Source organism: Setaria italica, chromosome IX (assembly GCF_000263155.2).
Source record: "Setaria italica strain Yugu1 chromosome IX, Setaria_italica_v2.0, whole genome shotgun sequence".
Taxonomy (NCBI): domain Eukaryota; kingdom Viridiplantae; phylum Streptophyta; class Magnoliopsida; order Poales; family Poaceae; genus Setaria; species Setaria italica.
Window position 1 is genome coordinate 32,408,419 of NC_028458.1, and position 72,089 is coordinate 32,480,507.

The following is a 72,089-nucleotide window of genomic DNA, read 5'->3' on the forward strand; positions in this document are numbered from 1 at the left end:
AGCAGCAAGTTCTAGTAGATTAATTTTCTAAATAAGTATCCTATTCTAAGCAAGCAAGTTGAGAAAATATTTTATTCCAAGCATCATCCTCATTAAGATAATCATTCTCTGTTTCACTTGTTAGTGCAGCATAGTAGTCAAGCAGTCTCAAACTATGAGAGACAAACAATTCGAATCGAGTTTTTAAACCTTGTACGGTGAACCTAACCCAGGTTCACTTGTCAGCCATCCCCATCAATCCCTAGGCATGTGGACAGGGCCTACTTCCCTTGGCATACAAGGCCCCATGGTCCCGGACGCTGCCGTACCATGACTGCACCTGTAGCCACATGATGCACCAGGGGAAACTCCGTTCTACAGACAGTAGGGATAAAGCCACGCTCCGGTTCAATCAGGTACTAGGCTTCCCCATCCCATACTAGATATGAGATTAGTACTTTCAAACACTTGACTGCAATCACCGACACCTTTCGGCCTTAGCAAGTTCATTACTAGACAGATGGGACAAAACCACCAAGTCAGAACCAATCCTGATTCTGTCCGTCATCCTTATGGTTATAGTATGAGTAAGCAATCAACTCCTATAAACTCGCGAGTGATAGGAAATCACTCTACTTTTACCGAGTCCTATTTAGCATTGCAGCTACTCGGTCTACCATACTAGTGTTCAACCAAAGGTACCTAAGATCATGCAACTAGGTTTTCAATGAACTCCTATGAACATAAATGCACAAGCATAGGTATCATAGACATTGCATGAATTTAGAAAACTAGGTTATGCTCTGGGGCTTGCCTTCCTATTCTAAGTTAGTGGGAAGCTCGTTGGATGCTTCGCTGATCTCCTGCTTGGCCTCGATGTGATGTAGCTCGACAGGTACTTCTTCGGTCGTCGGGAGCAGTTCATACATCCCGTCTGTGAGATTTGCTTCTACACGAGATGCATATGCAATAGTTCAAGTTTCCATGCTTTCACATGCAGGATCCAATTCATGAATTCTTGCTGAAGTGTAAATTGCATTTCGACCACATTCACCTAAATAAGGTTCTAAACTTTCATTATCTTCATGAAGTAAGGTGTGTTGTGATATAAAACCTGGGGTTGACTTTGATGGTGATTGTGTACACATATAAGGTTTACAACTTAGACTTCACAAAAGAAGGGAGGGTCACTCTAGGGTTGCTCAAGGTTCATTTGGAAAGTTATCCTGTTTCTGAATGTTTTTCGGTACCTTAGTGTGTATTTACCAATTTGCCCTTCTCATTAACTAATTGATTCTATTCCTTTTTCTTGGTTTAACTTCCATAAATTTTTGTGGTAGCTTCTGATAAGATATGGTTCTGAAAATTTTACAGAGGCTTCCTAATCACATGAGTGTGATACTGTAAAATTTGGGCATGCATTGGATTTCTACAAAATTAATTAAAATTAAAACAGTTTCCTATGGCAGATTATAGGGATCTATTTTTAACTCAAGTTCCAGTGGCAGTTTGCCTTTGATAGTTTTACAGGAGGTTACAGTAGTGTGACAGAGGCTTCTGTGATGTTTCCAAGATTTATGGTGAAGGACATCTATTTTTCATATTTTCCTTTCATTTTGTCTTGTACAAAATTTTAAGCATGTTTTATTTAGTATCGTGCAGTCATCCTTATTTTTCCTTATGAGTGTGTTGCATTAGTGACCCAACAAAAGTGGTTTTATACTTTCCTCCGTCTTATTCCATTTATTAAGCAAAAAGTAAGATTCCTCCTAGGATTTCAAAGATTAATCTAAAATAGTGTGTTAAACATCTAAACTTGTGTCACCACTATTTTATTCAGCACAAGCTCAACATAACAAAGCTAACAGAGGTGGATTCATCTTTTTAGCATTTTTTTGTGATTTTTGAGGCATTTATGTGCTTAAACCCAAAATAAAATCTAGAGGAAAAGCTACAATAGTGACATGCTCAAAATTATTTTTTAGTGAAACTTCACAACACATGGAGTCCAACAAAGTTGGTTTTGCATTTTTAGCATTTTTCTAAACTTTCTTATGCATTTTCAAAGTTTCAGGTGATTTAAACCATTTAAAATAGAAAAAGGATAAAACATTTTACGTGGGGGCCCTCGGAAGTTTTAAAACTCCACAATAGGTCCTGGAATCTTACGCAGAGGACCCTAGAAAGAAACTATGATTCACAATGTGGTCCTTGCGCACACTGGCGGCGATTCCGGCGAAATCGCTGGCGAGCGGCGGTGCTAGACGGGAAAAAGGATGGCTCGGGCATGGGGAGGAGCTCACCTAGGGCCTGCAGGATGAAGAAATTGAGGACAGAGGGTGGCTGGAGGTGGCTGTCCGTGGCGGGGACGAAACCGGCGACGGCGGGCTCCTGCGCCGACAAGATGGTTGCCAGAGGGAGCTCGGCGGCAGCTCGGTGAGCTGCGCGTGGGGGTGTGTGGTGCTCAGATGAGCTTAGCGGGTGGCGGGGAGGCTCAGGAGGTGCTTCTCCGCGGCGAGGTGCGCGACGGAGCTAGGGGCAGAGAGGGGTGGTGGTGTGGCGTGCCGGCAAGGGGGTGTTAATGGCTTTTATAGGCTGGGGGAGGTGCGGGAGTGCGAGGCGGAGCTTCGAGCAAAGGGATAAGGCCGGGTGGGCACTGGGGAGCTACCACGAGGCGTAGAATTGGCCGGCGGCTGTGGCGGCGAGCATTGGGCAGTAGCGGCGTGCAGATCTCACGAAGGATCTTCGGCGATAGGCGGAGCGAGATTTGGGGGGAGTTGCGGATTCCTTTGGTCGGGCCCGAGGGTTGGCCGGTTGCTAGGCTCGTGTGGTCGCCTCAAGGGCGGTATTGGGTGTGGCGGCGCGGCCAAGCCACAGTGGAAGATAGCGCTGGTGTGCGGTTGTGCGAACCTGTCTCTGACTCCACCAACTTGGCATCTAACGCCAGCTCGGCATCTGTTGGATCTACTCCGACGGAGCAAAACCTCCACCCAATGATCATCACACCGCTTGCCCAGCAAGTCAGCAATCTCTCTCTCTCCGAGAAGATTCTGCACATCCTTGCTGCGACCCGCCCACCCACGCCCTCTGACCTGATCGCGGGGCTAGATCGCATCAGAAAAGATTCAATACTGGGGTTCGAACCCAGACCTTTGGGATAAGATGCGCGCATCCTAACCAGCTGAACTGCAGCATGGTTTGTTGCATGCTCATCAGAATAATTATACTTGTTTCATTCGAAATGCCAAGAGCTATAGGGTGCCAAGCTTGGCGCCAAGATGTACGGCGCCAAGCTTGGCGCCATCGAGCTGGCGCCAAGCCCCCTGCCATGTCAGCACCCACGTCACCGACGGCGCAACGACCTTGGTGCCAAACCCTCTAGTGTCGAGATGTGTATGGCACCAAGCTAAGGATCAGATTTTGAAATGTTTCCGCCAAGGGCCTATTTATGAGAATCTTTAAAAAAAGGGCTAAAAAATAAAAAAGTTGGTCCAAATGCCTACAGAAGCGACGACGAGAGCAACTTCTCCACTCTAGATCGCGAAGCCTTCGTGGTCTCCGCCGAAGAACCACACAGGGTTAGCGAAACCTCTTCTCAGAAAGTAGGTCACAACGCAGGAACCAGGACCATGCAGCAGGTGCCAACAAGGCTAACAACCTGCTGCTAACGCGGAGGCAGCAGATGATCAGCGTCAACCACCGCACAACGGCGGCAACGCTGACTAGGACGGTGCCCGGGATAGGCGCAGGCGCCCTGCGTGTGCTCGCAATCTACAGGCCGACCTCGAGTAGGCCGGCCACAACGTCTTCGCCATACCCCAGGACAACTTGGGGGCTGCTTTCACCGACTTGGAAAACCTTCCTGATTTGGAGCAACTACAGCGGATCCGGGTACGTATCCATGTCACCAACGCCCATATAGAAGAACGGGCCCACAGCCGGTCCGCATATTCTCGGTCCACACCTACCTGGCACTCCCGGAGCCGATCCAGGCACAGAAGATCCTGCCACCACCGAGGCAACCCCCGTGTGAGAGGTCGGCTGGAGCTCGTCCTGGAAGAAGAGGTGGAGCAACCTACCAACCCACCCACCAACGACGACCATCAACGCAACATCCGACACCGTGGTAGGAGAGGCGATGGTGAGGACCGTGCCAGAAAAGGTCGACAACGTGACCTCCATGAAGAGTTGCGTGGCTACCATGACCTCTGCCCAGACCTCAACAACCGCCACCAAGAGCGGAAAGAGGCCGAGCTCCGCTGCCGCGCCGAGTACGACCGTGACTACGGTGCTCCGGGACTCAACCGCGACGCAGAACGCGAGGACCATCAGCGCCAAGAAGATGAGATGCGTCGCCGCACCGACTACGACTGCATGTACGACACCCCTGAAGATGCCTACACACCACCAAGGCGCGACAACGGTAGATGCCCCAAGGCTCCACCGTATACAACATTGAGGACGACGACGACACGGCGATCGACGGTTTCTCCGCCTTCACTCCCCACCTTAGGGCTGTTGAGTGGCTAGCCTCCTTCAAGTCGGCCATCAATGAAAAGTACGATGGTCACTCCGACCCTACCATCTGGCTCAAGACGTACAACACCGTGGTGAAAGACACCCATGGCACCTACGACAAGATGGCTACCTACTTTCCGGTGGTGATGGGTCTTATGGCTGGGGAACCTCCCACCAAACAGCATCGACAGCTAGGGTCAGCTCGCTAGGGCTTTCACTAAGAACTACCAGGCTACCTACAGCTGACCTGGTAACACAGAGAACCTTGGTCAAGTCCGCCAGCGGAAGGGCAAATCTCTACGAGAGTACACCAACTGCTTCTTCGAGAACTGCACCAGGCTGGCCGGCGTCGAGGATCGCGACATCATCATGTACTTTCACTCCAGTCTCATGAACAGTAATATGTTCTGCAAACTGTACGAGGCTGTCCCCAAGACAGTCAGGCAAATGATGTAGGTTCTCAACACCTAGGCCAACATCGAGGAGGCGGCACAAGTACAGTTCCAGGGTGGCAAGCAGCGCCAGAACGACGACCACGACCAGCCGACCCATGACAACCACCAAGCACGACTAGAGTCTTCCCGACTTCGAAAAATGGCTCCTGAGGTCCTCACTACTGAAGGTGACCCCGCCAAGCTGGCCACCTTCCTCTGGGAAGAGTTTGATGACACCCTCAACGCTCCACACCCCTTCCATAAGGATGCACGTCATAATCTTCGGGACTGCACAGTCCTCAAGAAAGAGCTTGGCACCCAGGTGGAGTACAAGCGACCCCGCCACTACGACTACCGTAGGGACGACAACAGGCGTGACTACCGCTGCCGTGATAATCGCGGCGACCGGCGCTGTGATGATCGCTACCATGACGACCGCGACCGCCGCCGTGACGACCGTGACAACCGACACCGCGATGACCGCGACAACTGCCGACACGATGACCGCGACAACCAGCACAGAGAGAGCGCTGCGACCAGCCAAACCCAAGCACCGACGAGAACAGAGAGTTACAGTGACCAGAATGGCAGGTCAACATCATCGTGGGCAGCCACAATGCATTCTACAACAACCGCAAGCAGAAGCTGCACCAGCGAGAGATGCACTTTATCTCTATACTGTCAATCTAAGTATCTGCGCTGGTCAGAGTAGCCCATAACCTTCTCTAGGGAAGATCATTAGGTACACATTCCAGATCCCGAGTCCTACCTGTTGGTGGTCTGCCCGATCATAGATCGAGCCCTACTCCCTAAGGTGTTGATTGACGGCGGCAGTAGTCTCAACATCATCTTCACGAAAACCTTGAAGCACATGGACTTCAACTTCGAGCAGCTCCAGCCATGTGAAGAACCCTTCTACGACATCATACCCGGTAAAAGATCCTATCCTATTGGTCGAGTTGTTCTGCCTGTCACCTTCGAGGTGGCCAACTTCAACACTTCCTACCATTATCCTTGGTAGACCCATGCTATTGAGGTTTATGGCGATCCCGTCACCTACCTCATCCTCAAGATGCCGGCTCCAAACAGTGTCCTTTTCGTCTACGGCGATGTCGAGACTTTGTACAAGTGCGACACGGAGGCGGTGCAGCTCGCTGAAGCCCTGGAGTACTCAGCCAAGGCTACCGCCATGTTCACCGAGGCCCAGAAGGTGGACAAGGACTACCTCACGATCCCAGACATGGAGCCAACGCCCACGGCGCTGCAGCCCGACCCCAAGGTCAAGAAGATCTTCCTCGGCTTGGAAAACCTGACCAAGACAACCCTCATATGGTCTGACCTCTCCGCCAAATAGGAACTCACGCTCACTAGTTTCCTCCGGGAAAAAACTCGAACATATTCACGTGGAAGCCATCCGACATGCCCAGTGTCCTGCGGGAGCTGGCTAAGCACTCCTTGGACTTGAGCAAGATAGCAAGACTAGTCAAGCAAAAGCTTCGCCGCTTCACCCAAGATCGCAAGGAGGCTATTAGGGTAGAACTTAATAAGCTCTTAGCTGCTAGATTCATCTGTGAATGTAAGCATCCCAACTGGTTAGCAAATCCAGTCCTTGTAAAAAAGAAAACCACTGAATGGAGAATGTGTATCGATTACACCAACCTCAACAAGCACTACCCTAAGGACCCCTTCCCTCTTCCGCGCATCGACCAAGTCGTAGACTTTACGGTTGGGAGCATCCTGCTCTGCTTCCTTGACTGCTACTGGGCTATCACTAGATCGCCCTTGATCTTGCTGACCAAGACAAGATGGCATTCATAATACCCTTCGACATCTACTGCTACAACACCATGACCTTCAGGTTGAAAAACACTGGCACCACCTACCAGAAGGCAATCCAGGGTTGCCTCACAACACAACTACACAGGAACGTCGAGGCCTACGTCGATGATGTGGTTGTCAAGATAAAGGACGAGGAAAGCTTCATAGCCAACCTCGTAGAAACCTTCAACAGTCTCCGGGCCTACCGCTGGAAACTCAACCGGGGGAAATGTGTCTTCGGTGTCCCATCTTGAAAGCTCCTAGGCTTCATGGTCAGCCAGTAGGGCATCGAAGCCAAACCTGTCAAGATTGACGCAATTAGAAACATGGTGAAACCACCTAACAAAAAAAGATGTCATGAAGCTTACTGGCATGATGGCAGCCCTCAGCCGCTTCATAAGCCATCTTGGCAAAAAGGGTCTGCCCTTCTTCAAGCTGCTTAAAAAGGTTGACAAGTTTGAGTAGGACGATGAGGCCAGCAATGCACTCGAAGAGCTCAAAGCTTTCCTTAGGACCCCCCCCCCCCCCGCCCCCGTCATGACGGCCCCGGCCGACCAAGAAACGCTATACCTTTACATCTCTGCGACGACGCATGTTGTCAGCACCGTGCTAGTTGTGGAACGCGAAGAGCCCAGCCACGCACACATGGTGCAGCGACCGGTGTACTACGTTAGTGAAGTCCTTAGCGACTCCAAGATTCACTACACACAAGTTCAGAAATTGCTCCACGCAGTTCTAATCTCATGTAGAAAGCTGCGCCATTGCTTCCAGGTGCACAAGATCCGGTGGTATCCTCATACCCCATTGGCGGCATTCTCCACAATAGGGATGTCAACAGCCGAGTTGTCAAGTGGTCCATGGAGCTCGGCAAGTTCGACCTCGATTTATGCCCGCGTCAAGCGATCAAGTCGCAGATCCTGGCTGACTTCGTAGCCGAGTGGACAGAGATCTAGAAGCTGCCCTTCTTGGAGAGGCCAGAACACTGGACTCTGTACTTGACAGCGCCCTCATCCTCGAAGGAGCTAGCGTGGGGTTCCTCTTCATATCCCCCAAAGGCGAGCAGCTAAAGTACGTCCTCCAGATCCACTACAAGTGTTGGAGGTATTTCCTAGAGGCAATCATAGAGATGATGATATCTGATTGTATCCATGATTTGTATATTATGTTCATTGAATATGCATTAAAGGCTACTTGAATTGATCTGCAATAATGTGAATTGTATGTGGAACTCTTTACTTGTATGTTTATTCTAAAAGTTGTCCCTAGTCGGAGTTCATGTGTGGACCCACATGAATATTAGACTAGTACATGTATTAGTTGATGACTATGTTTCACAAGTCATGGACATGGAGATGTCAAACTAATAATGTAGGCATATGTAGAGACATATGCTAGGATTGACCCAACGCGAGAAGTAGTTCTCTCTTTACACAACATGTACGCTTTGTCCTTAGACCTGAGATTGTCGCATGTACTCAAGATGTGGATCGACTTACTTAGGGGCTATCAAATGCTACACCGTAATAGGGTAGTTAAAAAGGTAGCTTTCGGGTTTGTCAGGAAGCATGCTGTGAGGCATGGTCAATCAAGATGGGATTTTCCCCTCTCTGATTGAGAGTGATATCTCTGGGCCCCTCGAGTGATCGGATCCAAAAATGCATGGCCATGCTACGTACGGTTAAGAGTTAACCTATAAAGGGATTGCGAATCATAGGATCGAGAAAGAGCGGTCGGCTTGAAGCTAGACCAAATATCGTGAGGTAAAGGGAATAGCATGTACATAATGTTGTGATGATTCGTCTAATATGATCTTCGTGTGCGTATAGGAGTTGGCACGTCTTGCTAGAGGCCGCTACCGACTATTGGGCCGAGTAGGAGTACTCGGGCCATGTGTATACGTATCCGAACCCATAGGGTCACACACTTAAGGGGCTGGAAGTCCAATTAGGATATGATCCGAGTTGGATCAGGTTTAGAAGTACTAATGGGCCTCAGACCCAGAGGCCCATCAGGAACCTCTATAAATAGAGGGGTGGGGCGCCCTAGGGTTTCACCCCTTTGGTCGAAACACATTTGCCGCGCCTCCCACGCCCTCGCCCTGTTGCAACTCGCGGACCTAGCAGTCCGGCTTGTGACGCTTCCTCCCTGCACGTGTGGATACCTTGAAGGTGTTGCACCTGCAGCACTTGGACGAGCCGCTGACGAGCCACCGACGAGCCACGACGAGCCGCGGCATGAGGATGACCTTGCTGCTTGTGGACGAGCTGTTGAGGAGCTGCTCGACATCGACGTGATCGACTACATGTTTGACTACGCTGATTGACTTCGCTGCCCCGACGCGATTCTACATCTTCCGCACTAGTGCATTGAGTGGTAATCCCGTGATCTATATATTGCAGTTTTCCTGGTTTACGCGGTAGAAATTTTTTTGATTTGCGCTAGCGTAGCATACCTCGTATCCCAACAACAAGGCCACCAACAACGGCACCGAGTACGAAGCTCCCATCCATGGCCTCCGCATCACCGTCTCCCTCGGGATCAAGTGCATCCTTTCATACGACGACTCCAAGGTCGTCATCGAGCAAGTCAACAAGAACTAGGACTGCACCAAGGAGTCCATGGACGCTTACTGCACGGAAATCCGCAAACTCGAGGCCCACATAGATGGTCTTGAGTTCCACCATGTCCCAGGGACCACAACATCATCGCTGATGTCCTCTCTAAGCTTAACTCCAAGCGTGCACAAGTCCCATCCATCAAGGTGCTGGACCCAGACCAAGTCAATGCCAGTGCTGAGGCTCCGGCGGACCTAGCTCCTACTTATGTCATGATGATTGAGGCAGAAGAAGACTGACGCGCTTCATTCATAGCCTTGACCACCAACCAGATCACGTCAGAGGACAAGATAGAGCATGAAAAACTAGCTCGGTACAGTGCAAACTATGTCATCATCGGCAAGGAGCTCTACAGAAAGGCAGCATCTACAGGCATCTTGATGAAGTGTATCTTGCGCAACAAGGACATTGACCTCCTTCACGAGATCCACTCGGGTACATGCGGGAACCATGCCACCTCGGGCACTTTGGTCAGCAAGGCGTTCCGCTCTGGCTTCTATTGGCGAACAGCGGTAGCCGATGCAAAGGAACTCATCCAAAGGTGCAAAGGGTGCCAATTCTTCTCCAAGCAGCAACATCTACTGGCTCAGGCCCTGCGCACCATCCCACCATACTAGCCCTTCACGTGCTAGGGGCTGGATATGGTCGGACCCTTCAAGACCGATCTGGGCGGCTACACCCATATCTTCGTGGCAGTTGACAAATTCACCAAGTGGATTGAGGTCAAGGCTGTCACCAGTATCGAGTTGGCTAAAGCTACTCAGTTCATGGAGGAAATCACTCAATGCTTTGGAGTGCCAAACAGGATCATCACCAACCTTGGCAAGCAGTTCATAGGCTTCGAGTTTTGGGACTTCTGCTAGGATAACCTCATCAACATGTACTACTCCTCAGTAGTGCACCCGGACTGCAATGGTCAGGTCGAACGTGCGAATGGGATGATCCTCCAGTCCCTCAAGTCTCACATCTTCGATGATGCGTCCAAGTACGCCACCAAGTGGCTACATGAGCTACCCCAAGTCATCTGGGGCCTATGGACTCAAAAAAGCCAGGCTACCAACTACATTCAGAGGCCGTTCTGCCATCCGACGTGGCCCTCGATGCCCCACGCATCAAGTACTATGAAGAAGGTGAGGCAGAAACAAGTCGGCGAGTCAACATCAACAACCTCGAGGAGCACCGAGTGGCGGCTCTCATCCAGCATGCACGCCACGAGCAGCAGATATGGTGCTACTACAATTGGAATGTCACGGAACGCTCCTTCAACATTGGTGATTTGGTGCTTCGCCGGAACCAGTCCACCAAGGACATGCGCAAGCTAGCCACCCCCTAGGAAGGCCCCTTCATCATTAAAGAAGTCATCCAGGCAAGCACCTATCAACTCCAAGGGGCGGACGGCTTAGGCGTCCCCAATCTGTGGAACATCGAGCATCTACGGTGCTTCTACCCTTAGATCTAAAAGCTATGTACTCTATTTTCCCTTTTTTATTGAATGAATAAAACCTTCGAGGTTCTTTGCGTACCTACCACCTTACTATTCCTTTTTCCCGAGCTATTCCTAACGCTCAGGGCTGTCTGACCTGTACGACAGACCACTTGCTCTCAAGCTCGGCAGCTTCCCCCAGGCGCCGATCTCCAAGTCTCGCATTCTTCTCTGCCCTCTCTCAAGGCAATACAACTAACTCATGTGGTCGGCGTTCTAGCTCGTGAAACCTAGACAACCTTGCGTTCACCCCTCCTACAAGCTCGAGATCCTCTCTCAGCTGGACACTAGTCAGGCAAGGCTAGGCGCTTAGCAGCTACAGGCCTCAGCTACATGTTGTCCTGTCGTACACACCAAGGGAGGGATGGAGCTCTTTTTTCCTCACATACGTCAAGTCAGCTACATTGCATGTTTTATCCTACAGATTGATACACCACTAAGTTTAATGTTATAGGTCCAAGTCATTGACAATGTTCTTCGCTACATCATGATACTGGTCGGCTAGTTCTGGAAGCGCATCCTTATTGAAGTCGGCTGCGACTCCTGTTGCAGCACGCTCCAAGGGGGTCCGTGGGAAGTGTTTCGCCTATAGTGCGAAGACGTTCTGACGCACTCCACTGTGGTGTCCTTCAGTAGCACTTTTAGCCAACCAGGTGCGCCCTTGAGGCGATCAAGCAGCGGCGTTGGTGCGATTGGGTCGGTCTCTTGCTGGACCATGTCCATCACATAGCCGGCCGCCTTATATCCTCCAGCTCCACCTCCAACCCTACAATTACCAATTGGTCATGCTAAAGACTACACACAACATCCTCTAAGTAGCACTCAGTTTCCTTGCGCGCATTGGCTTCATAGGTCAGCTTCTGCGATATGGCGTACTCACGATGAACCGCCACATCATGTTCTTGCTGAAGGTGTGCATTCAAATCCTCACACTCTTTGAGATGCCGCTTAAGCCTTTGCTCCCTAACCTTAGCATCTCCTGATTCAGACAAAGTATACATCAACACTAAACTTTAAGGACGGACCGAGTCCACAGGTCGGCACAACATACCTCTCAAGTGCGAAGTAAGAACCTCTTCCTTCAGGGCGTGATCCAGGTCTTTTTGCATGGCGTCCTCTTTGGCCTTCTTGAGGTTGGCCTTGAGTTCTTCTGCCTCCAGGCGATAGCGCTCGGCTTGCTGGATCACGTCTGCCCTCTTATGCGCGCGCTTGGCAAGATTCTTCTTACATTCCAACAATCAGAGCTCTGCAAAGCAACTAGATTTAAGATATAAGTTCTCTGGGTTGGTCGGCACACTTACAAATAGCAACTCAGAAATCTTTGAGGACGACTGCCGCAGCCTGGCAAGATCCTTCTTGTCCTTCGCCGCGTCGCCAGCAAGGTCTGGTCCGGAGAAGTCTATGACATCAGCAACATCTCCACCTTGCACGCCAACGTCAGCGGACCCGGTGGACCTCTCCAGCAGTGGAGCACCCCTGGGCACCTCTTTCAAGGCTCGGCTCTGGCCCCCTCATCAGCAACCTGAAAGACCCAGTCGACAGCAGCAGCTTCTGCAGCCCCGGAGCCGACTATGCCTTCTTGTGGTGCTGGATTGGGTACAACTTCATTGCCACGAGCATCCTGGTCCGCCTCGGCCTCTGGAGGTAGCGACTTATTGACAGTGCGGCCACTTGCCCCCTCGATATGGGTTGAGCAACCAGTCAGGTAGCACCGGACTCATCATCTAGCACATCAGTCCTGCATTGTTAGTGCAAAAAGAAATCTAAGCAAGACAGGCAGTAGCAACAACCACGAGATAGGCAATATAAGAAAACCGCACTTACCTGGTGCTCTTCCTCTTTACACGGAACTTGGGGTGCAATGGCGGTGGCGGCGCAGACGCATCACCACCCAATCCCCCACGGATCTTTGCCTTCAACGCCTCCTTGACATGCTCCATGTCGGCCGCGATCGTCTAAAGGAGTTCGAACTTTTTCTTATTCGCGGGCAGGCTCGGCGTGTCGGACTCCTCATCCACCTCGCTGGCTGACCTAGCAGAGGAGGTTGCACTCGGGGCAGCCTTCTCCTTCTCCTTCCCCTTCTTGCCGACCATTTTTTTCCTCTTGAAGCTTGGCTTTTGCGACTTGGAGGCGGGTTGCTTATGCATGACCTGCCGTGTCCGATGTCCAACCAGTGCAGCGTCTGCAGCCTGGCCGACCTCTTCTGGCACGCTCTCGTCCGCCCAGATGGAGGAGTCAGACTCCCACTCAAGGCCGGCAGGCAGCTTGTTGGGCTCGTCGGCCGGGTGGACCTTGGGTCGCTGTTGCTCGGCCCCTCCAGGAAGTGGCACCGGGCAAAAGAATGCAAATTCGTTGTCCTGGTCAATCCACAAGCATATTCAGAAAACAACACAACAAGCATGAAAAGTACACTAACTCAATGCCGGTCAAGATCATACCGGGTTGGTCGGCGGCCGCTTCAGAGAATAAGCCTTGGGGCAGCTCCTATTTCTGATAATGCCACCAAAAAACTTGGACACCCGGTGGACGATTTCCTCCATGGGCACCTTACGTTGGACCTCTCGGGTTAGGTCGTGCGACCCTGTGTACTCATATTGTGGGTGCACTCTATTTTTGATCGGCTGCATCAGTCTCCGATAGAAATTAATGTTGACCGCTCCGGCTGTCAGACCACGGGCCTTCAAGTCAGCGATCTTCAGCAACAACTGATTCACCTGCACCTGCTCCTCCGAGGTCGGCTGGTTTGACCACTCCGGCATGGTCACTGGCCCATATCTAGCACGCAGCAGGAGCTCGGGCTACTAGTTGGCTACTTTGAACCACTCCTTGTGCCAACCTTTGTTTTATTCCTTCAACTAGAGGTCGAAGTACTCCTGGACTTTCTTCGGCCGCAGTGAAAAACCACAACCCCCAATCACTCGCTGTTGTTTCCCTTGGTTGACACAACTTTCAATGGATACAAGTACCTACAGAGATCGAAATGCAGGGGGATACCCAAGTATGCCTCGCATAGATGAATGAACACTGCAATATCCAAGATCGAGTTGGGGTTCAGATGTACCAGTTCAATCTTGTAGTAGTTAAGAAGACCCCGGAAGAAGTCTCCACATGGGATCCCGAATCCGCGTTCGAAGAACAATGCGAAGACCATCATCTCTGTCTTGTCCTCCATGGGAAAGTCTTGCCCGGCGATCGGCTTCTAATCCAGTAGCGCCTTAGGCTCCAGGAGGCCGCAGTCAACAAGCGCCTGGATGCACTCCTCAGTCATCACAGACTTCATGCAGATCAAGGATGGATCTGGAATGTTCGCTTGTGCCATTTCTTCAGTTTTGAAGCCTTGTGATTTGGATCTAATGCCCGCAAGGGTCTTGATGCGCATATGGCGACGCGGTGGCTCGGGCGGCGGCGACGAAGTGCGCGCGAACAGATTGAGAATCGCGACGGCGCGGCCTAGGGTTTATGGGCGTGGTGGTGCTACGCTTCGTGGACTGTGGCGGCGGCGACGTGAGTGTACCAGATGGAAATGAAAACGGATCTGCGCCCCTTGGGCTTTTGAAGGGTGTGATGGCATAACCCTAGCGGCGGAATCTGCGGGTTTTCCATTATCGCGGCGCACACGTCGTACGGAGTTCACGGGTTTTCCATTATTCGTTCAACAGCGTGCCTCCATGGCTCCGCCAGTCTTCATCCTCGGGGGCTGGGCGCCAGTTTCAAGCTGGCGTGCCTCCGTGGCTCCGCCAGTCCTCGTACTCGGGGCTAGGCACCTATTTCAGGTCAGCGTGCCTCCGCGGCACCACTAGTCCTCGTCCTCGGGGGCTGGGCGCCTAATTCCGATCGGCGTGCCTCCGTGGCTCTGCCAGTCCTCGTCCTCGGGAGCTGGGTGCTAATTCCCGTCGGCGTGCCTCCGTGGCTCTACTAGTCCTTGTCCTTGTGGGCTGGGCACCTATTTCAGGTTGGCATGCCTCCGTGGCTCTGCCAGTCCTCATCCTCGATGGGTAGGCACCTAATTCTAGTTGGCGTGCTTCCGCGACTGCGCCAGTCCTTGTGCTCTGGGGCTGGGCGACTATTTCAGGTCGGCATGCCTCCGCGGCTCTACCAGTCCTCGACCTCGGAGGCTCGGCACCTACTTTTAGTCGGCATGCCTCCGTGGCTATGCCTATCCTTGTATTCAGGCACTTGGACCTACTATTGGGATCAACTTTTTCTTTTGACCATTGGACCGATTATACTAATTGTTTCAATTCTTGGGGGCTACTCCTATGGAGTGCGTCTTGCGACGGCCTCCATGTCCTTCGCTTCGACCTGCTGGATGCCAGACATCCATCAACTCGGCACTTGACTTCGCTCTGCGTGATGGATCTGCGTTCACTCGGATTTTCTTTTTTGAGCACTGTGCAGCCTCTCCGTCACCATAACGCCATCGTAGCTTCAGCTGACCACATTCCAAGCTTCGCTGTGATGACCTCAAGTTCATGTTCGCCTACACATCGCTCGGGGGCTTGAAGGATATGGGGACCCATGGATCCCCACCGACCACGATACTGGCCGGACTTGACAAGTGGGCCTGCCCGACCAGGGCGTGCGGGCCAAGGACATGAAGATACTTGGAGTACACGCCAAGGAGTCCGGATGATTCAAATCAGCCTAGATATTGCGGGACACATATTGTAGTCCGACTTATATTGTTTTTTATGTAACTAACAAGTAGATTTGTAACCTTAGGTCGTCAACCTATATAAGGCGGCCAAGGGTGCCCCGAGGGCATCCCAACAAATCAACTCTCGAGCAATACAAATCACCAACATACAGAACGTAGGGTATTACTCTCCAAAGGTCCGAACCTATTAAAACCCTCATGTCCCTTGTGTTCTCGCAATCACCTTCGAGTTCTTGTTTTCGCAATCCTTTCCACCTACAAATCAACCACTTGAGTAATCCCCCGGTAGACCCGAGCTTATAAATCCGACAGTTACCATTCTACAACTAGCGAATATTGGTTCAAAAACATGTTCCGATCTCTAACCATTCCCAAATCCACAAATAGCAGCTAAAAGCTGAGAAATTAGTATTGCAAAGGGAAATTAAATACCAACCAACTAGTTGGAATAGATCTTGATCTGCCAAGTTGCTACCGTGTCAATCGTCTCCATTCCATGTTATCAATCTAGTAGAGAACAGAACTACACATTATCTGAGTCGGACCAAATTCAACTTATGCCCTCCATTTAATTTTGGGCTATCAAGCAATTTGGGAGTAGAAGTAAACCACAAGAACAGCACACATGATCTGCAGCTAGGAACATAATCAGTTTTACTTCTATTAGCGCTCCAGGTCCTCAGGATTTCCCTTGTGAGAACAAGCACGCACAAAACACTGTTTTCCGACATAATAGAACCCATAGAACATTCCTCCCCAAGAGGGACTCAGAGATAAACGATGAACGAGTAGCGATTGCAATTCTATCATTAGTTCTGCATCTGACAAATTAGTACTGCATCTGACAAATTAGTACCTTCATTTAGCTAATAGCTTAATAGCGACATATAGGAAATATATATATATATATATATATATATATATATATTTCTCAATGGTCGGCTATAGAATAGACTAATTCTATGACCAGGTCCAACGGGACCGAACCACACGCCACACAAGAGTGGCCCGCCCCTCCGAGCACTAGTAGAGAATTGGCTTTCGATGCGCCCCTTTTGTCCCGGTTTCACCAACCGGGACCTTTTATCCCGATTACAAAGGCAAGTGGAAAAAAAAGACCCTGAGAGGTCTTTTATTCCGGTTTGAAACACCAACCGGGATAAAAGATCCCCCTTTTATCCCGGTTGGTAACACCAATCGGAATAAAAGGGTCGAGAGCCTGGGATTTCTTTTTCTTTTTTGCAGCGCCTGCCGTGGTGACCCGTTTTATCCCGGTTGGTATAAAAGGGGGTCTTTTGTCCCGGTTGAGTGATCCGGAACAAAAGGACCCCTTTTTGTCTCGATTAGTTTATCCCGGATGGATTTTCAGGGGATCTGCACCTTACCAACCGGGACTAAAGGCCAATTCTCTACTAGTGAAGTCGGCTTGGCTTACACACGTCCCGGCTCGGTTAATACAGTCTCCACCTAATCGTGCGGCACCAGAAATCACGCCCGGTCCCGTTGACCTCCGGAATCCCCGAGCCGCGGTCGGCTTCTTTGTTCGCCGCTAGATGCCCGGTGGCGGCATCTCCTTGGGCATAGCATTTCAGCAGATCCATTCACAGGCTCAGCCATATTTTACGGTTCAGCTCCACTACTTCCACGGTCACTTTCACGTTCCCCACCACCAACTCTACCTATAGTCACAGTGGGGAAGAGAATATTCAGGTATATGGACCAAAAGAAAAAAAGGGGGGAAAGTGCTCATATAACTCGAGTACATAAATAACACCAGTTCCAACAAACAATGACGACAGATAAACTAAGCCATTGCTGCACCAAACTCTGTAAATTCTTCAGATATGACTTATGAGCAATCCAATATAACTCACGGTGGAAAGCTTAAAAAACTAAGTTATTAGGCTCATGTTTTTGTTAAAAGAGATTATTTTTGATGAGTCAAGTTGATTCTCTTGTAACAAAACTGAGCTTAAAAAGCCCTAATTCTGCAAGCAAAGTTTATGCATAATCAACTGGTCCTTAGTAGTTGAGTTCTTCACTAGCTGCATATGATGAAAACACTAGACCAACTAATCCACAAACTAAAGTATAAGCACCATCATATCATTTTTTATTGTCTTGGATGAAGATGGAACATTGAGAACTGAGCGATAGTTCAGTTGGCAGTCTCCTGTCGAGGAGGCCACCCACCCAGGCTTGAACTCAGTTTCTTACAAATTGCCTCATTGCTCTCGTACCAATAATGCTACTATTTAAACTCTAGGAGGGAAAACTATACAAACAAATATTATGGGGTCCATCAATTAGTCTTTATGAAAGAACCAAATATGGATATCATTAATGTAAACTACCAACTGTTGCTATTTTACTCGAGCGGCGGCCAACTGCTGCTCTCCAATGGAGGAGGTAAGACTAGGAGGGAAAAAAGTAAAGGGAAATAAAGAGAATGCAGGTGGGGTCACGAATGACATATGGGTCCATTGCTAATGGTGTTAAAATTGATATCTATCCCTCACTCTCAATCTCTCCAATCAAATAAAAAATCTGGAACGACCCATCCCATTCAATCGAACATGAGATAGGACGATCCTATTCAGAAAAACAAGGACAGGACCATCCATCCTAGTTTCCGAACCGAACACATACTTATATTAGTGGACTAAGCGCCAAATTGGACTACCTTCTATATACGTGGCTTACGAAATAATTGGAACTAGTGGACTTAAATGTTGAGGAGTCCCCGTTACCTGGGTGTCTATCATGTTCTCGAATCTACTCAAGCACTATGTTTGATTATGATCCCTGTCACATACAAATTCATTGAATACTATTGTAGGATCCACAACATTGTGAAAATGATGCTATGGCCTATGTGGACGCTCTATGTAGTAACAAAAATGATATAGTTTCTGCATTTGCAACATTCGTTATATTATTAAAAATAAGTGACAAAAACGAATGGGCTTGGCCATTTGTACACTGGCAGAAGCACAACATGGTGCCTGTTTATATATTCAACACATTAATAGACAATGTAACTAGGTGATCGCGAAGGGCACAGCCTTGAGAGGGACAGCTGGAACATTGGTATGGTTAAATCTCTCGCTCAGGTCAAACTCATCTGGCAACAAACCGTTGGGCAGGCGCCATTCGAACGCGTGCAGTAGTGACGCCAGTCCGAGTGGCACGACGCGCTCCGCCATTGGCTGCGCGGGGCACAGCCTCAGGCCGGATCCGAACGGGCTGAACTCGGGTTCTTTCCCTTTGAACACCATCTCAGGTCTGTCCATGAACCTCTCAGGTATGAACTCATTCGGCCTCTCCCAAGCTGCCGGGTCGCGCATTATGGCCCATGTGTTGAAGATCACGGTGTGGCCCTTGGGCACCGCGTGGCCTTGGATCTCCACACCATCTTCCATGGCCATGTGGGGTAACATCAAAGGCGCCACCGGGTGCAGCCGCATGGCCTCCTTCATAACGGCCATGAGGTATCGCAGGCAGGCAACGTCGGATTCCTCGATTGCTTCCTTGCTGCCGAGGGTGCCCTGGATCTCTGCACGCACCTTGGCCATGACTCTTGGGTTGCGGAGGAGCTCTGCCATTGTCCACTCCACTGTGACCACGAGGGCATCGGTCCCGGAAGCGAAGACCTCGAACAGAAGAGATGTGATGTCGCCTCGAGCCAGCTTTCCTGCGGACATGAGCTGGATGAGCACATCGAGGAAGTCACCGTGCTTGTCCCTGGATGATGAGTCCGAGTCCTCCGTCAGCCGGCGGTCAATCATGTCATCCAAGAACCGGTAGAATTTCTCCAATTTCTTAGCCGTCCAGCGACGCCATCCTTGCAAGTCAAACGGTCGGAGGAAAGGGAAAAGGTCAGACACGTTCGGCTTCGCGGCCGAGCTGACGAGGTCGTTCAGGAGCTCCCGTATCCCTTGCGTGGACCCGGCGGCGGCGTCCATGTCCATGTCAGCGACGACATCGACGGAGAAGACGATGCTAGACATGAGGTTGAGCATAGCGCCATACACGGCCCGGCCAACGTACACTTCCTGCCCAGTGCGGGCACGGAAGTAACTCACCAGGTCACGAACCTTGCGCTCGCGGACGCCCCGTGCCGCGGCGAGGGCGCGCGAGGAGAAGATGTGCGTGGCCAGGACGCCGCGCAGGGTCTTCCAGTGCGGGTCGGAGCTCGGCAGCCAATTGATGGCGCGCTCGGAGAAGCCGAGCGCGCGGGCGATGTCTGGGATGGCACGTCCGGCGAGGCGCCGGTCGTGCCTCATGAAGGCCTCGCTCGCCGCGTCGCGTGAGGAAACCACCACGGCGTCGGTTAATCCGAGCCTGAGGTACATCACCGGGCCGTGGGTGCGCGCGAGGCGTGCGAGCGTGTGGTGAAGGTTGCCACGACGCAGGTCGATTAGGTTGCCGATGAGCGGGAGCGGCGTTGGGCCGGGCAGTGGCCGCCGTCCGGTGCCCAGACGGCGTCTTAGGTTGGTAAGGCAGTAGAGGAGAGGAACGGCAAGGGCTGCCCATAGCAACCAGAGCTGCCGCTCCATTTCTTCTTTTTGGTGTAGGCTGTGAGTCCATCCGTGTCTAGTTATATGTAAGCGAAATAGCTAATCCGGGCCGTAACTCTAGAGTTCTTTAGGATAACCTTCTTACTTACGGCGCCCGTTAAATAATTGCAAGTCCTTGAGCGTTCTCTCAACGAACCAATGTCCTAGAGAAATTATTATCCATCAGAGATCAAATGGTAACAAGCACGTCATTTTCAGAAAATAAGCTTGGAGAGCTAAATTCCAAGATTAGTAGGGATATTATATTGATTGTACGACTGGAAGGCCGGCCAATATTTGTCTCGACATAACATGTAATCCAATCTTGTCGTTTACAGACTGACATTTGAAGCGATCCACCGAATTGAGAGACACTACGCCAAACAGTAAGTTTGCAGAGTGCCCAGGCACTCGGCGAAGCTCCAAAAATACTCGGCGAAGAGGGCTCGGCGAATATTCCGTCGGCAAACAGTATCTTTGCCGAGTGTCAAAAGTCGAGCACTTGGCAAAACCTTTGCCAAGTGTCAAAAAACACTCGGAAAAAAGGTGGTGACGGACTGTCACGGTAATGGAGTTTTTGCCGACTGTCAGATGGAAGAACACTCAGCAAAGATTTATATGTTGCCGACTGCAGTCTTCCCGACACTCGGCAAAGATTTACATGTTGCCGAGTGCCGTCTTCCCGACACTTGGTGAAGATTTATATGTTGCCGAGTGCTGTATTCTCGACACTCAGCGAACTTTTATACTTTGCCGAGGGTCGTGGGCGTGGCACTCGGCAAAGAAGCTGGCGGTAGGCCAGCATTTTATGGCGCCTTTGCCGAGTGTTGTAATGAAAGCACTCGGCAAAGTAGTCCCAGAATAACAGAAATTGGCCTCTTTGCAAAGTGTCCTTCCCCACCCTGTTTTACAGATTCGTTACTTATAAAGGACCCCTCTCAAATAACAATCACAGAATCATCACAGGCATATAAATTGCATCACAAGCATCGCAAGCACACAAATAAGATTCACAAGTATATATAGGTTCTAGTCTAAACAAGTAATTCTCAAGTATGCTTAACACACTAGCCATTCAAACAAGTCACTGAGGAGGATGTGTAGGTGGCCTCTACGACCAAGATGATGGCTCCGAGAAAGCATTGGATCCCGCCGATTGATTCTGCACAAAGTTAAAGAGATTGTATTAGTCACTTTTCTATTGTAAGTTTTTAGTGCCGCTAGTTTCAAGTTTAATTCCAGATTGATTGTAAGGTTGACAAGTGACTCACAGGAGTAGCTGCAGGAGGTGGAGGTGGAGGGAATAGGTTCAGTGGCATAGGTGGTGGAGTTTGACCTAAACTCTGAAAAACACTCTGCATGTACTGGAACATCAACTCCGTCCTCTGCCTTTCTATCTGCCGATCCGCCTCAATCCGTGCCTCTAGGTCCTCCCATCGTTTCCATTCTACTTCCACCTAGGCCTACAATATTTCATCCCAATGTCTTATTGCAAAGCAAAAGCTACGTAAAAATCAACGAAAGATGAAACAAATAGAAATAACCTGCAGAGCCTCCATCTGTAACTGTGCAGTGGTCGGCCATGCCCGTATCGTGGGGCTCGAGTCCATGCTCCTTGCTCGGATCTGGGAGAGAGTGGGAGTACTAGCAGTGTCGATCACGCTATCGCCAATCCAATACCGACCATGCTTCTTGCCTCCTCCCACCCTCATCACAATTTCTGCATCAATATCCTGGGAGCTCGGATCGAACTCTAGCCCGTGAACCTCCCTTGCCATTGCTGTGTACTCGGTGACGCGGTTGTGGATGCTTGGATGGCTGTACGCCTCGAGCTGGTCCTCCGGGTTGAAGTCGATGTCGGCCGTCGCCTTGCCCTTTTTGAACATAACCCATGCCTTCAACCGGGAGCACTCCTGGCCATATGTGACGACGTCTGCGGTGAAAAATGCAAAATGATTAGAAATTATGCAGAATTGAGCGTTAGAATAAAGAAATGAATTCGCGTACCCATTTTTCCTTGTATTCATCAAGACTCAGGCTGTCTTGATGGTGTGATGCATATGGCATCTGCAGACGCCGCTCCCAGCAAGCAATGTGGTGCTCTAACCACCCGGGCTGCAACCACACGTCCACCATTTATTCCCAGCACCGGGTATGCGCTCGGCACCACCACGGAGGTACCTACATCATCAATGTGTGACATATAACAAAAGAAATTAAGTGTAATTAATCTCACAAAAAGTAAGTATTAATATTCTGTATTTACCGCCATGAATTCTTCCTTGGTCAGGTTCATTATCTTTGCCTCTTCTGTTTTGACCTTCATCCTTTTGAATTCAGTATAGAAGTCGATGATGGCCTGAACCCACACCTCGTAGTGCATGTCCTTGACGAGCTTCTTGGCGGCTTGTTCAGTGACGGAGGCCAGGTCCCTCTTAGCATCTATAGAAGTCCTGCATATAGACGCGATGCATACAATTATTATTTCAAGAATGTCCAGTGAAGGTGATGTATTAAGCAATGTAGTGCTGGGAATACTTACCCACAGCTCGGCCTTCACCTGCTCCGCCTTGTTGGCGAATGTCCTGTGGTCACGATCAACGATGTCAGCAGCGACGATGTAGTGTAGCCTGCACAAAAGACCACCAGGCTAGGGAAGTGTAGCCTGCACAAAAGACCAAGGATGCCGTTGACCTTGCGGTTGTGGCTACCCCCACTGAGCTTAATCTAACTCCTGCACTAGTGATTAATATAAATTATTAGTTTTTATTGTAATTTTCAACATATCAAAATTATTGAGAATATGTAAAGTAACTTACTTTGCCCCAGTGGGTTGAATCAGTGGGCGTCTATGAAGAGGTATCAGTCGCCTCGGGAGGGACGAGGGACCTCACAACCAGATCTTGGACTGCAAATCCCCTGCCTCCTCCCCCTTCTCCCTCTCCTGCTCCTACTCTTGCTCCTGCTCCTCCTGTACCTCTGCCTCGTCACTAGAGGTGTGCGTGGAAGGTATCTCCTCCACCTCAGATGACTGGGGCGAAGGTACAGGCGACGGGGGCCTCACCCCTTTACCCTTTCCTCGACCCCTGCCTCAACCCTGGACCTGTGCCTCCTCCGTTTCCTCGACCAGTGCCTCACCCCTGCCTCCACCCCTGCCTCGACGCCTCCCTTGACCCCTTGATGTGTCTGACCCTGTACCTGACCCTGAAGCTGACCCTGAAGCTGTAGTTTTGAATTTTTCGTAAAGCGCTACGATCTTCCTCGTACTGCCCACCATTGTTCAATCACCTGCAATTAAAAAGAGTAAACCAATCGGCACAGATAAACAAAACATACTTAGGAAGATATGCAAAATAAACTAAACATACTTAAAAAATAACATGGTATGACAAATAATAAATAAATTAGTATGGCCCATACATGTATTAGAAATAATCGTCGTGATCGAGATTAGCTGGATCATAAGTCTCATCATCACTATCACACGTGTCGATAAAATCATGCCCGTGCTCTGAAGGAGGAATGTCGTCATCAATGTCCTGTCCTAACTGTAATCACTGAAGTAATTCTAACTCCTTCATATTATGAACCTCATCTCCAGCGTCCTCATCAACAACCCTTTCATTTTCTACTTCCATTTCGATAGCTTCGGTTAAGTCAATCTAAAAAGTCCCTTCGAGCCCATCTTCTTGAAAGAACTCTCCGTCATATGTGTTGGGGTCAATGTTGTAATCTTCATTGTTTGGTACAGGTAGTTTACCGTGTGGTGATACCTTGTACACAACATCCCAACCCTTAATACGGTCGTCGGTTTGGCACGGGTATGACAAATAATAAACTTGCGTGGCTTGTTGAGCCACAATATAGACATCGTCTCCTCGTAAGATGAATGATTGCCGAATTTCAACTAGCCCAAGATTAGGGGCCCGTCTCACGACTGATAGATCAAACCAATGGTATTTGAATATGACTGGATTAAGAACTTTGCAACCATGAAAAGTTAGTTCGTATATTTCTTCAATTCTTCCATAGTACTTGACCCCATCAAAGCCTGGCGTAAAAACTCCAGTATTTGTGGTTCTTCGATTGGGCCGACTCTGCACGTGGCTTGTTGTGTGAAAGCGATATCCATTGACGTCATAACCGGTAAACAATCTGACCCTATAGGCACAGCCATTGGCAACCTGTCTCAACTCGACATTCATAGACGCATCGGTTTGACCCTGCAAGTTCAAGCAGGGTGGTTCGTTATATTATTCGCATGTACGAGCAACTTGTAATATCAAACTAAGTATGAGCTAAATTGGACTGTACCTTATGTTTGTACCAAGAAATGAAATTGGGCATTCCATTTCCCGCACCCTCTCTGAGAAGAGTCTCCGCTTTGTGTGGGGTAGGTTCCCTTAACTTACGCCAGAAGTGACGATGGAATTCCCTGTACCAACAAGAAACATGCGAGTTGGACGCAGAATAGTGACTACTTGAGAACAAGTTTGTTGAGAACTTACAGCATGTACGGCTCCACCTCGGATAGGTTGGTCAACACATACAGCATGATAGTGTGCCACTCTTCATGTTTCAAGGTCTTCTATGTTGCACCACTTGCACTTCTGAGTTGTCCTCGGAAAATGCTAAGGCTCGATTTAGCTTCGCTGTCATTGTAATGAGGGGGTGGATTATGCATGCTAGGAAGGTTGTCAGCATAGTATTTTGTTGTGAAGTTTGACACCTCCTCCAGAATGTATGCCTCTACAATGGATGCTTCAATTTTGCATTTATTTTTACATTTAGTTCGAAGAACCTTTTGACATCTCTCAATTGAATAGCACCAACGGCCCTGCACAGCCCCCCCATTCGTGCTTCATACGGGAGGCGCAGAATCATATGCTACATCGGATTGAAGAAGCCGGGTGGAAAGATCTTCTCCAACTTACAGAGCAACACAAGCGCCATTCTTTCCATTTCTGCAACCATGGTACAAGATAACTCCTTGGCACAAAGCTGGCAGAAGAAATTGCTCAACTCCGCTAGCACCTTCCAGACATGCTCAGGGACATAGCCTCAAATGATCACCGGAAGTAGACGCTCAAGCCATATGTAGTAATCATGACTTTTGAGCCCGTTGATTCGCATAGTAGCTAAGTTCACTCCCCTCTTCAGATTCGTTGCATACCCATCAGGGAACATTAACGTTTGGAACCATTCTAGTACCTCCCTCCTTTGGGCCCTCATCAGGACGAAATCGGCCTTAGGCTTTCTCCACGACTTGCCGGCTCTAGGAGGCGCCATGTCTAGCTTTGGTCTGTTGCATAACCTTGCTTGATCCACTCTAGCCTTAACGTTATCCTTTATCTTGTAAGGAATGTCCATGATTGTACCAAAAATTGGCTCAGCGATATTTTTTTTAGTGTGCATTACATCAATGTTATGTGGAAGAAGAAGGTTATCGAAATAGGGGAGGTTCCACAAGCACGACTTCTGAGTCCAAGCATGTTGCTCGCCATATCCCACAAAACCACCTTCTTGATTATTGACCTCAAGAGCATCTAACTGAGCATGAACTACGGCTAAGCTCATCATCTGCGGTGTGGGGTCGTTAACTACGAAATCTTTCGTAAAGTTTTTAATGTCTCGTCTTAATGGATGGCCAGGAGGGAGGAAAATTCGATGTTTGTCGAACGAAAAATACTTGCCACCGTTTGTCAACTAAAGGAACTTCAAAGAAGCCTTGCATACTGGGCATGGGAACTTCCCGTGAACACACCAGCCGCGGAGGGCGGCGGCGGCAGCGGAAGTGAAACCGGGTGGTGGCGGGGCCGGAAAGGGCAGAACTAGCAGCTAAGTGTTTGCGTGCGCGAGCGTTCGAGTGAGAAGGCCGGGGGGCTTAAGTCAGGAGGTTTGCCGAGTGCCCGCGATCTGGCACTCGGCAAAGTCAGGCTTTGCCGAGTGCCCGCGATCTAGCACTCGACAAAGTAAATGTTTAATTTTTTTTTATTTTCAAATGGTACACACGCCTGTCAGCGGGCCCATGGCCATACTTTGTTGAGTGTCTAGTTAAAACACTAAGCAAACTATTATCTTTGACGAGTGTCTTCTGCAAACACTTGACAAAGTACACTTATATTTCATGTATACTCCTTCAATAACGTGTTTTACTAACTTTTTTCCAATATACTTTGGAAAAACCTTGTCAAGTTCACTCAAAAATGCATATTTGATTTTTCTACTAATATTATTCCATTATTTCATGCAGTTATAGCTCAAATTTAATTTATATCTATTAAAATCTATAATTGCAGTTAATAAATAAAAATTATCTAACAGATCCGAAAAATTCCCAAAATTTGACATGAACCAATCTATGTTGTATGTTGCCTATACAAAAAGCTTTGAAGTCAAACCCCAATTCAAGTGTCAGTTGGACTCCAAATCTTACCGGATCCTTTCTAACTTCTACGAATCTTCTCGGGAGATGTGTCGGTTTGTAAGCATCATATGTCAGAAATTGTGCAAAACGTTTTCAATTTTTTACCACAGCCTCCACATATAATATCATGACATCTTGACAAATCTTGTGATTTTGCAGACTTTGTTTGCTTTTTTTAGAATTTAAAAACCATTCGTCCACACGTTCGTGGTCGTGTTTTCTGAAAAAAACTGTTCAAAATTTTGTTCAAATTTTTTTCCATTTCCTGGATGAGACCTCAATCCGGATTCAATAACATGAATATGATTTTTTCACTGATTTTATTCCATTATCTCAATCACTTGTAGTTAAAATTTGACTTAAATCAACAAATTCCTATTAATGAAATTAATTCATTAAAAATAGCAAACAGACCAACAAATAGACCAACTTTTAACATGCAGTACCAAATGTCGTATGTGGGGAGTAGAACAAGTGTGGAGGGCAGAGGTGAAAAAAAAGTTTTGTCTTTGCTGAGTGCCTACAGAAACACTCGGCAAAATTGACCTTTTGCCGAGTGTCGAGAGGAAGCACTCGGCAACCTCTTAGTTTTCTGAGTGTCGGTAACGGACACTCGGCAAAGTACTAACGGCCAGCACACTGCCCTGATGGACGACGCATGTGCGAGCCATGTGCTGGAGAGTTACCGAGTGTCAAATCGTTGCCGAGTGTCGTCTGGATTTTTGCCGAGTGTGTTCTCCGCGACACTCGGCAAATATGTTGTTTGCCGAGTGTATTATGGATGCCGATTGTCTGCGCCTATACACTCCGCAAACGAGATGTTTGCCGAGTGCCCGACAAAAAGCACTCGGCAAAGATTTTACACTGGGTAACTCTCCTGTTTCCGGTAGTGAGATCAATAGATGAATTGAAACTTTTACTCCAATATCGGTGTGGAACAATTTTAAGTATTAAAAAGAGTGTACACCCAGTTTCATCTACATGAAATATCTCGCTTCTTTCTTTTTACTTATAGTATCATAGCATTATATTTTCTTATATTATATCTCGTTTAATAAGAATGAGACCTCAATGCATGTGTATATGCATGTGTGATGTATATTCCTGTGATTATTGGCTGGTTCAATGCAGTGGTTGCTCCAGAGCATGTATGCACGCAGGGGCCAGTGGCTGCTGCACAGAATGTATACATGTATTTATGCAGTGGCTAATCTTTGCAATAAAAGTTTTTCCGTACTTATTAGTGACACCATTTTTTTAGAAACCCGTCACTGTCTAACTGCCGTCACTAGTAATGGGTCACATTTGTGATACGGTTTCTTCAGAAACATGCCACTATTGATATGTATGAGTGGCGCGGGTTATGTAAAAGCCATCACTAGTAGGTCACAATAGTGACATATTTTTTCAAGAATCTCGTCATTGTTATAGACATTAATGACGTGAACATTCATAAAAATGGGTCACATTTGATATATATTAGTGACGCGGGTTGTAAAAATACATTCACCGGAGAAAATGCATCACTGCTATAAACATCAATGATGCGAACATTCATAAAACACGTCACTATTGATACGTATTAGCGACGTGGGTTGTGAATAAACCGTCACTGGTAAGATTTATTAGTGACGGTTTGATTTTCGTCACTAATGTGAATCACATTAATGATGACATTTGAGTGATGAGAGAAATGTCTGTTGCTAATATGTATTTAGCCGTCACTGATCTATTGTGAAGTAGCGACTTCACTAAGGCCAATCCCGATATAAAGTTCTATTTTATTGTATGTAATAATCTATATCTTATTTCTGTAGGATACGAACGAGCATTGCAACTTTCTGCACGGGATGGCTGAGGAGTGAGCCGATAGAGTTTAAGGCCTCGTTGTCACAATGTGGAGCTCTGCTTGAAGTGTGAAGAGGAGGCTATTCAAGAGGAGGACCGTTAACTGAGATAGAAGGAAGAGGAGCTGTGTCGGGTGAAAGCTTTAGCTAGGATAGTTTACTACACGATTTATGAAAGGCTTGGAACTGAAGTTGAGGATAGGAAAAGGATTTAGTTGATGGTGTACTGTTCATCCTCCTAGGTGTTCTGATGTACTTCATGTTTGACGTTGTCCTTGTCAGGCAGAAAAATTGAGTGAATAAGTTATTACCAGCAATTTGTGCTAGTTTGGTGTAGCATTGGCCAATGCAGATTTTATTTTGTATATTGCTGATGATGCCTTGGACAGTTCGAGGACTATATATGGACGTCCATGGGTAGTTAGAAATGATCTAGCTAGCATTTGTGCCTACGAGATGTTGGCACTAAATTTGCTTTACAATCATGTCTCTCTCTTATATACATGTGGAAAATCCTTTCTACACGGTGTGCATTCCATACGCGCGTGTGCATTCCATACAGCAAATGCAAAGACCTTCCACACGTCCCGCGCACCAACTGGTCCTGCATTAACAAAGTTCAGTTTGTGCATGCAAAAACTAAATGGAGCCAACCAACCATGTGACGCCACCTCATAGCTCAAACCACCCACAAGGAAGCATGCATGCAGGAAATCTTTTCTTGATTTAAATGGAAAAAAATGCGATATCTCATAAACCGCAGGTCCAATTTTAAATCCGTTTGAACTAGGTTGTTCGAAAAAATGTGCTTAACAAAACGAGATCCATGAAGGCTATATTTGATAAACTTTTTTTAAAGTATGTAATTGCAAGTGTGTTATAGTGTGAGTTGCAAGCACAACTACAACATAATTGCAACTTTGCTGTAGCCTAGTTAGCGCTGGTTGCAACTAGTTATAACCTTGTGTAACCTTGTTACTTCTGGTTGCAATTAGTTACTATTCAGTTGCAACACTAGTTGGAAACAGTTACAACCTAGTTGGAACTAGTTACAACCTAGTTGTTTTCATGTTGGTACTAGTTGCAACTAGGTACTGCCCAGTTGCAACCCAAGTTAGTACTGGTTGCAACTTGTTACTATATAATTACTATTGGTTGCAACCAGTTACTACCCAATTGCAACCAAGTTATTATTGATTGCAACTAGTTAGTACTCAATTGCAACACGATTACTACTCTGGTTCCAACCAGATATAATTGCAACTCAGAATTGCAACTTGACTTGACATGATTATAGTGACCAGATGAAAATAATACATCGAGTTATAACTAGTTGCAACTCGGTAGTGAACAAAGTCGCAATCGATGGTACACAGACATGCAACTCGTTTAAAAGGTAAAAAAATATATACATATTAGGTATAGTTTTGTTAAGCATATTATCATCTAGTCACTATAATCATTTCAAGTCAAGTTGCAATTCTGAGTTGCAATTATTTCTGGTTGGAACTAGAGTAGTAATCGTGTTGCAATTGAGTACTAGTTGCAATCAATAGTAATTGGGTTGCAATTGGGTAGTAATTGTATAGTAACGAGTTGCAATCAGTTACTAACTTGGGTTGCAACCGCGCAGTACCTAGTTGCAACTAGTACCAACAAGAAAACAACTAGGTTGTAACTAGTTCCAACTACTGTTGCAACTAAATAGTAACTAATTGCAACTAGAAGTAACAAGGTTACACTAGGTTATAACTAGTTGCAACCAACGCTAACTAGGCTACAACAAAGTTGCAATTATGTTGTAGTTGTGCTTGCAACTCACACTACAACACAATTGTAATTACATTCATTTAAAAACACTTCATCAAATATAGCCTTCATGGATCTTATTTTGTTAAGCACATTTTTTCGAACAACCTAGTTCAAATGGATTTAAAATCGGATCTGCGGTTTATGAGATATTGCATTTTTCATTTCAAATCAAGAAAAGACTTCCTGCATGCATGCTTCCTGGTGGGTGGTTTGAGCTGTGAGGTGGCATCACATGGTGGTTGGCTCCATTAGTTTTTGCATGCACGAGCGTGAGGTGGCGTCACATGGTGGTTGGCTCCATTTAGTTTTTGCATGCACGAGCATGAACTTTGTTACTGCAAGGACAAGTTGGTGGGCGGGACACGTGGAAGGTCTGTGCATTTGTTGTACGGAATGCACCTGGGTCATATCTTGAACCTTGATACACTCATGTACTAAACCTTTTGCCACATTATATATACCAGTCAAGCTCAAGGCGAGATACGTGCTATCCTTGGGATAGCTTGACCATTCATTTGATCAAATAGTGGATTCAACATGATAACTTTTATTCATCATGATTAAATTCTCAAACACATTGGCATGGCCATGCACTTTTCAATCCAACTATCAAGGGGCCTAGAGATATCTCTCCATTATATAAGATGGGTAAATTCCATCTTCATCTTCTCACATTCCATTCCACGTTTGATGCTACATCCGAAGACAACTTTTATGACTACCCAATTACAGAGTAGTGTTTGGCAGTCACTACTACGCATAGTGAGAAATAATTGCACTCTTAGGTCTAAGGATCTAGTAGGTATACCACTCAAGAGCCACAGATCGATTGCACATATAAAATAAGAACCCAGGAGTGTCTTAGGGTGGGTCAATCACTATGTTCACTAATATGTGCCCACATTATTAATCTGATATCTCCATATCTATATATGATTTGTGAAATGTAACCATTGATTAATACATGTGCTAGTTTATATGTCATTATTGTCCCACATGATAATATATAGACTAGTGATTAATTAGAACAATATCGTAATGAACAAAGAGTTTCACAAACAAGTCACATACTTGATAATCCATGTAAATGATTGTTACTCAAGGAACAATGACTCTTAATTTAATATTATATAAACATAGCCATGACACAAAAAACTCCCACTCTCACTAGAATGGTTGTTGTGCCCATAGATCTTGTGTGCGGCTCATGCTTTGGTTGTGGGAGAGGCTTCATCAACGGATTACCAACATTCAAATTCGTGTGCACCTTGCAAATTTCTCATCAATTATCTCATGGATGAGATGATAGTGCTATACTATGTGTTTAGACCTTTGGTGTACCTATGCTCCATTGCTTGCGCAATGGCTCCACTATTATCACAACATAGATCCACTGGATTGGATGCGCTAGGGACAACACCCAACTCAGAACCTACACTCATATTACAATCTTAATGCGTTATGACTACTCTAATTAATACGAACAACACAAACCATTCACACCTTCCCTACAGGCACACGTTAGCATGCCGTTCAACCGATCATTTTTGTAATTTCCCAGAAAAAAGTATTAAATATAAAAGTAGTGCATCAATCGATAGAGAACCTGGCAGTTGTGCTGTATACAAATCTCTATAGTGGAATAGAACTGTCCATATACGTGTGTGAAACATAATCATCTGGAATTACTTCTCACAAAAATTGGAGCACAAAAATTATTTCACATACATCCAGGTCTTAACCAATACAAACCTTACCAACCACCGAGAATCACCATGGTCTCTTCGCCGTCTACAAACTACATCGTGGACAGCCCTCAAAAACATTCGCCTCCGTGTCACACTTCACCCTGATTGCCTGACTCGCCAGCAAGGGTTTGCACCACGTGATCACCTGCCCCTACCTTCTTCCGAACACAACATGTTAAAATGTCTTGCTTGCTTATTACACGAGATGCTACTTTGTAACGTTCAATACTACATTTTGTGTCTTTAAGATGCTATATATAGTCATTTTTTGCTTTGCCAACACTATAACTCTTTAGTCAATCTACACGTCTTTCTTTAATCTTTGCCAATCTGAATAAATGGTCAATTATTAAGCCATCTTTGCCAATCTCCACGTTGACAGCAGCATCCCCATTGACTGTTAACTCTGAAATGACCCAAATTTCCAATTCCGAGAATTCAAGCCTACACACCTCCGTGATAGTCCCAGGAAGACTATCACGTGCGAATCCCTATCTCAGATAGTACAAATCCATACCAACACAGAAATATAGAATAGCAATAGAGTAACAGTATCATAAATATCGAGTACAACACTTCGGCACATGCCGGTACAAGTCCATAAGGATTGAATCATGAAAGGTAAAATATCTACGCAGCGGTAACACGTAGCGTGGCGAACAACAACTCCAGAGGCGACTTGAGCAAGGGACCATCCCTAGTATTCCCATTCGTTGTTGTTTAAGTCGTAGTCGGGCTCCGACCCTGAAAAGCCACCATCTACCTGAGAAGCGGGTAGGCCATGTCAACTCCCAAAAGCAACAAGGCAAGGAAACGGGAAAAAAATAATACTATATGCATGGTTCGACCTATATATGGCTGTAGAGGTATATGCAGCAGCTGCAGCAGCAATCAAGGATGCATCAAGCAATACCATCCCTGAGGTCAACACCTCACATCAACGAAGTCATCACAAACCACTAGATCCTTCACCCAAGAATCCAGCACCCAAACACACTAGGCGATGTGAGAGCTCCCTCCCTCACATCTCAATGGCAAATGCCAGCCTATCTCAAAAAGGGAAGGTAGAAGTACAATAAAGTCTAGTCAGAGTAACAGATCAGAGGACTGTCCATACTAGTGGACATGGACTATAGCTATAGGTTATACACTTTGCAGAGGTTGTACATCTGTACCCGTCCGGATGGAGCCTAAATGGTAGCTAGTCATACAGACCCCACCTAACGGTCGTAGCCCTAACAGGTGGCTAGCACTCTCCTATTTCCTCGAGTCTGGTAGTGTCTTCGACTGCAGGGCACGCCGTCACCAGTCGGAGACCTTGAAGCTGTGAAACCTAACCACGTTGAGGTGCATTCTGGTCGGAGAAGGTCAATACCTCGAACTCCTTACACTGATCCTCCAATCCGCCTATAGGCTGAGCACTATCCACCGCTAGTCTCGGACCGAACCCTGCCCACAAGGCGAATGGTATGTACGTATATAGTCCAAAGAAACATGGTTATACTGACTCGGTCCTTAGGGGCTGAGAGTGAGCACTCAACTCCAAAAAAAAATATGCGCCGAAGCACCTACAACGTAAAAGGATGCCACCTGCTCCTTAGTTTCAAACAAGGTACCCGCCACAGGCATTGGGGGGTGGAGAGAGACCAAAATGGTCTCTCTTAGCAAGGCACCCCTCAGTACCAACCATGGCTCGCTCCTGCCAAAACATGTCAAGGGATCACACTCACCCAAAACACACGCGAGAGTGTACAAATGTTGGCGCTAAAAGTCAGCCGATTGACTCTCAGCGTCGGACACACGACCCGGGAGAACCTGCTTAACTCCTGCTCAGGTGATCGCCCTGGTGCAGTTCGCTCGGCGTGCCAGCCAATCTAACCTGTTGATTGCCAAGGAAGAAACATGTAAAATTTTAGGGGTTGCGATCGGCTAAGGTTCCGATCTCGAGGGAGCGTATCAGTGAATCGGCCGATTTGCTATAAAAAGATAATCGGCTATGATACAGCCGACAACCACGCAGCGATTATAAAGAAAACTACTAATGTAAACTAGATAACGCTATAGGAGCAACACTTGAAATAGATCTAATCGGCTATATGAAAATAGTGAATGAAAATAACGATAATAAAGCCGACAATTCGAATCTCAAGCTGGATAATTGGTGATAAAACTAGAACAACCGGTAAAACCTATAATTCTACTAAATATCAATAAGTGGTGAATAAATCTAAACGAAACGACAGCGATACGCCCGAAGTTAAAGCTTAGATATTACTTGATAAACGGAACTTACAGAATCGGCCAGAGATCGTGTCGATGCAGCCCTGCCAACCTGTATGAACTCGTGAAAGAAAAAAAGTATTGGCGAAGTCGTCGACTTGAAAGTAAAGTACGAGGAAATAGTAGATTGTTGTATTGATTCATGTGTTGATTACAGATCTCTAAAGATGGCTATTTATAGCCTGTTACAACCAATTTCCTAACCGACTAGGATCTATCTCTAATTTTTTTAAAAAACGAATATTTACAAGTACAACTCGTATCGGAGTTGGTTATTGCACTCCTACAGGCCAACCCCCTTCATCTTCTCTTTCTGATCCACTTTAAGCCCATATTGACCCAATTGCTCCAGCCTTTCAATCCGCCGATCTCTACCAACTCCGTCTGCCAAAACACTGTAGCGCCAATCGGCCGATCTCCAACTGTAGCACCAATCGGCCGATTCCCAATTGTGACCTTTTAACTTGCCGCATCGGCCAATCCTTTCCTCCTTGATGCCGATTCCATACGTGTCAAAATCTAGCGTCAACACATGCCCCCCAGTTTCGGAGTAAAACATAATCTTTACTTCGAAATTCCTTTTCAACTTCTCCTCCGAGACAAACGCATTAAAAATATCCTTCCGTTTCGCGGTCTTTTACCTGATGATTGCAATGTTTTCGAAATGGGCGCCTGAAACAACCACTCCTCCGAAATTCGTGTAGACGGTGCAGTAAAAATCCCGCCTTTACCCCTTCTTGGACCATCCTTAAATACTGGCACGTTCCGCACTTCTTCTTCACAAGCCAGTAACTTCCTCTCTTGGCGCACTAGTTTCCATCTTCCTCCAGCGACCTTCTTTTTCATCCATATTCCACACCATCTCCCCAATAGTAGCGCTGTCAGGAACTGCACCAGCAGCAGAGACCCCGGTGGCGGCTCCAGCGGCGGCGGCGGCAGCTCCATCGGCGGCGGCAGTAGCTCCATTGGCGACAGAGGTCCCACCAGCAGCCTCGGCGGTGGTAGCTCCACCAGCAGCTCTGTCAGCGACTATGACTTTCATCCCGGAGGTATTTACCCGAAACCTTTCTTTTCACCTTTACCGCCTAGGCATTTGTTTTAGATCCATTATTAGTTCTTCCCTTTTTACCTTTTTTAGGCAGTTAGACACCAAATCACCATTCGTCTTTCCGAAGCTCCCGGCCTCATCTGCTTAGGTCCTATGGGAAATCCAGACCCAACCGATCTGATAAACTTAGAAACCCACATAATCCCATTTAGACAATCTCCAATGGAATTGGATCAGTGATCAGGCACCTTTAGATCTTGGCCGAATGAAACCCCCGGTTGGAAAGAATGGTACCAAAGGATAGCCAACTCCAAAAGAGTTCAATGGGACGAACAAAAAATTGGCCAATGCATCAATCTCTCTCTGTCTCAAATGGAGAGAAATGAGCCCCTGGTGATGGCAGCTTCTTCTGGTCCGACGCCCTCAATGCTTTCCTTTTTGGCCATGGGCCTATGACCCCCATTCTGGCCGATGTGGTAATGTTGACTGGCCTTGACATTTCTTGGTCAAGCCGTCCCATCAGCTGGAGACAAAAGCAATCGACGGGTGGAAGGGGTACATTAAGAGCAATATGAAGACCGGGACCATTTCAGAGAGAGAGCACGCAGCCTTTCTGATGATGTGGTTGGATAAACATCTCTTCTGTGGCAGGGCAGTCGGTCCATCTTCCAACACACAGGCTTTGGCCAAAGAATTATCAATAGGAGCCTCTGTCCCCCTTGGGAAACACCTGCTAGGATCGGCCTATCATATGTTGCATCAAATCGGCGGCAAACTATCCAAGGGAGAGCCGATTGGAAACCCAGGTGGCCCCTGGTGGTTTATCAATCTCTGGCTCAACTTGTATATGACCAAGATCTCTCAGCATCGGGTGGAGCACATGACTTTCCCCAACATTGAATCGGAAGAAAACCCCACCGTACGGCGCCGATGCACTTCTTTCGGCGAGGCAGCATCAGTCTTCCCCGGTTGCCAGCTCACTGCCACCAAAGTAGCCGAGTACTTCAGATGCTTCTACAACGGTTTCAGCGAGGAAACCACCAGCTGGTACCCATATCACAGGTTACGACTCTATGTCCAATACCTTTGACAGTGATCTCATGGAGGTCTTGATTAAACCAGGGATCTTACCAGCAAACTTCTTCTCGGGGAAGGATGCCCCTACTTATGAGTTTTATAACCCATCAGTTGCAGCACGGCAATTTGGCCTAGGTCAGCTGCCGATTCGAGTCTATTTTGCCGGTCGCGTGAAATTTCGAGACGGGCTCACCAAGGGTCTCGACTACAGTCGGCTGTGCCTGATTCCAGCACCATCGACTTGGACAACTGGATAGTAGCTCCTTTTGCTGTCCAACCTTTCAAATTATGGTGGGCAGAATGGAAGCAGCACCTATTTTGTGCATCTCCTGCGACATATTGCAACGATCTGGATCCTGAGAATATCGACCCGAGTGCAGAGGTACTGCTTTTCCTCCAGCCGATTTTGATGTCATTTTCCTTCTTGTGTTACAAACCTGCCACTAACTCTTGCTTTCTTTTATAGTCCGGGAGTCAACTTCCTCCGAAATGCAGCCGGAGTGGCAGGCCGATAGAGAATCGTCATCCGTACACGGAATTCCCACTCATTGGCCATGACGCTCCATCCATTGATGATATTACCACCGGCCGATTGAAGTGAACGCCGATGTGTTGGTGCTAAAAGTCAGCCGATTGACTCTCAGCGTCGGACACACGACCCGGGAGAATTTGCTTAACTCCTGTTCGGGTGATCGCCCTGGTGCAGTTCGCACGGCGTGCCAGCCAATCTAACCTGTTGATTGGCAAGGAAGAAACGTGTCAAATTTCAGGGGTTGCAATCGGCTAAGGTTCCGATCTCGAGGGAGCGTATGAGCGAATCGGCCGATTTGCTATAAAAAGATAATCGGCTATGATACAGACGACAACCACGCAGTTATTATAAAGAAAACTACTAAAGTAAACTAGATAACGCTATAGGAGCAACACTTGAAATAGATCTAATCGGCTATATGAAAATAGTGAATGAAAATAACGATAATAAAGCTGACAATTCGAATATCAAGATGGATAACTGGTGATAAAACTAGAATAACAGGTAAAACCTATAATTCTAGAAATATCGATAACTGGTGAATAAAGCTAAACGAAACGACAACGATGCGCCCGAAGTTAAAGCTTAGATATTACTCGAGAAACGAAACTTACAGAATCGGCCGGAGATCGTGTTGATGCAGCCCTGCCAACCCGTATGAACTCGTGAAAGAAAAAAAGTATTGGCGAAGTCGCCGACTTGAAAGTAAAGTACGAGGAAATAGTAGATTGTTGTATTGATTGATGTGTTGATTACAGATCTCTAAAGATGGCTATTTATAGCCTGTTACAACGAATTTCCTAACCGACTAGGATCTATCTCTAATTTTAAACAAAAATGAATATTTACAAGTACAACTCGTATCGGAGTTGGTTATTGCACTCCTACAGGTCAATCCCCCTTCATCTTCTCTTTCTGATCCACTTTAAGCCCATATTGACCCAATTGCTCCAGCCTTTCAATCGGCTGATCGCTACCAACTCCGTCTGGCAAAACATAGCACCAATCGGCCGATCTCCAACTGTAGCACCAATCGGCCGATTCCCAATCGTGACCTTTTAACTTACCGCATCGGCCAATCCTTTCCTCCTTGACGCCGATTCCACACGTGTCAAAATCTGGCGTCAACAACAAGGAATCCCCCAAATCCATGGCATATACCCATCTATAGCTCAAAAGTATGTATATGGATATAAGTAAGGTGGACTAGCTAGGGGTCTGTAACTAACCCACAGGTAGGTAACAAGGAAAATAGGATAAACAGTTATCAAGGCATGGCTAGAATCATGGGCTGTGCAGTCAATCATCATCCAAGCATCATAAATAAAGCGCTAGCAACTAAGCATGCATAGGATCTGTATGATTGGGAGTGACATGGCACCTTGTCCATAGTCATTGGGATCCTCCTCGGTGTAGTCGGGGTCTTGAGAGTCTTCCTAGTCATAGCTCGGATCTGAACAGAACGAGATACGACGCAATATAAATTAACCGACATTACATCTAGGCAAAACTCTAAGAAAGCAAAATTTAGAAGATCCAAATAACATCCAACTAGCTACAAACAACATGGGCTCAATTTTACGAATTTAATGCAACTGGTTTCATATTTTTCGGAGTTTAAATGAATTAGTTATGAATTTTTAAAGATTAAAGGATTTATTTAATTAATCTTGGAAAAACAATAGTTAGGGTGACATGTGTCAGCTTCTGGTTGCGCCACGTGGCAGCACGGGAGGGTGCCACGAGTCATTTGTCATCAGCGTTGACCGGTCAACGATCAACATTGACTTGCTAAACGTTAACCAGTCAGCGGTCAACTGGGCTCCACCGGTCAGCCGGTCGGCCCCATTGGTCATTAGGCCCCTTTGTCTGTTAGTGGGCCCCACGAGTGGGCCTGGCCCTTTGACACGTCATCTTTGGCTAATAGGATGCTTGGGTCAACCTCGACTAAAAATGGAGGAAGATCAACGAACTGATCATAATCTTCTGAAATGTCAGTCTTGTCCTCAACTCCTACGATTTTTCTTTTCCCTAAAAGAACTATGTGGCTCTTTGTCTAGTCATCTAACTTATTAGCACCCTTCCTTATTGGTTTGTTTGACATGTCCTTCACATAGAAAACTTGAGTCACATCATTGGCTAGGATGAATGGTTCGTCTCTGTATCCAATCTTGTTGTGGTCCACTATTGTCATCCCATAGTTGTCTGCTGTTACGCCTCCTCCAGTAAGTTTCACCCATTGGCACCAAAATAGAGGGATTTTCAAAAGTCCATAGTCGAGTTCCCATATCTCCTCAATGACACATAGTATTTGTCTTTTTTTCCATTATTGTCTATTTCATCTATACGGACACCACTATTTTGGTTTGTGCTCTTTTGGTCTTGGGCTCTCGTGTAAAATGTGTACCCATTTATCTCCTATCCTTGGAATGTTGATATTGAGATAGATGGACCCCTAGCCAACCATGCTACTTGTTCTTCAATTGTTGCATCACCCATCAGTCGTCGCCGCAACAAAGAGGCGAAAGTGTTAATGTGATGACGTGTAATCCAGGCCTAAGTCTTCGCTTGGTTTGAGGACCATACAATAGCCATGTGCTCCTCCATATATGGAGCGACAAGGGATGATTGTTGCAGGACCGTAAAGTGTGCTTTATGAAATGTATCCTCATCGATGTCCATCAAAGCTTTCCTCCCTAGTGTGCCCTTTCCCTTCAGCCTCTCCTCATGGCGTGATACAGGGACTCCAATCAAACTCAGGTCATCAATAAAGTCAACACAAAACTCAATGACCTCCTCTGTTTCATATCCCTTTGTGATGCTTTCTTCCGGACGGACATGATTATGAACATACTGATTCAGAACTGCCATAAACCTCTCGAAAGGGAACACATTGTGTAGAAATACAGGACCGAGAATAAAAATCTCTTCAACAAGGTGGATTAGAAGGTGGGTCATGATATTAAAGAAGGAAGGTGGAAAGACCATCTCAAAGTTGACAAGGCATTGCACCACATCATTTTGCAGCTTTAGTAGATTGTTTGGATGGATTGCCTTCTGAGAAATCATGTTGAGAAATGCACATAGCTTCACGATTGCCATTCTCAACTTCTGTGGTAGAATACCCCTCAGTGCAATAGGCAATAATTGTGTCATCAGGATGTGACAGTCATGGGTCTTTAGATTTTTGAATTTTTTCTATTTAAAGTTTATTATTGCCTGTATATTCGAGGAGTAGCCCGATGAGATCTTGATACTATTCAAGAACTCAAATATGCTTTCTTTATCTTCCTTGCTAATAGTGTAACTGGGAGGATGCAAGTAATGTCCATCATCTCTCTTTTCCGGATGTTAGGCTATCTCGTTGTTTCATACGTTTCAGGTCCTGACATGCTTCAATTGTATCCTTTGCCTTTCCATATGAACCCAGGTAGCCAAGCATGTTCACGCAAATAGTTTTCATCAGGTGCATCACATCAATTGTATTATGGACCGGAAGGACTTCCCAATTAGGTAGCTCCCAAAATATAGAGTTCTTCTTCCACATGGGTGCATGTCCATCCTTGTCGTTTGAAATAGATTGGCTACCAAAGCCCTTGCCAAAGACTACCCTTACATCCTTTATCATGAAAAATACACGTTTACCATTACAGTGAACGGGCTTAGTATGTTTTTCTTCCTCCCCTTCAAAATGCTTCCCTTTCTTTCTTAACAGGTGCTTAGCAGGAAGAAATCAACGATGACCCGTATACATGACCTTCCTACAGTGTTTCAATACATGCTGTAAGTATCATCTAAACAGTGTGTCTAGTCTCAAAATTCCTTGTTTGACTATCCGGACAGATTACCAAGTGCCGACCAATCATTGATGGTTACGAACAACAATGCTCATAGATTAAAAGTCTCATTTTTGTTCTCATCCCACACATGTACACCTTCTTCCTTCCATAATAGTAGAAGTTCATTAACCAATGGTCTTAGGTAAATACCAATGTTGTTGCCGAGTTGTTTTGGGCCTTGGATAATTACCGGCATCATAATGAACTTCTGCTTCATGCACATCCAGGGTGGAATGTTGAACATACATAAGGTCACAAGCCAAGTGCTATGACCTGTAACAACTATACCTTAATTAGGTGTAGTTAAACTTAAGAAAGTCATTAGTCACTAAGTAGACGTAGTGAAAGGTCCAATTTGCCCCTAAAAAGCTCCTTTGGAGTTAAATAGGAAACTTGAGTTTTTGTATACAAACTTGAATGTTTGCCCAAATAGGAGTTGTAAAACTTTTAATTTTAAACAACTTTTATTAATAACACTTTGACTAATTTGGAGTGGGAGAAGGTCAAAAACAAGAATCAAATCAGGAGTACATCCAAAACCTTCAAATGACCCAAGTCCTGGAATTCATGTTTTTCCTCAACTTTGCAACCTGTTATCTCACAATTCTCTATCTAAACTCGAGTCAGACCCCTAATAGAAGTTGTAGTGCTGCGAGTGTGTTACAACGTTGTTATACTGACCCAAGTCTAATTCACAACCAAACCTGTTCAAAATCTTGGTCAAAGTCGCTCAAAACAGTCAAACCAGCACATGCTTTTCTGCGCCAAGTCTAGAAGAACACCCAGAGTGCCCATCTTGGCAAACCCGTTCCTCCTACAAATTTAACTGAACCTGAGAAAAGTCCTTACTAGGAGTTGGAGTCCTATGATCAAAGAACAATTCCTTCAATTACATCTTGGCATGATTCAAATTGGAAGCCACTCAAAAACTTAGCCAAAGTTGGCCAAAATTCTGAAACGAAGTAAAACCAAGATCTGTCTAAGTCCCATGAGGCCGACGTTCTGCCAGTTTTTTGAGCTTTGTATTTTCAAATTCGCTCCAATTTTGAGTAAAGACCTTTTGTAAGTTTTAAACTTGGGCAATAGGACTACAAGTTTTGTAAAGGTAAATTTTGAAGTGCAGTTCAAAAATGCGAAGTTAAACGTGCCCAAATAACTGGCTGTTCACTTGCCTCGCGATGCCCTCGGCCAGAGTGCACCACGACGCGCGTTCCCGCACACTGCCCACCATTGGCCGTCGTCCATCGGCGAGCTCACCGTCGCCCAACCGGTGGCCGTGACACGACAACTCGCGCGCCCGGCTCCAGTAGGCGAGCGCGCTTATCCCGCTCCTTGACGCCGCGCATCCCTTTTGCCCTGTCCCGAGCAAGGTCTGCCCCTCCACTTGCACCATGCCGCCGCCTCAGACAGGCCAAGCTCTGCCCGCTTACCACCACCCGGACAGCGACAGCACAACGCCCCTCCACCGCCAACCGTCGCCCGCGGCAAAACCGCTTCCCCGCGCTCCGAATCCGCCGTGCCCAATCGCCGCGAGATCACGTCCCGTGATCTTTGCCTCTCCGACCTATGGTGCCCCACCGCCTATGGGGCTCCGGCCCGCAGCCCCACCGCTCCCTCCGATCTTATCCACCCGGTGCCCATCCCTGCCTTGACCCGCCACTCCCCCTGGCCCTATAAAAGGACTAATGGCGCCGCCTACACCGCCCTCCGCCACCTCTAGCGCCGCCGCTCCCCTGTTTCCTTGCGCCGCCGCTCGGGTCTCCCATGGAGCCCCCATCTCCGCACCGTCCCGCACCTCGCCGACACCTTCGCTTGCTCGCTGCCCCACCGTGCATGTCCCCGAGCTACCCGTTGCCCTCCCGAAGCACTACCAGCACCGGAACACCTCGAGGACCACCGTCGCGACCCGCTCCTCGTCCCCATGGCATTCCGCCTTCACCAAGCCCTCTCCGACGCCCTAACCGCTGCCAATCGACCCTAGGTGAGCACGTGCTTCTCCCTGGTAGCTTCTTGCCCAGGCTCGAGCCTCGCATCACCGGAATCGGGTGAAGATTGCCGCCGGCTGCCGCCAGGGGCCTCCCTGTGTCTTTTATCTTTTTCCAAGGACCTAAGCACTAAAACTAGGGACCTTCACGTGATTAAACCGTAGACGCGAGGGTTAGATCGCAAGTTTGCCTCGGTTTATTGTTTTAAATTGGCAGAAAATAGAATAAACTTTGTAAATGCACCATAAATCGTAGAAAAATGCCAAATAAAATTTTGTTGGACTTAGTGAACTGTCTAGTTTCATATGAAAATAATCTTGCCCATGTTACTTTTGGAAATAATACCCTATAGTTTTATTTCTTACTTAGGCCTTTTAAATCATAGTAAATCGAAGAAAAATGCTAAAAAGGTAAATCCAACTCTGTAGTGTATGCTTATGAGTTTGGAAGCTTGGAAAAATAGTGAAGACCCTAGAGTAGAACTTTAAATCACTGTTTTGGAAAAATAGTGAAGATCCAGGGTTAAATCTTTCTTTTTGCATAAGTTTTAATCTATAGGTGAGCAAAATATGAAACCTTGACTGAAGCTTGATGAAACCCACCTCCCTTTTTAGAGCAAGATAAATAGGAGTAAAATATGAGAAATAGTTATCCTTCACTAAAAATCATGAAAAAAGTCTCTGTAACATGCCTTCAACCCACTGTTAAAGTTTCACCCTCAGAATCACTATAGGTTTTGAGATAAAAATGGTTAAGTACATGCTACCCTTGGTAATAAAATAATTTTAATTATTTTTGTGCTAATCCAATGGATCCCAAATTTTTACAGTAACTCATTGATGACATGAGTGAGGTACTGCTGATTTCTCAGTGTCATGCATTACTATTTGCTTGTGGAAACAAATTTTGGATGAGGAATCGGTTTAAATGAATAAAGAAATGTAAAACCTAGTAAACTTAATTGGTAATTTTCAGAAGAGGTACAAAAAAATATTCAGAAATAAATGACTTTCCAAATGAACCCCAAACAATCCTAAAAGCGACCCTACCTTCCTTGTAAAACTCTAAGTTGTAAGAATCTTAAATATGTACACAATCACCATCAAAGTCAACCCACGAGTTTTAAACCACAACCCACCTTACTCCATGAAGATAATGAAAGTTAGAACCTTGTTTAGGTGAATGTGGTCAAAATGCAACTTTCATTTTAGCAGTAAGTCATATCTTGCATCCTTCATACAAAAGCATGGAAAATTTGAACTCTCTGCATGTGCATATCGTGTAGAAGCTAATATCGCCAACGGAACCTACGAGCTCCACCCTACGCTAGAAGAGGAACCCGCCCTAGAGCTACATCATGCAAAAGTTGAGCCCAAGCTAAATCAAGATCCCGAAGACCCGCTAACTTTTCCTGAACCTGAAGGCAAGCCCTGGTGCATGCTTCCCTATTTTAAATTTATGCAATATGTTGATGCTTATGATTGTGCATTTACGTTTGTAGGAGTTGATTGAAACCGTAGATGCATGAACTTAGTACCTTTGATCTGAACACTAGTTGCTAAGGTCGAGTAGTTGCTGTGCTAAATAGGACTCGGTAAAAGTCGAGTGATTGTCTGTCACTCGGGAGTTATAGGAGTTGTTTGTGTACTCATACTACAACTACAAGGATGACGGACGGGACTAGGAATGGTTCCAATGTGGTGGTTTGCCCCGTCTGTCTAGTAATGAACTTGCTAAGGTCGAAACGTGTCGGTGTTCATGATCAAGTGTTTGAAAGTACTAATCTCATACCTAGTATGGGATAGGGAAGCCTAGTACCTGATTGAACTAGGGCATGGCTTATACTCCTGTTATCCCTGGAACGAGGTTCCCATGGTGCATCATGTGGGTGCAAGTGCGGTCACAGTATTGTAGAGGCCGGGACTGTGGAGCATTGCATGCCAAGGGAAGTTTGGCCCTGACACGTGCCTGGGGATCGATGAGGATGGCTGACAAGTGAAGCGACCCTTCGTGGTGCGCGGATGTCGTGGGATTAGGTTCGCCATGCATGGTTAATAAATTCGAATCGATTCATCTGCCTCTCATAGTTTGGGACTGCTTGATCGCTATTCCGCACTGAGTAAAGATGGAACTTGATGCTTGTTCTTTAATTGTTTGGAAACTATGCTTGTTTAGTATAAGTTGCTAATCTAAACTGATTAATGAACTTAGAACTTGAGCTAAAATGTTGAAAGTAAGGACCAACTTTAGGCGTTTTGGCAAAAACAAACCCACAGCCAAAAAGCCTTGCATGTCTAGGAGTCGGTGAATAGTTATCACCTATTGGGTCAGTCTTGCTGAGTATTAGTTGCTCAGCCTTGTTTGTGGCATAACTTTTCAGGCAATGTCGATAGTTTGGCTGCTGGCACCACATGGCCTTCCCACTCCCTCCGGGTTGGACAGTCGAGTGGGATCCCTCCTCGAACGGCGAGGGCAAGGGTCATTAATATCATGGTCGGTTTCACCATGGTATTGTGTATTGACGTTTAGCTTCCGTATGTTTTACTTCATCGTTGTTTACAACCTTGCAAACTCTGTTGAAATTCGAAAACTCTGATGTAATAAATTGTTGAACTATGTTAATGTGATGGGAATGTTGTAATCTCTGTGCCACTCACCTTCGAGTGAGCATTGCTTCTCGATCCTGAGTAAGTGGTTTATCAAATGAAATCCGACGGACGACCAAGTTGACTTGGTTAAAGTGCATGATCGCATGTCAGGTGACTTAAGTGCATTTTAATCAGGTTAATTTGGGCGGTTCCGCCACAGATGACCACTATTGAACTCACCGAATGGATTGAATCCATCTGTACTTAAACCAAACCGTATGTTCCTTGCATCCTTCTCAAAGTTGGGAAATTCTCTATCAACTATTCTCCACTGGGACCCATCAGCGGGTTGTTTGATCATTTTATCTTGCTTACGTCCTTCTTTGTGCCAACGCATCAACTTTGCATGTGCCTTGTTTCTGAACAAACACTTCAACTGTGGTGCTACAAGGAAATACCACATTACCTTCGCAAGAACTTTATTCTTGCTGGCCTGCCCCTCAACATCATCGGGGTCATCTCGCCTGATCTTATAACGCAGCGCTTTGCACACAGGACAAGCCTCTAATTTCTCATACTCCTCACCCAATAGAGGATACAGTCATTAGGACATGCATGTATCTTTTGTACCTCCAAATCCTAAGGGCAAATAACCTTTTTTGCTTCGTACGTTGAGGACGGCAATTCATTCCCCTCAGGAAGCATATTCTTTATGATTTCAAGTGTGGTACCCAACTCCATTTTTTGCAGAAACTTCATTTATTTACCTTCCATTCCAGCATTTCAAGTGTGGTACCTAACTTTTTGTGCCCTTGTTTGCAATATGGGTACAACAATCTCTTATGATCATCTAACATACCCTCGAATTTTTTTTTGACTCCTTCACATTCTCGCAGTCTTTCTTTGCATCTCGCAACACCTGACCTAGATCTTCGATAGGACCTTCTGCCTCACCCATTGGAGCATCTGCAAAGGCACCTCCTTGAATCCAGTCACGAATGTTGTCATCTTCTTCTTCATCATCATCATTCATCATAACTCCTCTTTCCCCATGCTTGGTCCAAATAAAATAGTTAGGCATGAATCCAGAACTGTATATGTGGGCGCGAATAGTCTTTCTGGATGAGTAATCCTTCTCATTTTTGCAATTTCTGCATGGACAACAAATGAAACCGAACGACGGTTTGTTGGATTCTACCTGATTGAGAAAACCACGCAAGCTATTAATGTACTCCATGGAACATTTGTCTACGTTGTACATCCATTGCCGATCCATCTTCAAAATATTACCAAACCAAAGATATTCTGATCATCCATACAATTATAAATGAAACATAACAAACATGAAACAAATACCATTAAAATGAAATGTTGCTGAAAGTTTAGATAAAATACAAAAATTTAAATTTCAGACCCAAATAACATGATACACCATGACAAACTCAAATGACATTGGTCCTCAACGACTTCACCATGGAAGAGCTCCGATTCTACAAGGAAGGGGACAACTACCACTACCAGGGGCTCAAGCTCCACAAGGACGAGAGCTACTTTCAGTTCCAGGATTTCGGGTAAACACTCCCTGATGGCGCCATCGGTTCTCACGTGACTTGCAAGTATGCTACAAATTTTGATCGAAGCTACTACTGTTTCTTTCACACTCTAGTGCTGACTACAAGCTCGGAGAGGAAACATTGTTCTCAGCTCAGCATTTCCGTGCCATTTCTTGTTCACAAAGAAGCTCCTCTCAAGGTACCATGAACCATTTGTACTAAACAAGAATGCGTGCAAACAATATTTCAAAAGTACAAAAATTTATGGAATTCGTGTTCTTAATTACTTTCTCACGTAAATGCAAACGAGCTTGGTTGCCTCTCTAAGGTCGACTTCACGAGTTTTGTAGCTTATTCTAAAAATTACTAATTACGTACCTCTATTTCATCTTATTATCTCTATGTATCACAATTTATCTCGCTTACATTTTCCATAATTTATTCAGCTCATATTTAAAAAATACTAAACTATGAAATTATTCCTCTAACCTCATATCAATATCTTTGACTAATATGAAATATAGCATCCAAAAAATTGTAGATATTCTAAAAATCACAAATATGAGCTCTAAATAACACATGCATATCAATGAAAATTTTCTCCATTGTACCTTATTCTAAAAATCACAAGTGACTCTAGCTTTAAAGCATAAAACTTAGTATACTAACCATGTATCAAGGGAGGATAAAGTTTCTAACCTTTAGAACACTTGAATGAGTGAAATCCCCAAGAAATGGTCTTCAATCCAGCAGCACCTCTCCTATGGCGCCATGGATAGGGTGAAGCTTGAGCTGTGGTGAATGGCTAGGACAGGAGGAAGAAGGAGGCGAATATATGGGAAGAAATTTAGTACTAGTTGGGGGTACCAACCGGTACTAAAGGGTGCACTTATAGTACCGGGTGGGGGAACCAACAGGTACTAATGTGGACCCTTTAGTACCGGTTGGTGCCGCTAACCGGTACTAAAGAGGCTCACAGGGCTAGCCCGGGGAACTAGCCATTAGGCCCAGTACTAATGCTTACATTAGTACCAAGCCAAAATGCAACCGGTACTGAGCCTCGGGACGAATGCTCAGTTTCCAGTAGTGATTGTTTTCTTGTACACTGAGGGTGGGATCTTTGAGGTTGATGTCCAATCTAAGGAGTTCAAGAGGTTGTGAGATTGTCATAAGATTGAAGCTTTGTATTCTACCGAAGCTTTTATGGTCTTATTATCACCATCTAGTTTATATCTCCTATAAACCACTTAATTGTATAATGAAGTATATATATTGTGCTTTTGTGTGTATGTATATCTGCAATAAGTTTTGAGTAGTTATGTGTTTGTAGATCAGGTGCATCTTCTAAAGTTTAGTATTTCCCATATGGTGTTCGAATAAATAACTTTCAATTTTTTTTACTATGTAAAGTGTATAGTTACATATAGAGGATATTGAGAAAGCTGATGGCTAATATTTAACTGAATTCCTGTTCATTGCTTCAACCATGGGATGATTGTCATTAATGCAATTCATCTTTCAAGGTAGTTAGCTGCTTCAAGCACATATGGTTTCTGTGCTGGTGGGTGCTTATGCTGCTCGCTAGGAAAATATATTTTGACACCCACTCAATATATTATTTCCCATGAATAAAATATTTTGGCACCCACTCAATATATTATGTCCCATGAATTATTTAATATTTATAGTTCCCGCTAGTTTTTAAAGAGGCAGGCCCCGCAATCCAAATTGAAATATGTATCTCCAACCACATAACATGACACAACAAACTTGAATAATAAATAATTCACATTCTTAAAAATTGCATCATACATAATAAATAATTCACATCATTAATAATCCAACATTTGGAATTGAGCTGTTCTCGACCATGCTAATTAAACTACTACACCCATTTTCGAAGGAGTGTGCACTCATCCGTCATCAACACGCCATCTTTATCAACGTATACTCCATCCTCATGACAAATCTCACGTAGGATGAACTCATCATGTCCATAGAAATGTTCTCAATTTGTTTGTCTTCGAGCTTGGTATAGTTACCTTCGATGGTAGGAACCTGCAGTTAAATAGTAAATGAATATTATGATGTATTACCATTATGAAGTTAGCACATGGTAGTGTATATGAGACTTACGTCTTCAGGGTTTGTTCGGTACCTCACATTGTTTCTAACCAACTCGCACACGTAATATCGACATAGCACAGAACCGAGAGGTTGCTTGTGGCACTACAAATAAATAGAAAAACGATACAATGATGAGTTGTTATTCATGACAAGTCTACTATATATGAAAAAAGGAAGTTTTTTTATGTTCTTACGTATTTATGAAATATTATTTTCATAGCTTGTGTCCTTTTTGGATTGCAGGGCCTGCCTCTTTGTATGTTAAGCTTGTACGTGCTTTGAGAATATAAAGACAAGAGTTAGTAATACAATTTAGGAACATAGGATATCAGCATGTATATATGTATGTCAAGGAATGTCTTACTTTTGTATAATGCCTATGAAATCCTTGTAGCTATCTCTATCATAACTGGCTGAGTCGAGGACCACTGCTTCTCCTCGCTTGGGTAAAATCATGATGCAGATCCAATGGTTACTGCATTATATTACAATAATTTATATTATAGATGACGCTAAATAGAACTTAGTATATATATATATATAGTAAGTAAAACTAGCTTACTCAAAACCATAAGGAGCCATGATTTAATCCTTGATAGCTCTTTTTCGCATAACATGACCAATGTATGCGGACACTTTGTACTGATTTGTCTTTGTTTTTTTAGCATCTTTCTCTGCTTTTGTCTCTGCTGCATCTATTTGTGATTTGATTGTTTCTGTCATTTTGAACATGTGCTCTGGATTGCTAATTCGTGCTAGGTCAAGGTACGCTACCTTGAACCTACCGCACGTCAATTGTTCCTCCCTCCGTTGCATCCTGCAGAATAGGTCTCTCAGGTACTTGACATAAATTATGTATATATTTAAAATTTGTGTATACGGGACATGTGGACTAATAGGCACCATACGAAAATCAAATTCACGTCGAGTTGTTTTTGATGGTAAAGTGTGTGCAAATTCTCAAAATCGATCACAATATGGTATGGGAGAACGCCAAGGAAAACACTAGTTGGGAGATGCGCAGTAATTGCTCGAATGCCTTGCTTCATTGCATTCATGATCCATCCATGCAGTTTATTCAGTACCCATAAGCCTTCCAGCAGATTCCACCAATACAAGAATGGCTTGCGATGCACAAATTCCATTGGGACCTCATCTGACAGAAAGAAATTAAGGTTTTGATCCTTTTTCCTTTTGCCGAGAGACACTGTGAGTTACAGATTTTCCCTCAAAAGATGAAGCCTTCTTCTTCATTAAGCTTAGAAACTTGTCAACGACTGCTGATGGAGCCTTTTCCTATGTGAGGCATCGTAGGCCTCTTGGGAGGTGGAGATCCCGGCGAAATGGGTGTTGGATCATTAACTTCTAAATCATCTACCCATTCATCGCCTTCCAGTGTTGTTGGCCCATCGTCCTTATTGGGAGCTTCTAGGACAGGTGATAACATTGGCCGCTCGTCCTCATTGTTAGCTCCCTGCACATGGAACAGCTTTGGCTGCTCTATGTCAACATTTGAATCTGGAAGGGGTATTTCTTGGCTGCTATGAGGTTTCTTGCGGTGCATTCAGAATGTTGTCTTGGTGATACCACAGTATGTACTAGTTCATCGCATCACCGAGAACCTCAATACCCTCATCAGTAGGGATGTCTACCTCGCATGACTCATCCAACACCGTAACAACTTGCACCCAAGCATATTCTAGTGGGGGTGCCTTGGGAAACACATGACCCATTATTGTCATGTTGGTGTGACCTCTCGAAACTTATTTTGTTTCCTTCCATAAGGTATAACCAACTTGCATGGTGTATCCAATTGTATGTCATCAACAGGATACCTCATGTTTGTAATGGAGCCAGCACTACTCGGAGCAACGAATCCTATAAGGGCAAGTATCATAGTTGGTTCTGCCTGTCGTTGACCCTTGGATATAGTCAGGTCAGCCATCATTGCTATGTGTTGGTTGGCCATGAACTCTAAGAAGTCATGCTTGGCGATTTCTCTCATCTTGTCTTCAAGGTTTTTCTTATAATGGCTGTGCTTCCTGTACCTTGCTTGGTCATTGGGTAATGCTTTACCCTAGGGCAATGTTGATGACATCCCTTGAAGTGTGCTCCGCGGTGCCGATCACGGCGGTTAGATGATCTTTCTCCCTGTCGGGCCTGAAAAGGCCTTGCTATTGCACCTCAGCGAGTAGTGCCAACCTCTCGTAAATTAGCTCTATTGAGGGTTTTTTAAATGTAACCTTGCCGTTGGGTGTTAAAGTCAGAGTTCAAGCTAGTACCCAATTCCAGCTGTGCTCATCCAAGCCTGCAAATATATCCTGTAAACTAGCTTTCCTCCATTCTTCTTCCTCTCTCTTCCATTGAGCGATCTTTCCTGTGTACCCACCCGCACCCAAGTGATGGGGATTGTCGGCGGCTTTCATAGCCTTCGTGGTATTTTCTTCGCTCTAGGCTTTTGCTTCCAACATGCTCTTCTGGTGTTTAAACTCATCCCACATGTATGCAGGAATCTTACCCAAGTTGTCCCTAGCATTCTTGCCTTTCTGGACATATTCATTATTAAGAGTGGACCTCCAATTCCTCAAACATCTCCCTAGGAGGCCCATTGCAAAGTGTCTTGTGAATTTCTCATGATTTTCAGGAAACTTGAAGCTTTCTTTTAATGTGGTCCACAATACATCCTTCGTAGTATTGGGCACCTTCTTCCAATTACTAGTAGTGATTCAGGTCTGCAATTTGTCCGTGACAATAGCTCCACATATGTTTCGAAACCTAGCCGATATCCCCTCAGATAACATGGGCTCACCTTTGTCGCCAAGCTCTTGTATTACAAGAGTACCTTTAGGGATCTGATTTTTGCTTCATTCCCCATGTTTCTTTTTTGGATGACTATTAGAAGCAGTAGTAGCCAAAGGTTGTGGTGCGAAGCAACTACATCCTCTTCATGCAGAGTAGATTTTTTTTGATGTTGCGGCAGGGAATGCACTAGGGATTGGTAATTGTTCTATAGAGAAAACAATAGTTGGAGTTTAGATCTTCATGTGACCAACATACATATCACTAGTACATGTATGTGCATGCGATACCTGATGATCCATGGTTGGATCGTATTCAGGGTCATCTTCATCTAGACGCTTGCAAGGCCTTCGTGTGGGTAGAGGGCGTGTGGCAAGATCCTCTAGATCCACACCCTTTGCCTCCTAGAGAAGGCTGTTCAATGCTAGATTTTGATCCGAATTACAATCCAAATTTAAGTGAGGTAATGCTGAATATAATTGCCGCCCAATATTTAGTGCATATTTTCATGTATTAAGTGCAATGACTTGGATTTGCTTAACCTTATGATTTGTGTAGATCTCTCCCACCAAAAGGAGTAAACGCCGTTGCCGCCCTACCCCCCAGAAGAACTTGAAGACAATGGTAGCTTGGCTCCCAAAGCTGAAACTACAACCTCTGGGAATCCAAGTAAAAAAAATATGGGGTGAGTGAGGAAGAAGCCAATAACCTGAAGGAAAAATGGAGAGTTGATGTTGTCAGCCCAGCAGGAGAGCACATAGAGCAATAGGAACAAAGGAGATTTTGGATCCCTCGATCTCTGATTGGTTATTGGTTCCTGAGGAGAGGAAAGAAGTGATGTGGAAGCTTTTGAAACAAACATTTATTTTTTCTAGATCGGAAGAACTCAGGAAACACATAAAGCATTATGTCAGGAAGTAGCTCAGTGCAAGTTTCTGCCGGTGCAGGGGTGAGATGAATGACAAGTATGTCAAAAAGGGCCTAATGCCCTTTAGTGAATACAAGAGCATCACACAAGCCCAATGGGATGAGTTCGTAAGGAAAAGACCTCTCTAGAAGCTTTAGCCCTAAGCTAGAGGAATAGACAACTTGCGCTGAGCAACATACATAAAGTTCTCCTTGGGCTGGGGTGGGTACCGATGGAAGATCGACAAGTGGCGGCAGAATAGGGAAGCCTACAATAGTAGATCGTAAACCTACGTTTCAACATCCGAAACCAATCAGGTGGTAGAAAAGATATATGATCTTTCCTAGCATCAGAGGAAAGGAGAGTTCGTACCAAATAGGGATAAAGATGTGCTCAGTTCGGCCCTTGGGAGGAAAGAGCATGGAGGCTGGGTTAAGAGGGGTTTCCTCAAAGTTGACCATCAAGGATGGGTTCAAGAGGGATAGGGCTAGCTAAAAGAGCCACTCCTATTACAAGGACGATTTAACAGAGGCGGTAGAGAAAGCACTAGAATCTAGGTTTTAAGGACTTTTTGCTGGCAACACTTGTGGAGTAGCAACAAAGTGGTGATGCCAATATACAGATGCCGATGGTCATGATGTCACATCCACTATTGGGCCAAGCGAATACACCAGTTTATGCTCCGAGTAGTGTCGGCTCTACGATTACGATAGCACAATCATATATGATAGATTCTATATGCATCAGTACTCCTTGCTTGTTGCACATTCCGGTTGGTAGAGCTGGCAAGACAAAGGAGGTTTCCAAGGGCCTTGCGATTCCAGTTGGCAGTTTGTTTGAGGGAAAACCTATCCCGCACCATTATGCATGTGTAACAGTGCTTGAAATTAATTCAAACTATGGTGATCACGAGATAGAAATTCCCGCTGCGGAAGGTATCCATTGCCTTGGACAAAGCATCGGCAATACCATACGGTGGCATAACCAAGATATCTTACTGTCTTCGGTTCCTTCTAAGCATGCAATAGTGGACTCGACACCGCCGGGTCCAGCACCACCAGCTGCAGCATCAAAAGAACAATGGGTGTCAGCATCCCCAGCTGTAGCATCAAAGCCGGTGGACTGGCCGGAAGACCATCCAACACCTGACCAAGCATCACCACAACAACAACAAGTGGACCTACCAGAGGAGTCACAACAACAACAGGTGGACCTCCAATTAGTGCCTTGAGTCATACGGGCTTACGAGAAGGAAGGATCAGAGAAAGATGGCACATGAGCAACAAAGTAGCCAAGATGATGGACAAGACGGCAGACAAGATGGCGGACAAGATGCAAGACATCTGATGACCAGGATATTCCAAGGCCCGCACTAACACAGAGTACAACTTGGTCGTTGGAGTCGATGACATACCAAAGTTATCAGATTGTCCTTAAAAATTTGAGTATGGTAAACTTTTACTACCCGACTAGGCAATCGTTGGGATTCCAGGTGAAATTCAAAGGATGCACAGTTGGTACATGAGGGCATGTAGAGTTCGGCTCAGAACCATATGGGAATGGTACTCACCGATGTGTTCGGACCTCCGATGAGGATTCCAGCAAAATCTTCTTCGATTTTTGAGACATCCATGATGTGTTTCGCCACTCAGAGCTAGAGTTACAGCTCGTCAGATTGCGGTGCATGTAAGTGCTTCATCGATGCTAATATCTTGTATATATGCTATGGCCTACACATGTACTATGGATAACTAATTAATTGTGATACATTGTACATGATGCAAAAAAATGGTGTGCATGTTGTAAAGGAGAAGGTCGGATATCTTTATCCCTATGCTATTTGTGAAGTTAGGCACAACTTCCCGAGCCAGTGGGGAGACAACCATGACAAACTAGCTAAGTACAAAACAAAGAAGGACAAAAGGGCAAAATGAGTACAACAACGTAAAAAAGCTATGAGGAAGGTTTCAGCCTATATAGCGTATATGATGATTAAGTGGCAAGATTCGCATTACATATGGGTGCCCTACAACTTCTAGTGAGTCTAAATTTCTACCATTTGTTATAATATATACACTTGGTCCTTTATGCCTGAAAAAACCTTATATAATATTTTTGCAGAGGTCACTGGATTGCTTTTATGATACAGCCAAATAATGGAGTTGTGACTGTATTTGACTCATTGGATTATGACTAGAGCACCTACAAAGAATTCATATTCATCCTTCAAAAGTTAGTGAATTGTATGCACTTACATTGTGCAAATTGTCCCCCTCCCAAGATTACATATAAACTAACTTCTTTTTTTTTCAAAACAGGGCTTACCAGCACTACATTACCAGTGGAGGGATTCATAACCCCGAGAGACCGGTAGAAATGGTTGTACACACAAACTTTCCATGCTACGAGCAACCATCTAATTTTGTACACTGTGGGTATTACATATGCGAGCGCATCAAGGTGCTCGGGAGATATATAACTCATCCCGAACGTGTAAGGGGCTACCGTTCATATATAGGGATGTATATATATGCACATTGCATTCTTTTCCGCCTATCTAACACTTGCTTAATTTTTTCATGGATTTTAATTGCAGATTAGGCCTCGACGACACGGTTCACGTCTCCATGAGCAACAACTACTAAATATAGGCGTTGATTTATGTCATTTCATTTTGCATGAATTAGCACAAGAAGATGAATACGTTAGCCTCTGTGAATGGGAGAATCAAGAGTACCGCCAATGCTAACCGTCGTGAGTGGCAGAAAAATATGTTGTCAATATGCACTCTAATGATGCATATATATATGGTTATATTTCCTTATTATTATTTCATATGCTTAAATTGAATTTATGTAACATATATTCTATGTCGATCACTATAGCTTCTTCAATTCAGTCACAAACTAGACTGTTAGAGTGAAATTAGCGGGAACCAAAAGTTTTAAAAACTGGCAAGAAATAGTTTCGACAAATTCAAATTTCAATCGTGAATTTTTTTTGGTGGGAATGACATTTCCAGGGGCAGGTGATGGCGTCACCCACCCCCTGAAGACACTATTACCAGGGACGGGTGATAGCTTTGCAAACCGCTATTTGTAGCTGCAAAAGCTAGGAGTGGGTGGCGCGTCAGCCCCTACAAATGTCATTCCAACCGCCCCTGGAAACGTTTTTTAGTAGTGTAACATGCTTCGTCAAAATGGAAACAAAATCCCAATAGTCTAGTCTACATCACTACGAAGTGAGATTGTAAAAAAGCTTTGTGTGGAGTGGGATGTCGTGGCGTTGAGTCGTGGAACAACATGTATGCAAAAGGTTTAGAGTTTCCTTCTAAATACCTTTTTCCAAAAAAAAGTTCCCCAGATGCTTTCAGATCGGAGCCATTTGGATTATGTCAACCAGTTCATTCTTTTAACTCTCTGATCCATCCGATAAAAATTATCTCATACTGTTCCAAAGAATCAATCATATGTACACTTTCAGCTAAATTACCTTTCAGACAAAACTTCTAGTTGAATAATATTTTTATTTTCAATTTTCATATAAACATAACTCATATTATTAAAATTACTATTGGATACTTTAATGTTTTTTAATTTTATTCTTATCCCATTTTTTCTCTCCTGATGCAAATAATGCTTGCCGTGGCAAAGTTGACGTAGTAAATTATTCTGTTGAGAGAATTTTTTTTGAACAATCAAATCTTAACACTCAAGGTGTATGACTTTGTGCGCGTAAGTAACCTTGGAGATGAAATATATCATGCAACGTTCACTGATGTGCAGCTGAGGGGAGGCTTTTGTCCCGATTGGTATTTCCAACTAGGCTAAAAGCTCTTTGCCTATAAATTCACCTTCTTCCTCCCCGAACCCGAGCCACTCACCAGAACTTCTTTCTCCTTCTCCATGGCGAGCAAACAACCATAAGGAGGTGATGCCCGATTTTTTTTCTTCATTTCCGTGGGGATTTCACTCATCCAAAGTGTTGTAAAGATTAGCTACTTCATCCCCCCTTCATTTATTATTATTATGCTTTGTTTTATGCTTTAGAGATAGAGCAAAATGAGTTTTTTAGAATGAGGGAGAATGGAGAGGATTTCTATTTATACATGTTTTTGAGTTAGAATTTGATGCATAGCTTGCTTGTTATATATCATTCATATTAGATAAAGAACTTGATCAGTATTAGGTATGGGGAAAAACTAGAGTAAATGTATTTTTAATATTTTGTCATTGCAATAAAATTAAGGTAAATAAATTACAGGTGTAAGACATAGAATTTAGTCATCGCTACAATTTTTCATGTCACTATAATTTAACAATAATTATATTTCTTTGACCAATAAGTTATTTATCTCATGTTTATTTCAAAGACTAAATATTATAAACACATTTACTCTATGTTTTGCCTACCTAATATTGATCAAGTTCTTGATCTAATACGAAGCCCTATGTTCATTTTTCATGTAATACGATGCAGATAGACCGACAATGGATGTACCACCTCCGCTTCTCCAATACCAGAGAACAGTGTCTGCACATGGCATGATTACGCTTACACTATTCTCTGGCATTAGAGGAGCGGAGGTGGCTCTCCATTCTCTGGTATTGGAGGAACATTCTAAAGAGTTTGTTCCTCCGCTCCTCCAATACCAAACAATAGTGTCTGCACATGGCATGAATATGCTTACACTATTCTCTAGTACTGGAGGAGCGGAGGTGGCTCTCCTACACTTCGTCGAACATTGAGTCATGTGCAGATCTGGCTTGGTGGGCGAACATTCTGCTATGTTGTACGGATAATTGACTACGTGAAGTCCACTACGGAGCATCTGTAATCTTTAGTGTATATGTATCTTTATTATCTTGTTCCAGAATTCTAGCATTTTTCTATTTGTTGACATAGTGAATGTTATGAATGTTGATTGGTGTAATTTTCATGTGAATTGTTTTTATCTTTATGAAGGTTGATTGGTGTAAATTATCAATATTGATCAAGTTCTTTATCTAATACGAAGACCTATGTCCATTTCTCACGTAATAATTTATTTATCTCATATTTATTGCAAGGACTAAATATTATAAACATATTTACTCTATTTTTTCCCCTACCTAATATTGACCAGGTTCTTTATCTAATACGAAGACCTAAGTCCATTTCTCACGTAATACGATGTAGATGGACCAGCAATGGATGTATAACATGGATAGACGGACCAAGGAGTTCGTTGATGGCATGCATGATTTTCTCGAAGTGGCCAAAGCCAACAAGCCCGAGGAGGGATTCATATGTTGTCCATGCTTCGAATGCAGTAGCAGAAGGATTACTCTTCCTAGGGGATTGTTCACAACCACTTGTTTAGATACGGTTTCATGCCTGAGTATTTGATTTGGACCAAGCACGGTGAAAGAGGGGTAATAATGGAAGACGGCGAAGAAGAGGAGGATGGTAAAAATATTTCGGACTGGGCTACAGGCTAGGCTTTTACATTCTACAATGGGCGAGGCTGATGAAGAAGAGTTTGCAGAAGACGGCCCTATTGATGATCTTGGTCAGGTGCTACGGGATGCACAGAAAGATTGCAAAACTGAGAAGGAATCAGAAAATTTGCAGTGTATGATAGATGATCACAAAAAATTATTGTACCAAGATTGCAAGTAGGAGCATAAAAAACTGGGTACCACATTGGAAATGCTGCAGTGGAAGGCAAAAAATGGTGTGTTCGATAAGGCATTTCATGGGATATTGAAAATTGTAAAGAACATTCTTCCCAAGAATAATGATTGCCGTCCACAATATATGAAGCTAAACAGGTTATTTGCCCTCTGGGATTGGAAGTTCAGAACATACATGCATGCCCTAATGACTGTATCCTCTATCGTGGTGATGAATATGAGAAATTGGATGGTTGTCCTATGTGCGGAGCACTGCGGTATAAGATTGGGCGAGATGATCCTAGTGATGTTGAGGGGCAGCCTCCCAAGAAGAGAGTTCCCACCAAGGTGATGTGGTATTTCCCTATAATACCACGTTTGAAGCGTTTGTTTAGAAACAAGGTGAATGCTAAGTTGATGCAATGGCACAAAGAAGAACGTAAGCAAGATGAGATGCTGAGACACCCCACGGATGGGGCCCAGTGGAGATCAATTGATAGAGCATTCCCGGACTTTGAAAGTGATGAAAGGAACATATGGTTTGGTTTAAGTACTGATGGATTCAATCTATTTGGCGAGTTGAGTAGTGGTCATGGTACTTGGCCTATGACCCTATGTATGTTCAACCTTCCTCCTTGGTTGTGTATGAAGTGGAAGTTCATTATGATACCGGTGTTTATCCAAGGCCCAAAACAACCTGGCAACAACATTGACGTGTACCTAAGACCCTTGGTTAATGAACTTTTACTGCTCTGGAAGGAAGAAGGTGTACGTGTATGGGATGAGGATAAACAAGAGAGATTTAACCTATGAGCATTGTTGTTCATAACCATCAATGATTGGTCTGCACTGAGTAACCTTTCAGGACATACAAACAAGGGATATCGGGCCTACACCCATAGTTTAGATGACACAGACAGCGTGTATTTGAAACACTGTAGGAAGGTCGTGGATATGAGCCATCGTCGATTTCTTCCTGCTAACCACTCGTTAAGAAAGAAAGGAATGCATTTCAAAGGGGCGTCAGACCATCGTAAAAAAACTTACACACCATAATGGAAAGTATGTATTTGAGATGATCAAGGATGTAAGGGTAGTATTTGGAAAGGATCTTGGTAGTGAACCTATTCTGAACAATGATAACGGACGTGCACCCATGTGGAAGAACAAGTTTATATTTTGGGAGCTACCTTATTGGGAAATCCTAGAGGTCCGCAACGCAATAGGCGTGATGCACTTAACGAAGAATCTTTGCGTGAATGTGCTAGGCTACATGGGTTGTTATGGGAACTCAAAATATACATTGGAAGCATGACAGGACCTAAAATGTATGAAGCAATGAGATGACCTACATCCGAAAATGAGAGATAAAGAACAGCACTACTTACGTTCTGCCAGTTACACTCTCAGCAAGGAAGAGAAGGATAGCATGTTTGAATGCATGAATAGTATCGGGGTTTCGTTCGGGTACTCCTCAAATATAAAGGGAATAATAAATATGAAAGAAAAGAAGTTCACAAATCTAAAGGCCCATGATTACCACATGTTCATGACCCAGTTGCTTCCAGTTGCACTAAGGGTTATTCTACTAGAGAATGTACGATTGGCGCTTGTAAAGCTATGCGTGTTTCTCAATGCGATTTCGCAGAAGGCAATCAATCCAACCAAGCTACTAAAGATACAAAACGATGTGGTACAATGTCTTGTCAGCTTTGAGTTGGTATTTCCACCATCCTTCTTCAATATTATGACGCACCTCCTAGTTCATCTAGTCAAAGAGATTACTATTCTCGGTCCAGTATTCTTGCACAATATGTGACTTTTCGAGAGGCTCATGTCAGTCTAAAAAACTATATTCTTAATCGTGACCGTCCAGAAGGAAGCATTGCCAAGGGATATGGAACAGAGGAGGTCATTGAATTTTGTGTTGATTTTATTGACTCAATTAATTTGATTGGGGTTCCAACATCATGCCACAAGGGGAGGCTACGGGGAATGGGCACCCTTGGAAGGAAATCAAGTTTGAGCAATGATAGTGATTAGTTCCATAAATCACACTTCACGGTTATGCAACAATCATCCTTTGTGGCTCTGTATATCGAGGAACACAAGCAGATTCTATTTTTCCAATACCTGACAAAATCCGATGTCTGGATTATATGTCATCACATGGATACTTTTCCCTCTTGGTTGAATCAACACCTTATGGGTAACTCCACGATTCACAAACATCTTGCTTAGTTAGCCAGGGGACTTTCTAGCACAATCGTGAAATACCAAGGTTACGAGATAAATAGTTATACATTTTACACAAGAGCCCAAGACCAAAAAAGCACTAACCAAAATAGTGGTGTCTGTATAGATGCCATAGACAGCAGCAGGAGCAAGGACTCATATTATGGTTTCACAAAGGAGATCTAGGAACTGAATACGGACCGCTGAACATCCCTCTATTTCATTGTCAATGAGTGAAGCTAACTGGAGGTGGCGTAACGAAAGATCATTATGGAATGACAATAGTGGACCTGACCAAGACTAGATACAATGATGAACCATTCGTCATTGCCAATGATGTGCATCAGGTTTTCTAAGTGAAGAACATGTCTAGCAAACCCAAGAAAAATTTAGAAGATAAAGAAAAACCATGGGAGCCAAAGAGTCACATAGTTCTTCTAGATAAAAGAAAAATCATGGGAGTCAAGGACAAAATAGACAAGTCAGATGATTATGATCAGTTTGATGGCATGCCTCCATTCCCTGTCGAAGTTGACTCAAGCATCATGCTAGCAAAAGAAGAGGCTCCGTACTTACACCACAATCATGACCAAGGAACTTTCGTCAAGAAGAAGTTTTTTAACGTTAAATTGCAATGCACTAAATATGGTGCATCTTTATGTAATTGTTGGGGGGAAATATTAACGACCCCCTAACACGCAGCTTAAAGAAACAAACATGAAGGCCCAGGCCCACCGAAGCGTGATCAAGTCTCCGCCTCGCCCGACCCCAGCGTCAGGATCGGGAACGCCCGACCTCCCTCCGCAAGGTCTCCGCCTCGACCGACCGCGCCCCCAGGGTCGGGAGCCCCCGACCCTGTACCACGAAGGTTCCGCCTCGCCCGACCCCGAGCGAAGGAGTCGGGCACGTTGAGGCCCACGGGTCAGAATCCTCCTCGGATACGTTCCGCATAGACAAGACAAATCCGATGGGGCCCCCCGTCGGACTCACCATAAATGCGCCGCAGAGAAGGCAGGGCGCAGGGTGACCGCGCCCCCCACGCAACCCAGCGCAAGTACCCGCGCACGGCCATCCTGTACGAGCTACAGTACTGACGGCCAACTCCTATTCGTCGCAAAGCACTCATGACCTGCGGCGACCGGAGCGAAACAAGGAGCGGCCCCGTCCTCGGGTCCCGCACGCCCTCGGGCCCCGCGCCAACGGCAGTACAGGCGTGAAGCTCCCCCTCTCTACAAGCTATCGCCAGAGCGGCGGTATCCACCGTCCTCCCTAACGGACGGCAGGGTGACGACAAAACCCCCTCATCATGATCTATCCTGATACCTACGAACGTCGAAGTAGCTACCTACGAGGAGCTGCAACACTTGGCATCCGGCGGCCACCCCTTCGAGCATGCACGACGGCACGCGTTCAGGGTCGGCAGGACGTCGGGCGCCATGGGCCCCTGCCCTCCTTCCCACCAGACCTTTTTTACCATCTCACTCTTTACCTTTTATCTGGTCCCAATTGTAACTCCGGCCGGCCCCTTGCGATATAAAAGGGGAACCTAGAACCGGGGGGAGGGGGGATCAATCGGTAGACCAAGAGATCAACACTTCTCCTAAGAACACGAAAAAGAAAAAAGAGACCTGGGACCAGTCCCTCTCTCGCCTGTCTGTAACCCCCTACTATAGAATCCCCGCGCGGGCAACACGAACATCCCCGATACTGGACGTAGGGCTCCCTTTGCCCGAACCAGTCTAATCCGTGTCTCCTGTGCAACCATCTGAGGCTCACGCGCATAAAAGAAATTTACTAGTCTAAGTCCTGATCCGCTGATCTTGACGACGACAGTTGGCGCGCCAGGTAGGGGACCTTTGCGCGTACATCTCCAAGTCTCAGATGGCCAGTCACGATAACAGCTTCGCTCCGGGCTCCCTGATTCGCTTCGGGAGCCTGGACTTTCTGGCCACCGAAAATGGGATCGAGCTGATCCCTGTCCATGTCCTGCCCGCTCGTCCTGCTGCCCTCGGCACCACTACCAGGATGACGACGAGCGGCCGGACGCCAGCCGGAAGGGCTTCACCAGAAGGATGGCCCTTCGAGCTACGCAACGCCACGGGTGCTTACGGCCGCCTCCTAGCGCGGTCCTTCGACACGTCACCCGCGAGCAACGAGCTCGCGGGCATGGCAAGGACGGTCTCCGACGCTGGCTCCAGTAACGAGGATCCACGCCCCTCGCGCGAGTGCTTCATGGCTGACGCGCACTCCGAGGGGTCCAATGACGATGGTGCCGGGGGGAGGCAACGGCCCCCCCCCTCGCGCGCCGCAGCTACGACTGGGGCCCTACCCAGGGCACCAGAGGTCTCTCTGCAGCCGGAAGCGCACATGGGCGCACGCCAAGAAGTAGAGTACCCCCGCCACGAGGGGGGAGCACGACAACGAGCGCGCGACGTCCAGGAACGCATCTGTGCGGATGGAGAACGTCCACCGCTCTTTGACCGCGCCAGCCAGAACGTCGCCGCCGCGGCGGTGCTGCTCCGACAGCTCCCTGAGCTGGCAACACCTGAGGAGCGACGGGCGCGCCAAGAGATGCGTAACCTACTCGAGTGCGCCGCCGTCCAGCAGGCGGAAAGTTCGGCGTCTCGACGACGCGGCCAGAACGCCAGTAGGGCAACACAGGGCGCCCCCCCGGAGCGGCGGGGGGAATCTGTCCATCAACCCCTTCCGGAGGCGAATCCAGCTGCGACCGCCCAGCGAGCACCGCCACTCGCGATAGGCGAGGCCCGATCCATCCACCAACGCGTCGGTCCCGTTCGCGACGCCCGCAATACACCGAACGCGCGGAGACGTTCCCGCGCGGACAGGGCGGACGAGGCGGACCGTGGCTACCACGTCCACCGTGGCGGACGCTACGACAGCGGGGAGGACCGCAGTCCGAGCCCTGGAGCAGCTGGACCTCGGGCCTTCTCTGCGCGCATCCTGAATGCGCCCTTCCCGCCGCGCTTCCGACAACCTACGAGTGTGGCCAAATACTCGGGGGAGACCAACCCTGGAGTATGGCTCAGCGATTACCGGCTCGCATGTCAGGTCGGCGGGACGGACGATGACCTGTTCATCATCCGCAACTTACCCCTGTTTCTGGCAGACTCCACGAGAGCCTGGCTAGAGCACATCCCTTCAGGACGCATTCGTAACTGGAATGACCTGAAGGAGGTTTTCGTAGGAAACTTCCAAGGGACATACACTCGCCCTGGCAACTCCTGGGATCTCCAGAGCTGCCGCCAGGGGGCGGAAGAGTCCCTCCGGGATTACATCCGGCGCTTCTCCAGAAAGCGCACCGAGCTCTCCAACGTCGCCGACGCCGACGTCATAGGAGCTTTCCTAGCAGGGACCTCTTGCCGGCCCCTCGTCCACGAACTAGGGCGCCGAGGTCCACGAACCATGGAGGAGCTCCTCAACATCGCCACTAGCTATGCCTCTGGCGAAGAGGCTGTCGGAGCGATCTTTGATCGTTCCAAAGGCAAGGCGAAGCGGGAGGAGGACGCCAGCGAAGGCACCTCCAACCGCCAGCAACAGAAGAAGAAGAGCAAGCAGCGGCGCGAGGCCCCCCTCGTGGCCGCAGTCGAACGCAAGCGAGGGCAGCCGCCCCCCGAGGGCGCACCCGGCTTCTTCGACAAGCTGCTCGAGGGACCGTGCCCGAACCACGAGTTCCCCGTCAAACACGCCTACAAAGACTGCAACCTCATGAAGAGGTTCTTCGTGGGCAATCCGGTGAAGGGTGATCGGAAACGGAAGCCCGATGAGGAAAAGAAGGGCGACGCGGAGAAGGAAGACGGCTTTCCTAAAGTGGACGACTGCTTCATGATCTTCAGGGGCCCCGCCGCGTACGACACCAGGCGCCAGCACAAGCTAGAGCGTCGGGAGGTTTACGCCGCCGAGCCTGCGACCCCGACTTTCCTCGATTGGTCCGCGCCGGCCATCACCTTCGACAGATCCGACCACCCTGGACGCGTCCGGCACCCAGGGCGCTATCCTCTCGTCGTCGACCCCATCATTGGCATGACGCGACTCACCAAGGTACTCATGGATGGGGGAAGCGGCCTCAACCTCCTCTACGCTGAGACCCTCGACGCCATGGGGATCGACCGCTCCCGTCTCCGTCCTAGCAAGGCCCCCTTCCATGGCGTTGTGCCAGGGAAGCAGGCGACGCCCCTCGGGCAGATCGACCTGCCCGTCACGTTTGGGACCCCTTCCAATTACAGAAAGGAGGTCCTCACCTTCGAGGTGGTGGGCTTTCGCGGAACCTACCACGCCATCTTGGGCCGCCCGTGCTACGCGAAGTTCATGGCAATCCCCAACTACACCTACCTCAAGCTCAAGCTGCCGGGACCCAACGGAGTCATCACCGTCGGCACGACCTTCCAGAAGGCATACGAGTGCGACGTCGAGTGCTGCGAGTACGCCGCGGCTATCACCGTCTCGGGCGACATGGTGGCCCAGCTTGAGGAAACCGTGGAGGACCGGTCCGACGCCAAGCAGTCAGGATCCCCCTTCGAGCCCACCGAAGGTATCAAACAAGTCCCCCTCAATCCCGGTTGTTCCAGCGGAGGGGTGGTGCGAATCAGCGCAGCCCTATCCCCCAAATAGGAAAGCGCGCTCGTCGGCTTCCTCCGCGCAAACAGCGATGTCTTTGCGTGGAAACCCTCGGACATGCCAGGCATCCCGAGGGAAGTCGCCGAGCATTCCCTGAACATCAGGGCCGGCTCTAAACCGGTGAAGCAGAGCTTGCGCCGTTTCGACGAAGAAAGGCGCAGGGCCATTGGCGAAGAACTCGAAAAGCTCCTGGCGGCCGGCTTCATCAAGGAAGTACACCACCCCGAGTGGTTGGCCAATCCTGTTCTTGTACCGAAAAAGAATGGGAAATGGAGAATGTGTGTCGATTATACCGGTCTCAACAAAGCGTGTCCAAAGGATCCGTTCCCTTTGCCACGTATAGATCAAATAGCCGACTCGACAGCCGGGTGCGAAGCACTCAGCTTCCTCGATGCATACTCCGGCTACCACCAGATCGCGATGAAAGAGGCCGACCAGTTCGCCACCTCCTTCATCACCCCCTTTGGCCCCTACTGCTACGTTAAGATGCCATTCGGCCTCAAAAACGCGGGGGCTACCTTCCAGCGATGTATGCTTAAGTGCTTTGGAGATCTCATCGGGCGAACCGTTGAGGCTTATGTCGACGACATCGTGGTCAAATCCAGGAAGAGCGATCAGCTTGTCCCCGACCTGGAGCTAGCCTTCGAAAGGCTAAGGGATAAGCGTATCAAGCTTAACCCAGAGAAATGCGTGTTCGGTGTCCCAAGGGGCATGTTGCTAGGCTTCATCGTCTCCGTACGCGGCATCGAGGCGAACCCGGAGAAGATAGCGGCCATCAACAGCATGGGGCCGATCCGGAACATGAAGGGAGTGCAGCGCGTCATGGGATGCTTAGCATCCCTAAGCCGCTTCATCTCGCGCCTCGGCGAGCGAGGACTCCCCCTCTATCGGCTCCTGAAGAAATCCGACCGCTTCGAGTGGACCGGCGAGGCGCAGGAGGCGCTTGACCGGTTCAAGGATCTCCTGACGAAGGCCCCAATCCTGGTTCCGCCGGCCGACGGTGAGGCCCTCCTACTCTATGTCGCGGCGACCACCCAGGTGGTCAGCGCGGCCCTAGTGGTGGAGCGGGAGGAGGAGGGGCATGCTCTCAAGGTGCAACGCCCAGTGTACTTCATCAGCGAGGTGTTGTCCGAATCCAAGTCACGATATCCGCAGATCCAGAAGCTCGTCTACGCCGTCCTCATCACGAAGAGGAAGCTGCGTCACTACTTCACCTCCCATCCGGTAACGGTCGTCTCTTCATTCCCGCTTGGTGAGGTAATCCGGAACCCAAATGCAACAGGGAGGATCGCGAAGTGGGCGGTTGAGCTTATGGACCAGGGTATCACCTACGTCCCCCGTACCGCCATCAAATCCCAGGTACTTGCCGATTTCGTGGCCGAGTGGACGGAGGTGCAAACGCCGCCGGTGGCAGAGGAGCAGGAGTTTTGGACGCTATACTTCGACGGGTCGCTGATGAGGGCTCGCGCCGGAGCGGGCCTCGTTTTCGTCTCTCCGCTGGGCGTACGCATAAGGTACATGATTCGCCTCCATTTTCCTGCATCCAACAATGTCGCTGAGTATGAAGCCCTTCTCAACGGGCTTCGCATCGCCATCGAGCTGGGCATCCGTCGACTGGACGTCCGAGGCGATTCCCAGTTGGTCGTCGAACAAGTCATGAAAGAATGGAGCTGCCATGACCCAAAAATGGCCGCCTACTGCAACGAGGTACGTAAGCTCGAGGACAAGTTCGACGGGTTGGAGCTCAACCACGTCGCTAGGCGCTTCAACGAAGCCGCCGACGAGCTCGCAAAGGCGGCGTCTGGCCGGACGCCCATCCCCGACGGCGTCTTCGTTAGCGACCAGTTGAAGCCTTCGATCCGCTACCCGGAGCCAGCAGGGGTCGGCGAGGCATGCCCAGCCTCGGGGTCAGGATCCGAGCCAGGAGAGGTCGGCAATACGCCACCTATCCTGGACCCGAACACCAATCCCGAGGGAAACAACGCCGCCCCACCCGACCCGGCCGCGGAAGCCAAGCCCTCCGACCCCGCGGTTATGGAAATCGAGGCGGGTCTCGCGGCGGGGGCCGACCCCCCGACCGATTGGAGAGCCCCGTACCTCGAGTACCTTATCCACGACGCGCTCCCAACTGACAAGACCGAAGCTCGCAGGATCACACGCCGAGCGAAATCTTTCGCCATCATCAACCAAGAGCTTTACAAGCGAAGCCACACGGGGATCCTCCAGCGCTGCATCCCGATCGAGCAGGGAAGGGCGCTGATCCAGGACATCCACGTCGGGGCCTGCGGTCACCACGCTGCGCCAAGGACGCTGGTGGGCAATGCCTTCCGGCAAGGTTTCTACTGGCCAACCGCGGTCGCGGATGCTACCCAGGTAGTCCGCACTTGCGAAGGATGCCAATTCTTTGCCCGCCAAACCCATCTGCCCGCACAGGCGTTGCAAACCATCCCCATCACGTGGCCGTTCGCGGTCTGGGGGTTGGATCTCGTTGGACCCTTCAAAAGGGCGCCCGGGGGCTTCACCCACCTACTCGTCGCTGTCGACAAGTTTTCCAAATGGATCGAAGCAAGGCCTGTGGCGCAGATCAAGTCCGAGCAGGCGGTACAATTCTTCACCGACATCATCCACCGCTTCGGGATCCCGAACTCCATCATAACGGACAACGGTACGCAGTTCACCGGAAAGAGATTCCTCCAGTACTGCGACGACCACCACATTCGAGTGGATTGGGCGGCAGTTGCGCACCCCCGCACGAACGGGCAAGTCGAACGAGCCAACGGCATGATACTTCAGGGTCTCAAGCCACGGATCTTTGACCGCCTTAAAAAATTCGGCGGACGATGGGTTGCGGAACTCCCAGCAGTCCTCTGGAGCCTGAGGATGACCCCCAGCCGGGCGACGAGATTCACCCCGTTCTTCATGGTTTACGGGTCCGAGGCCATCCTGCCCACCGACTTGGAGTACGGATCACCAAGGGTCAAAGCATACGACGAACAGGGAAACCAGGCGTCGCTCGAGGACGCACAAGACCAACTCGACGAAGCGCGAGACGTAGCCCTCCTGCACTCGGCTAAGTACCAGCAGGCCCTACGGCGTTACCACAGCCGCAGGATACAAGGCCGCGCCTTCAACGTTGGAGATCTAGTGCTCCGCCTCGTCCAAGACAACAGGGGTCGGCACAAGTTGACTCCCCCATGGGAAGGCCCGTTCATCGTCGCACAGGTGCTACGGCCAGGCACCTACAAGCTGGCAACTCCCGACGGGCAAATCTTCAGCAACGCCTGGAACATCGGGGGCTACCAGTTTTGTTCTTCTGCTAAAAAGAAACCCTGAGCCACCTTGGCTCAGGTCTTTTCGTTTAAGCTCAGGGGTATCCGACCCTGGCCTCGTTCCACGGTCGCATACCCCTCGAGGGCTACCAGTTTTGTTCTTCTGCTAAAAAGAAACCCTGAGCCACCTTGGCTCAGGTCTTTTCGTTTAAGCTCAGGGGTATCCGACCCTGGCCTCGTTCCAAGGTCGCATACCCCTCGGGGGCTACCAGTTTTGACCTTCACGAAATAAGAAGGCCTTTTCTTTTAAGCTCAGGGGTATCCGACCCTGGCCTGGCCCCAGGATCGAACACCCCTCGGGGGCTATCGGGGGCTCCGACCCTAGCCGCTGGGCACCGCCAAAAAGAAAACGTTTTTTCTTCTTTCGGAAAACCGAACACTCCCTTTCGAAAAACCTTTGGATGCAAAAAGATAAGGATGCGTGAACGGTACTCAGCCAAGTTGCGATCGGACTGCGAAAAAGCCTACGCCCCAGCGGCTACGGTACCTTCGCTCATCAAAAACTTACTAACGCACCCGGCAACGCATCCAAACGCTTTCAAAAAACCAAAGGGATAACAAAGGGAAACGGTTTCCTTAGCACAGAATAAAAAGTCATAAGAACAGGCCCGTATGGCCAGCGCAAACAAGTTCAAAACGACTGACTTAAATACAAACGTTTTTTGGGCGCCAGCCCGGTACAGCTAATTGACAGGAGGGTCGGCTGGAGCAGTAGTCCCGGGGTCGGCTGAAATGGCGGCTTCAGGGCCAACAGGAGCGGCGGCTTCAGGGTCGGCGGCGGCAGAGGCCTCGGGACCGGCAGGAGCGGCTTCAGGGTCGGCAGGGGGGACGGCCTCATCCTCCAGAAGCTTCGCGAGGGCCTCCGCCAGTGCAGTCACCGCGGAGTCAATCTCGTCCAGCTCGGCGTCGGTGTAGCCGACGCAGTACCCCTCACTCATCCCGACAAAGTTAATGTCGGCATAGTGAGAGCCGAAGACCCCGAAGGCGCGCCGCACACCGAGGTGAAGCGCGTCCACGGCAATCTCACGACGGCGACGGCGCACTTCAAGAACACGGGCCGGCAGCGAGCTCGACCCTTCTTCCGGAGCAACACCGAAGTCCTCGCAGACGGCGCGGACCGCATCCCGCAAGGCGCCATGCTCACCGCGCTCCTCGTCGAGCAAAACCCGCAACCTGGCAAGGTCCTCTGCAGGAGCCGATCAAGAAACCTCACCAAGTTAAAGGAAACGAAACACCAACAACACGGAAATACAAAAGCAGAAAGAGCCTCACCGTCGGCCTTGGCCTTCAGCTCGCGTTCCCGGGCGACACTGAGGGACACGGCAGTCTGGAGCCCGTCCACCTGCAAACGGAATTGGTCGTGTTCCGCCCGAAGGGCTGCATTCTCCCTCCTCAGCCGCGCCAGTTCCTCGGCGTCCCGGCGGGCCCGCTCGGTAGCAGCTGCTCTTAGCCCCTCGGCGTCATGGCGCGCCTTTTCCATAGCAGCCTGGAATTCCTCAAGGTCGAGGCGGGCCTTCTCCGCGACAGCCTGGAGCTTGGCCTCGGCACGCCGTGCCCCCTCTAGCGCCGCCTGTTCGCGCCCCTCCAGGTCGCGAACGGCCCCCTGGGCAGCACCGAGCTGCAAGGCCAGACCCCTGGAACGCTCCCTCTCGGTGTTGTAGTGCTCCCAGAGGTTTCGCTGCCGCCGGAGGAAGTCGGATTTCTCCAGGCTGGCCTCCTGAAGAGCCTGCAAAGTAACATGACGGTAAGACAAAAAAGTAAAAATAAAAGAGCTCATCACCGAGCGGCAAAAGCAAACATACCTGGTTGCCAGGGACTACGGTGTCGGCCAAAGCTCCCAACGCCGAGGTCAGCGCTGCCTGAGCCCGGGCAACGCCGCCATGCACCACCTGCCACTTATGCCACTCGGCGGCATCATCCAGCGCGTAGAGGTGCCGCGGCGGGTCGTCGCGGGACGTCCAGCGGAGGATGTGCCCTCTCCACACCCCGGGGACGGAGGAAGCTGAGGGCGGAACAAGGCCCGACTCTGACGTCGTCGTCGACGACGACAGTTTGACGTCAGAAACCCCCAGATCCGCCGGCGGCTCCGGCACCTGCACACCCGTCGCCACCACGGCCACCGACGGCACCTCTGTGGGCACCTCCATCTCAGCCGCCGAAAGCACCCCCGTGGGAGCAACCGGGACAGAGACCTCGGCCTCCGACACCGGTGCCTTCACCGCCGCCGCACCCTCAGGAGCCAGCGCCCCCTCTGCCTCCGACCTCGCCATGGCAGCGGGGGCATCCGCCCTGCCCACCGCCGTCTCCGCCTCCTCCGCCTCGTCGGCGTCGAGGTCAATCACCTCCCCGGCTTGTGGGCCCGGAGGAATCGCGACCCGAGCCGGAAGAACGACTGGTGGGGCCGCAGGCGGAGTGGGGTCCGCTCCCCCTCCTGCGGCTGACCCCGCCGCCGTCCCGACGACCGGCTCCTCAGCGGCCACCTCCGCCGGGGGACCTGCAGCCACGCCAGGAACCCCGCCAGTCGCCGCTGGCGGGGTGGTGGCCCGTCCCCCGGAGGAGGACGACGACCACAGCATCTTCTTGGGCGCCAGCCGTAGGCTGACGCCACGGGGAGAAGCGCTGCAACGTCGACGGATAGGCGTCAAACAGAAACATATGAAAGGAGAAAGAAAAGATGACGTGCGGAGAGAGTCAACTTACGCCCTCGAAGCGCAGGGACGGCGTGCGCGCTTCGACTCGGAGCCAGACGCCGACCCCGAGGCGTCTGGCAGTGGCCGCTTGTCGCCGCCCCGTTGCCCCCCGCCAGCAGGCACGGCGGCGGGGGCAGCCCCCACGGATCCCCGAGGAGCCCCCCGAGCGGACTCCTGGGGGGCGCCCCGCGCCGGACCCGAGATTGCAGTAGGGGCGGGCTCTGAAGGCCCCTGAGGGACGCTCCAGCTCGGCGCCGGGGCGACATCCCTCGCCGGCACCAAAGGAGCACCCCGCGCCCGCTCCTGGGGGGTGCCCTGGGATGACCCTGAAGGGGCGCCCCGCGTCCCTCTCTGGGGAGGATCCTGTGCCGACCCCCGGGGGACGCCCTGCGTCGCCCCCTGAGGAGCGGTCCGCGCAGGCTCCTGGAGCACGCGCTGCGTCGGCCCCTGAGGCACGGCCCCAGGACCGGGGGGAGCCGGATCCCGCACGGGCGCTCCCGCCGCCACACCCCCTGCCGCCGTCTGTGGGGGTGCGTCGCGAATCACTAAAGCCCCCGAACGGGGGGCAAACAATTCCACTTCCTCCTCCTCCTCTTCTTCTTCTTCTTCCTCTTCTTCTTCATCGTCGTCGTCGTCGTCAGACACGACCGCCCCTCTCCGCCGCCGTCGGTACTCCTTGGCGGCCCTCTGCCGCCGCTTCTCCGTCTCCTTGTCCTTGCGGCGTTTGTCCTTCTCCGCCTGGAGACGGTTGAGAGCCCTCCGTGCGGCATCCTCCGGCACCGGCGGGAGAGAGTCCTTAACCCGGGTCAGCGAGCCCTGTGAGACGAAAAAGAGGATCCACATCGGAACAACGAGACGGCAGAACATCAGGGGGGAGAAGTAGTGACCCAGATGCCTTACCAGGTCCACGAAGC

The 72,089-nt window shown here is 47.7% G+C and overlaps 1 protein-coding gene across 1 annotated transcript; it reads right to left on the reverse strand.

Annotated features, from left to right (window-relative positions):
• Window positions 1–18,431: 18,431 nt before the first annotated feature.
• Window positions 18,432–20,063, reverse strand: LOC101771863 (cytochrome P450 76M5). Its single transcript, XM_004983339.2, has one exon. It carries the CDS (start codon window positions 20,061–20,063, stop codon window positions 18,546–18,548), a length of 1,518 nt encoding a protein of 505 aa, XP_004983396.1. The 3' UTR covers window positions 18,432–18,545.
• Between the last annotated feature and the right edge of the window lie 52,026 nt (window positions 20,064–72,089).

Bases quoted from the DNA above. Each gene is read 5' to 3' on its own strand.
- LOC101771863 (XM_004983339.2), bottom strand. From the start codon at position 20,063: ATGGAGCGGCAGCTCTGGTTGCTATGGGCAGCCCTTGCCGTTCCTCTC.